The 63,230-nt window shown below is 38.5% G+C and overlaps 6 protein-coding genes across 6 annotated transcripts; all 6 read right to left on the reverse strand.

Annotated features, from left to right (window-relative positions):
• Positions 1 to 15,315: 15,315 nt before the first annotated feature.
• On the reverse strand, positions 15,316 to 17,820 carry LOC104423283 (vacuolar-processing enzyme). Its single transcript, XM_010035795.3, has 6 exons — positions 17,586 to 17,820; positions 17,247 to 17,411; positions 16,699 to 17,135; positions 16,168 to 16,405; positions 15,808 to 16,014; positions 15,316 to 15,686 (listed from the first exon to the last, which is right to left on the reverse strand). The coding sequence occupies exons 1-6, from the start codon at positions 17,775 to 17,777 to the stop codon at positions 15,543 to 15,545; spliced, it is 1,383 nt and encodes a 460-aa protein (XP_010034097.2). The 5' UTR covers positions 17,778 to 17,820; the 3' UTR covers positions 15,316 to 15,542.
• Positions 17,821 to 23,413: 5,593 nt separating this feature from the next.
• Positions 23,414 to 28,226, reverse strand: LOC104423284. Its single transcript, XM_010035796.3, has 7 exons — positions 27,470 to 28,226; positions 26,623 to 26,760; positions 26,269 to 26,511; positions 26,033 to 26,146; positions 25,469 to 25,651; positions 24,632 to 24,849; positions 23,414 to 23,866 (listed from the first exon to the last, which is right to left on the reverse strand). Exons 1-7 carry the CDS (start codon positions 28,187 to 28,189, stop codon positions 23,527 to 23,529), a joined length of 1,956 nt encoding a protein of 651 aa, XP_010034098.3. The 5' UTR covers positions 28,190 to 28,226; the 3' UTR covers positions 23,414 to 23,526.
• A 495-nt stretch (positions 28,227 to 28,721) lies between these two features.
• Positions 28,722 to 29,957, reverse strand: LOC104424220. The gene is given in 7 exon segments (XM_039303062.1): positions 28,722 to 28,852; positions 28,855 to 29,032; positions 29,035 to 29,274; positions 29,276 to 29,328; positions 29,393 to 29,592; positions 29,636 to 29,808; positions 29,904 to 29,957. Coding segments are annotated over 7 exon segments (1,029 nt in total).
• A 2,465-nt stretch (positions 29,958 to 32,422) lies between these two features.
• On the reverse strand, positions 32,423 to 39,697 carry LOC104424221 (protein STRUBBELIG-RECEPTOR FAMILY 5). Its single transcript, XM_018863710.2, has 16 exons — positions 39,676 to 39,697; positions 39,272 to 39,404; positions 39,075 to 39,146; positions 38,908 to 38,973; positions 38,350 to 38,421; positions 38,198 to 38,269; positions 37,348 to 37,419; positions 37,214 to 37,279; positions 36,790 to 36,855; positions 36,423 to 36,718; positions 35,400 to 35,686; positions 33,768 to 34,039; positions 33,457 to 33,577; positions 33,096 to 33,232; positions 32,839 to 32,995; positions 32,423 to 32,554 (listed from the first exon to the last, which is right to left on the reverse strand). The coding sequence occupies exons 2-16, from the start codon at positions 39,385 to 39,387 to the stop codon at positions 32,423 to 32,425; spliced, it is 2,004 nt and encodes a 667-aa protein (XP_018719255.2). The 5' UTR covers positions 39,388 to 39,404; positions 39,676 to 39,697.
• A 3,258-nt stretch (positions 39,698 to 42,955) lies between these two features.
• Positions 42,956 to 49,534, reverse strand: LOC104423285 (YTH domain-containing protein ECT1). The gene is made up of 8 exons (XM_010035797.3): positions 49,302 to 49,534; positions 48,560 to 48,603; positions 48,303 to 48,456; positions 46,641 to 46,717; positions 46,031 to 46,546; positions 44,780 to 45,313; positions 43,978 to 44,190; positions 42,956 to 43,650 (listed from the first exon to the last, which is right to left on the reverse strand). Exons 1-8 carry the CDS (start codon positions 49,348 to 49,350, stop codon positions 43,279 to 43,281), a joined length of 1,959 nt encoding a protein of 652 aa, XP_010034099.1. The 5' UTR covers positions 49,351 to 49,534; the 3' UTR covers positions 42,956 to 43,278.
• A 1,779-nt stretch (positions 49,535 to 51,313) lies between these two features.
• Positions 51,314 to 56,417, reverse strand: LOC104423287 (organic cation/carnitine transporter 7). Its single transcript, XM_010035799.3, has 6 exons — positions 56,239 to 56,417; positions 55,201 to 55,530; positions 54,099 to 54,336; positions 52,729 to 53,257; positions 52,410 to 52,612; positions 51,314 to 51,762 (listed from the first exon to the last, which is right to left on the reverse strand). Exons 2-6 carry the CDS (start codon positions 55,473 to 55,475, stop codon positions 51,514 to 51,516), a joined length of 1,494 nt encoding a protein of 497 aa, XP_010034101.2. The 5' UTR covers positions 55,476 to 55,530; positions 56,239 to 56,417; the 3' UTR covers positions 51,314 to 51,513.
• Positions 56,418 to 63,230: the final 6,813 nt, after the last annotated feature.

Here is a 63,230-nt window from a genome sequence, read left to right on the forward strand (position 1 = left end):
GAGATCGATGATTAATAAACTAATTAGATACTAAAATAGATTAATTCTAAAATTTATCTAACAGATCAAAATATAATTAAGAATAAATTAAAAACGAAACTTGAAGACGAAATACAGTAAATCAATCAGATAAATATGTTAGAGCATCCGATTTCACCACAATCACTAGATATGAATTTCAGATTATTGTGAATACAAGAACGATATCAAACATGTGATAGTGGAATTTCCTAATCTATTTACTATCATATCTCTACGTATAGCAAACCTATTCAGCTTATTAATCCATTATATCTCTATGTGAATTAAAATAAACATGAGTGTATTAAAAATTATGAATATTCTGGGTTTACAATGAGTCTTTTGGATCATCTCATCACCGAAAGCTACACAAATAACGCGATATATCTCTTTCCACGTTTAATTCATGGTTATACATTATAATGAGCAATTGCATATTATCACTTCTCAGTCTCAAACATGCACATCGAATCATTCAAGTGGTGGTCAATCACTCAAAAGCATTAAACACAATAATATATAACTCACATAAATGAAATCAATTATAAAACATAAAAATCATGAAATTCGCATCATCATGGTTAGGCTACATCGTAGCCCTAACAAAAGAAAATTAGAACATAGTAAAAGAAAAAATATAAATATAAATCAAACCCAGCATCTTGAATCAAAGGACAAGAATTTTGTCACCACTTTTGTCTTCTCTTCAAAATATTTGAAAAACTCTCAGAACAATGGAAAACAATCTAACCCAAAATCCTAGCTGCTCTCTGTCTCTATTTATATGATATATCCAAGATATCTATCTCCCAACACTTGCAGATAACATTAGGGAACAAAATCAAGAATTTCCTGATTTGATATCCATCTTCCACTACTGCTTTTATTTGAATTCCTGATAGTTACTATTATTTTCCTTATCCTCTCCATATCTCATTATTATGCATAAACAAGGAAAATTCAAATAATCAGAAGGAAATCCAAATATTGTCTCATAGATAATGCATTAATTACTGCCTAAAATAACTTTATTTTTATAGAGTTATCATATTCCTCTTGCTTAGAGGCATAAACTGATCTTTTTGCCCCAAGTATGCAGCTTAGTAGAACTCTTTGTGTTGCTCTAAAAGAATATTTGTAGAAATCTCTACCAGAAATACTTAATCCCTCAGCGTCCTAACATTAGAACGCTCAGAGGCCACATCAGTGAGTCAAAAGGCAAAAGTAAAATACAAGAACCTACGGGTGGAAACCCTTCCAAAGACAGAGATCCTCCTTTGTCTATCATGATTTCCCGTCATTCTTATGACAACTACACTTTGCACGCAATTACAACAATCGCATCCAATGCTGATTAACGAGACTACTCCAGTCCAGAATGCAGGGATAATGACAGAAAATGATGATATAGAATTTTCTATTGCAGAACAGTTCTCGCCATGCTCATCCAATGTTTTCCAAGGAAGGGAAAAGAAAAAGAAGAAAAAAAAAAAACCCTCCCAGAGGTTGGGTTTACCTTGGATGATCTACTATACTCACAATGGACAGATCGTCTACAATAATTTCATGCTTGGATACCCACTACTACATCGTTAAATCCTCAATTATCAAATTTGTATGTTTCATCTGAATTTGTAAGCGGATTCACGGGAAGTATGAAAGGATGATGGAATTGTTTCACCCCGTCAGACCAAAACAATTTCCTGGCATTTGAAAACTTTTTTCAAACGCTCAGTTTGATTCAACAAATATTCATCGCTGATATCAAATATCATAAAAAGTTAAAATGGCGCAAATTCTTTGACAGGAAAAAAAAAAAAAAATTGGATTCGGCACTTCAAGGAAATGATAAAGTTCTTCTATAATACAAGATCTAGTGCTTAAGCTAGTATTCTTGACGTCAATTTCAAAAACAACTTGCCAATGCTGTTGAAAGAAATTTTCAAATTAAGCAAAAAGGAACTTTGGACGCGATGCTTGGAGAAATTCGGCAAAATGTTTATTTAACAATTGATGATCTTTGCCATGAAAGTCAGACTATCAAATCCCGTCTCCAGGTGAATATTTGATTCGATAAGGCATATCACGAACCAAAGTTATAAATCAATATTCAAAAGGGCATGCTGATCGTGACTGCTCAAATAAAAAGCTGAAACATTACAAAAAGTTTCCTCCGCAAATCAAAGTTTCCTTGAGAAAAGAAGAAAGAAAACATATGTTTTATTTGCAGGCAGAGGGGATATTTTGCAATAAAAAAAAAAAGTGGATTTATTTGTTACTTGTAGATTCATTTGGTGCAGATAATCCTCATTTGCATCTTCAAAAAAAAAAAAAAAAAAAAAAAAGGAAGAAGAATCATTCCTATCAAATATGTTGATTTTCAATTTTTTCTTCTTCCATCTCTATTAATTTGCTTCAACTTAGCTAAGCCTGGCTTTTGTCAATTGTTGTGAAAACAAGTGATTGAATAAAATCAAACACTAAATTTACTTGATTTGACCAGTGTGACCTATATATACAAGGAGAGCATCAAAGAAATCCACTTAGACAAAATGATACAATGAAAATGATAAACAAACACTTTTAGTGTTTCCCGGCTTCGAATTTCACTCAATAACTCACATGGTATTTAACTCTCACAATTCTTGCGAAATATATTTTTCTGATAAGCATTATACAAATCTTACCATAAGATTTTAATTAGCTTCAACACTTAAATTCTAAGCGTGATTTCATGAAGAAAACCCACCATCGAGCACCCATCGCCAATTGGAATTTCACTCACAATTGTGAACATCCATGGCACTCCTCAAAAGCCATTGATTCACTGAAATAATCCAACTCCCATGGACAATACTAGTGCCAAAGAGAGTGTAGAAAAGTAGGAGGTAACACAAGTGAGAACTTAAATTAATAGGTTATGCGCCACCTGTAAGAAATCCACCAAAGGGATAACGGCAAAAGAAAAAAAAAATCCTTGTTCTTAAGCCAAAGACTCGAACAAATTAAAAATCATCCAAGTCTTGCTTTCTCATTCACCATAGCATGCTTATATAAAAAGTGTGGAACAACCCTCCAAGCATGAGTAATTACCAAGACTCATTGGAAAGACAAAACTAGTTTTACTAAAAAACAAATACAATTAAATAAGGACTTTGGAAATATAAATGACACTGGCTAAATCTTTTAAAAAAATAAGAAATAGATATAATTGTTTATAGATCTTAAGGTTTCACTAGTTTCAAAGTAGCTGTATTAATGGCCTTTAAGGAATGCTTTGGCATTATACACTTTTGTCACTTGTAAACCTTTCCTTGAGTTTTATTTTTCTTCATTTTCATATTAGGGAGAAAAATCAGCAACATTGCATGTTGTTGAAACAGCAACTCACTAGGAAGTTCAATCTTGTAGGTGCTGTCACCAATACTTTGCAACACTTTGAATGGTCCATCAACCCTTGGTTTTAGCTTCCCATGATGACCCCGAGGAAATCTTTCCTTCCTATATGAAGCCAATCCAAATCTCCTTCTATAAGAATTGCTGTTATCAATGCCTGTTTGCTCTTTCTTGATAATTGTGCTTTAAGATCCTTTCTCGAGTCTGCTCATGAAGTTTCTTTAGATAGTTGGTGTGTTCCTCAGCATCTACACTAAAATTTTAAGAGATGGGAAGGGGAGCTAAGTCCAATGGACTAATAGGATTTTTCCTAAATGAAACCTCAAAAGGACTTTTTTTGGTTGTGTTGACATTTGATTTTTAGTCAACACGTTATTAAAAGATAAAATATAGAGATTTGGGTTTCTGATCATAACAGAGTCTTATTTCTCTATCAAAAAGTGTTATTTTTCATTTCTTTCTTTTGTATTATTGTTTTTAAACAATTTCTAGTTCATTTTCAAGAAAAAAATCCGAAAAATCAAACAATTGACTTTCGAGTCGACTTTTTGGTAAACCCGAGTTAAAATTTGGCTTTTTACTCAAAAAGATGTCATTTAACTTTTATTTTATTTTTCTCAAATTAATTTCTAAAAAATGCAAAGATTTGATCGAAAAATAACATTTTATGAAAAATCAACTAAATTGTTGGCTTTTGGTCAAACCTTTGACAAAAAAAATTGAAAAAAAAAATTGCCATTTTGAGCCCTAATTGAGAAATCAAAATCGATTCTTCATGACTTGTGAATGGACAATTGTTTCTTACTCATTTCCTTAAGACAAGTTCAAATCTGAAATGGATTTTGAGAAATTCATATCAAGAATTTTATTTTTCCAAGTATAAGAAAGTCAAACAATTAAACTTCAATCGACAAAATTCAAATTGACCCATTCATGGTTATGGTCTAATTTCATAAATTTAGGTCCAATTTTGATATTATGCCTAGATTCATTTTTGACATAAGCTCGAGTACTTTAATTCAAGGTCAATTTGAATGCAATAAGTGATCTTACATATGATTAGTTAATTAGATGGGGTAATTGTAGCATTAATTGAACTCAATTTCAATCAATTAACAATTTTATCCATTGAATTGCAAATTTGATCATTTTAGCCCTTTAGACTCAATTCAAAGCACTTATGATTTTGACCCGTTGTCTTTCACGATAATCATTCAATTAAGTTAATAAAAGATCCCTAGATCATATTCATAAGGTTTGATTAGCTTAATTAAATCTCAATTAGCCAATTTATTCTTAAATAAAATAAATTTCCTTTTCAATTTGGTTATTTAACGATCAAATTGCATAAATTTTGAACCCACGTGGGTCTTAGACCAAAAAAAAAAAAATCCCAAATGAGCGATATGGCCAGAACCAAACCAAACCAGTTAAAAACCGAGCAAAAACCCGCCAAATCGAACTGAATTGATTTGATCAGCCATCGCTGGTGCTGGCTAGATTAGCCACTTTCTGGTCGATTCTGGACCTCCAATGACTGGTTCAAGGATCCTCTTGATGTCAATTTCACTTCTATGCCTTCAATTTTTTGAAACTTTTCAGATTGGTCATCAAATTTGATTAAATTGCAAATTAACTCCTAATCGAACATTTTGATGTAATTCTCGATTTTGGCTCAAGTTTTTGTAAATCAAACGCACTAGATTGATTACCCGACATCTCGAGATCATGATGCAACTTTTAAAATCAAATTTTTAACTGTTGAATCAAAATTTCGATCATCGGACCGAACCAACGGACAAGATGACATAATTTGGGGATATTATATATGCCTATTTTCCCTCTATTTTTTAGTAGACCTCTTTGCACGAAAATTCTCTCTCTCTCTCTCTCTCTCTCTCTCTCTTGCCTAACCGCCTCTCTCTCCTCTCTTTTCTCTCTACGTCGAACTGATTCTTGCCGATTTATCACTCTGCTGGCCTCACGTCGGCAAGCTACTGGTTGCCAAGTCAGCCCTTCAACGATCACCCATTCCTGTTCCAACCGCTACAAGCGGTGATCAGTTGCCTTAGTGATACAAATTGGTCCATTTGAATCGGTTCGGTGTTGGTGTCAAGTCAACAATCCGATCGGTTCACAAGTGATCCAAGGCCTTCCAATGTGTTTGTGGAGGTTTGATCAAAGTTTCGATGAAAACTCTATTTGATTGTGATCAAAATTGACAAAAACACATCAAAGATAATATTCTCAATTTCGAATCCCGTGAAGCAAGGCCAGATTAACCAATCGGAGCTGAGGTTCAACTTTAGGTTAATATGCCATGTTCAAATGTTGAATTGATGGATCTTTATGTTGATTTGTTGTGATTGATTGTTCTTGAATGATCATTGATGATTGAACTTGATTAGGTCTTAATTTGTAATTTTGCGGTTTTTGAAATAGGCTTATTGTTTTGGACAAAATGAGGTTCGAAACAGGCTCATCTTAGTTTGAATTCTTCTAGACTTTGATCATACATGTAATTAGCTTTGAATCGATCGACTACATATCCCAATTGAGCGATGTTTGGCCCCCAAAAAACACTTCTGAAGTTGCGCAATTCTGCAGTAGTTTAGGTCTGTTTTAAGCTCTGTTCTAGTTTCAAAATCTGACTTTTCTATTTTTGTGGTATTCTCTATGTTGATTTTTGGAGAAAGATTCTTTCATGAAAGTTGTTTGTGTTGTGGTGTGCATTCTATATTTTATTTTATTTTTCGGAATATTTGGACATGATTAGCTAGATCAAAACTATTCAGATTTGAGCCTAGGTCAGTCCACTCTGTGTCAATTCTTGACTTTGTCATTTTTGTACTGATCTCTATGTTGATTTCTGGAGGAACTTTTCTCATGAAAGTTCCTCTTAATTGTGTGGAGAATGCTTTGTAAATTTTTTTTTGGGAATTTTTAGATGAGTTTAACTAGGTCAAAATCGCTTAGATCTAAGCGTAGGATGATTAGCCCTGCACTGATCCAAATTGCATTTTGATAACATTGGGTCCATAAATGAGTTTGTTTTATCTCAAATTCTTTATAAAAGATGGAATACATGTTGTGTGTGTTTTATCGATGCATAATTTGCAAAGTGTTGATGTTGTCTAGGGTATTAATTGCATGAGTCAATGTGAAAAGGTGTTGCAGTAATATATAATTTAAATATTCATGTATGTTTTGCCATTTTTGCCATTTTTTCCATAACTCATGTGATTTTATCTAGGTCTTAGACCCTTAATGAAAAATATTCCTCATCGCATGTTTTGTAAGTATGATTTTTCGTATGATTCTTTGCATATCTTTAGGGGGCTGAAATCATGCTCATTATGTGATGTTAATGTTGAAACAAAACCTTACCATATATGCACATTGTCATGTTTGCTTCAGTCATCTAGAAACCAAATCTTGTGATTATGCCTTCTTCACAATTGAACCGCATGTTACAAGAATTGTATACATATTTAGGTCATTTTGTTTAAGCATCATTTCGCATGTTAAACTTGTGTCGTAAAAATGTTCATTACACTTAAGATTCCCAAGTATGTCATTAGGAATCTTGAATCATCTCCTAATGTCATTAAATTATATAACATTTTTGCATGCTGGCTTAGGCTTAGATGATTATCCAAATTGTTTGTCGCATCAAATTCTAAGTCTTATATGATTTCTTCATACCATTTGTGCATTACTTGAATGATTTGGAGATCAAAATGATGTATGCTTATGTTTTGTTTTTTTACTAATATGCACACTTTTAGAAATATTGGTCTTAGAGCATCAAAATTGACCTAGTTTGGACTTGAGCCACTCTAGGAAGTCGTAAAGCACACCTACAAGTTTCAAATGCCACTAATTTCACGTCGATTGCTCATCGTTAGGACCACTATCCATTTTTTCAAAACTAGGCTAGAATTTAGACATGGGATCAAATTCGGACCCCTGTTCTGACCCCGTTTGGACAAACCTTTGATATTTTTGTTCTATTTTTTCTATAAGGATTATACACTTGATCCCTTAATAAAACTTGTTTGTTATTATGTTGGCTATGTTATGTGAAAATTTGGTTATTTTTAAACTTTTTTTGATAGGACAAATCCTTGTGATAATGATTGAGTGTCTTGCAGTTCTGACAAATTTCTGATGTGTTGTCACTTGTTGTTTGATTTTTATAAAATCATGTATATCTCATTTAGAAAAAATTTCTCATAAAATTTGTTCGTTATTATGTCATGCATATTAGGAAATATTTCCACAATTAGATTGTTAATGGGCATTACTCAGTTTTGCTAATTTGTTATGATTGATTTGAAATTTCCTAACATGAATTTGGTTGTGATTGTTTAGCTAGACTATTTTGGTTAGTTTATGAATGAATTTAGGCCATGTCATCCTCGTGAGAGTTGCTTTAAATCCTTTGATTTTCATTATCAAATGATTTTCAATGGTTTATTTTTCCAACTCATCTTGAAAATGTTTTGGTACATGTGATGTTTCTGAAAATAATTCGTTAAGAAATTTTTTTTTTAAAGCTCAATTTGACTTAAGGAAGAGTCATGGTTTAGACCATATTCAAAATGCTTGTGACGCTTGTAGGTGCATTTATGTGAGCCCTCAACTAGCCTTGGCATTTGAATGTGTTCCACAACTTAGATATTGCTTAATCCGAAATATTTTCAAACCTTTTTAAATCTTAATTTGACATTGTGAAAAGTTACAATTTGAATTGCATTTAAAATGCCTACAACGCTTGTGAATGCATTTATGTGAGCTCCAAGTTAGCCTAGGCAATTGAATGCCTTTCATAATTGAGACATTATTTTGTCTTAAAGTTTTATGTGGATGATTTTAGAAAATATGTCTTTGAAACTTCACATGTACCCTCATGCATTCAATTACGTCATTCATTAGAGATGTTTATGTTTGTGATTGGCGCATGCCCTTGGTAATAAGTGACCCACTGATGGTTCACTTTCTTATTTGATTGGTTGAGAAATAAGGTCCAAAAGACGTGCATACATGTTTAATTCTTTCAATACATATGACTTTTAGATGTATGATAGGGTCGATGCATGATATCGAGGAAAAATCCTGGGATCATATAGATCGCTTAGTTAGGAGACTTATAAGTGTTATTGGTCATGCGATAACACAATTGATTAATAATGGCTGTAAATCATAAAATGAATTAAATAGGTGTCTTAGAGAGACCTATGCATGAACTACAAAGGCCAACCCCAAGGCCCAAATTTTCTTTTTGAATTGAACTTCCTTTGGGTGATTGACTTTAGTATGATGTTGTGCTTTTGGTTGTTTTGGCGTGTATGCCTGTTTCTTTCCATTGTATGTACCTAGTTAGAGTTATTAGATTAGGTTTAGATTAAGATCATGAAGATGAAGAGGACACAAAGACAGTGAAGGTCAATGTCCATTCAGACTATTATTATGTACCATTCATCCCCAACATATGTCTTGGGTTCTTATCGTCTGTATAAAAACCTGACGAGTTGCAGGTTCTTTTCTTTCTTGTCCTTTAATTCTATCTCTCTCTTTATCTTTCTTAGGATTGCATTATAGATTTACTGCTTTCCTTGATTGTTCATTTACTATCTCGCAATATCAATTCAATTTATTGATTTCTTTTCTCATTTTCTAGAAATGGAATAGCATGTAACAATGTTTCTATTTCTCTATTTCTCCGTTTCTCTATTCCCCGAATAGGTTTGGAATAGAAATCCGTTTGTTAACACAGTTTCATTTTTCTATTTCTGGAATAAATTTCTATTTCATAAATATATTTGGAGTAGAAATCAAAAGTTAAAATTTTTAGCTTTTCTATTTCTAGAATAAAAATGAGAAATCAAAACTTTATTCATCGTTCACTCTCGTTATTGCCCGTCACCAACCCATCGCCCGTGGGATGCCAAACGCCCACCGCCGGTCGCCAGCCGCCCACCACCAGCCCTTGCCATCAACCACTCACCACCGACCGCCAACCATCGAACGCCGGCCATCAAACACTGAACTCCAGCTGCTCGTCACCGACCACCGACCGTCGGATGTTGGATGCTCGTTCGTCATTGGCTGCTTATCGCCAACCACTGGACACCGAAGGCCCACCGCTAACCACCGAACGTCCCCCACCAACCGCTCGTCGATCACCACCGGTCGTCAAATGTCAACCGTTGAACTTTAGCCGTTGGCCACCTGCCGCCGACAACCGGACTTCGGCAGTTGGCTCCCCACCGTTGGCCACCGAACTCCGGCTTGGCCACCCGCCGTTGGCCACCAACTCCGGCTTGGCCACCTACTGTTGGCCACTAGACTTCGACTGTTGGCCACCCGCCGGTTGCTGACCTCCAAACGTCGGACTCTGACCACCCGCCATCGATTGTCAAATGCCAAACGCCGATCGCCGGATGTCAAACTCCAACCACCGAATGCTGGCCATCGCCGCTCCTAGAAATAGAAATTTTATTCTCTTATCAAATGAATTTTTACTCTAGAAATAGAAATTCTTAATCATTATTAAACGTGTTTCTTTGCTGAGAAATTAGTCCATGGAATAGAAATTGATTCAATTTCTAGCCATAAATTGATTTTTATTTCAGAAATTTTGTCATGCGCACCCTTAAGTATACAAGGGTGTAGTTTCTCATGACGCTAAATAGCAAACCCCACTTTCATTTTGTCAAAAAGAAGGAACTACCCCCTTGATCACGTCCGCAAACTAAACAGTACTGCAGTTCATTAGGCAATAACCCGTTTCATCAACTAGAAACTGCCCCACGCCTAAATTTTGTCTATCATAGTTAATCAATTATCGCATTAGAAATTTAGGAGTCAACTCTGAACTCTAAATAAAAATATCTTGTGTTTGCATTATACATGTTAGGAAAATTCTCATTTTTAATAATAAGCCCACATAAAGTGCATTTCAACCAGTTTGGTTATAAAAATGTTGAATGGATTAAAATAGGCAGGCTCTAAATTGAATTTTCAAGATTAAGCCCACGAGCATAAAATTGGGCCAACCTTATTGAAGGTCTATAGTGGCCAAAAATTACATGTGCATATGGGGTTCTGAACTTGGAAAGACTGCCCTTTTTGACCAAGTAAGGCTATCATCATTGAAGATTTCAAACTTATGGGAATTAGAAAGGGAATATTTCGGTGAATGGATTCACATATTCTCTCGTACTAAATTAGGAAACTGAGGGATTCCTTATTCTTGCCAAAAAAAAAAAAAAAAAAAAAAAGCCGGCGGAGGTCTGGAAGCGTTGGGTAAGGGCAACCTATAGATATATAAACACATCATCGGAAACTTGGCCAGAGAGTGGGTTTTCTTCTCTTCAACATAGATCACTCACGAAGAGCACGATAACCCGTTCCCATCACAGACGAGCACACACAAATTCACTTGGGTCTCGTTTTTTCAACGTCTATCATCCACGCACATTGAGTCATCTCACTTCAATCGGTCATCCACGTCCAAGAACACCACCATTCTGCATATGCACAATCAGCACCCATACACAATCTGCTCCCTCTATCGACAGCGCCTCCTGTGTAGATCCTTCACCACGACGCGAATCTACTCATTCATAAGTGCCAGTTCCCAGCACTTTCGCACGAAACTCAAAACAAATGAATGGGGAGAAACTTGAAGCAAAGGAAGCCAAGGCTTCTCTCTCTCTCTCTTACTTTCGCACGAAACTCAAACAAATGAATGGCTTCTCTCTCTCTCTCTCTCTCTCTCTCTCTCTCTCTCTCTCTCTCTCTCTCTCTCTCTCTCTCTGAGAATCATCGCTAGAATCAAATATTTTTTGTCGATGGAGTAACTTCATGACTAATCTACTAATGAAAGATTTTCACTGCTCAATCGTTTATATGTTGTCCTATCTTTCGACTATGAACACATTTTGAAAGTTACTAATCAATCAACTAGATGAACAATAATTTTTTGAAAGTTGGATAGAAAATACCATTATCCCTTGAATTTCCAATGATATGCGCTCTTGGGAGAATAGTATCGACCTGATCACGTAATAGAACAAAACAATCACCCTTCTTGTGCAAACCTAATAGGAAACAATATACAAACAATTTTTTTACATGAAAAACCTCCTTAATGTAAGGTAATAAAAAAAACCACAAGACCTGAGTCTACCCAAAATTCTTCATTATCAACAAAGCTAGGTAAACGAAGTTCTATTCTAGTAACACTAGAGGTACATAGTAGCAAAGACATCAAGAACATCATTTTTGGTAATACACATAAATTTTGATAAAAGATCTATGATAAATCTCACTAAAAATGCAGGTTCGGTTCAACCATGAAAAACTTGATGTAGGGAGCTCCAAGTGAAAATCAAATTGATTAGATTCAAGAAGAATATGCCACAGACACGCTGACCAAATTTCAACTCAATCAGACTCCAAATCGACCTCTAATATCAGTTTGATGTAAATCGGATATTTCCCTCAACCCAGATTTTTTTCTCTCTTTTTTTCTTTTGTTACTACATCTCAACTAACGTTCTTTGTAGCTATCATTTAAACGATAATAGAAAATCCTATTTCTTCGTATGGATTATCATATGGGCTTAAGTTTTTGGGCTCATTGAACTTCCTTCGTATGGGAGTGAATCCAACCAACATGCACGGCTCCACTCGTGCTATCAGCTGCCCCCGTTTCGACGATCCACTTGCAGAGACCAATGCTTGCCATCGTCCCTGCCCGCCTAGACTTGTCTTGCAGCCGCGCCAAGCCCCTCCAGCGAGCCTTCCACAGTACCGCAGACCACCACAGCTCTGTAAGCACTCCACCGAGCCAGATTCTTCTCTAGCCAGTTGCCCACATTAGCCTCGCCACGTCTGCCCACGGCTGCCAATGACTCCAGCGTGTTGAGCAGCTCCCCACAGGTTTTTTCTAGTGATCCCAACAACACTCAGCAGCACCACCTGCCACCACAACACTACTAGCATCTCCGGCGTCCTTGCAGCCCTTCCATTACGCCTTGCCAGTCCCTGAGCTGCTATAGTTCAGTACTTCGCCGTGCTAGAGTAGTCTCCATCAGTGCTCTCTAACTTGGCAACATTCCATCTCTGCTGGTCACCGCAAGCCATGGCCGTGCTCCCTGCCACGCTTGGATCCTGCGGCTTGATGTCGGCGAAAGCCTAATTGATTCTATAATATTGATAAATAATGCATGTCAGATAGCATTAGAACCCTAGATTATTTCATTAAATTTTAAATATATCCTTGCATTAACCAAGGCAGTGTTAGGGCGTCGGACCTTTGACCCTAAAGGAATCCTTAATATTCTCCCGTGTGTTTTTGTAAGTGGACAATTAAATAAACTTTGATTGCTTGAAATAATGTGTCAATTAATTAGGTTAGTGATTTTTGGATACGACATATATTTCGATGGATTATAAGATTGTTAATTGTCATGTACATTGCATGTCATGTGGCACTGACACACTCATAATTCATAATTTCATGAAGTAATTTGGTTGAACAGTTCGGTTGTGAGATCAATGTGGTTATTGACAAAGTGACATGATGGACACCAATGGTTTTATATCGCAATTATAGAATGCTAGACACTTGGAATGTCAAAAATTGGTATAAGGGAACATTTAAGTGCCAAAAATTAAGAAAGTGGTATTTAAGTGTCAAAATCGGAGTAAAATGGATTAGTCAAGTGCCAACAACAATAAAATTCGGCCAAAATGTTGACGTAATGACTTTCTGGCAAGGCAAGTGCAAGATGCTAAGGTGGTTAGGCAAGTGCAAAATGCTGAGGTGGCTAGACAAGTGCAAAAACGACGTCGTTTTGCTACTAACATGAATAAATAATTAATGTAAAACTTAATTAAATTTACAAAAAGGGGAGGAAGAAGAAAAACAATTAGATGCGGCTAAGGGCTTAGCCCTTACTGCCGCTGCCTCCTCGCCGTCGCCGAGAAGGGCCGGCAATGGTGGGGGGAGGGTCGACTGGGGTCGTCATGCCTAGCCAAGGGCCTAGGTTGGGGCAAGGGTTGACAACCCTTGCTGAATCTAGGGAGGGCTGCAACCCTCACCCCGGATCTGGTGAGGCTTGCAAGCCCTCACCTCCAGGCTAGGGTTGATGACCCATGGCTAGGTCCTAACAACTTGGCTGATCCTCCCTCCATCATCACCGGCTCTTCTCGATGACAACGGGAAGGTGACGGTGACGAGGGCTGAGCCCTCAGCCACCTCCAACTGTTCATCTTCTTTCTTTAAAAAAAAAATTAAATATAAATTTCTTTTTAAATTTAATTTAATTAATTTTTATATTCAAATTCAAATTCTCACCAAAACGACATTGTATTTGGGTTTCTTTATTGAGTCAGTTCTCCGAAAAGCCACATAAGCGACCAAAATTAATAAAAAAAAAATTGCCACGTAAGGTTTTCGGCGATGTTCGCCAGAGATGACACTCAAGTGTCTAATTTTTCAAAAAAAAAAGTGACACTTAAGTATCATTTTCCTAACTTTTGATACTCAAATGTCCTTTTATACCAAGTTTTAGCACTTGAGCTATACTTTTTTTTCGCAATTATAGATACCATTGAGAACAACAACTATAGATAATGATTATTGATGATCATGGAATACAGTTGTCAATATACGATGGTGAATGATTGACGAACTTATCTGTTTGATGATAAAACCAAAATTTGGCCAGTGTTTTGGTAAATTTAGCCGAGTATTGGATGCAAGGAAATGGAGAAAGGAGACAAAAGTATAGATAACTATTGAAGAGGAAGATATCCACGGTTAAACCCGATGGCACTTATCTATTCATTTACGGATAAAGTCGACGTGCCATCGTGGGCCAAGAATTGTGGAATTGCAATTGTCATCGCTTGTCACCGCATGTAGAGTATTAACTGCGTGTAAGCTATTATTTTTAGTAGATTATAAAAGACAGTGTGCAGTGATTGTAAGAGGGACCACGATAATCAAGAACAAATTCTCTATGTATTTTCAGTCTATCATTATATATATCCAATTTCCTGTATTAGCAGTACTTTCCCTTTAAATTTATTGTTTTTCATCCTCGTTATGCAATTCAATTTATGTCCGAATCGCCATTGAACTCTTTTAACAAAAAAAACCGAAGATCGACCTTTTATTTTTGCCACTAAATGGGACAAATCCTGATTTCTAGTGAAACAATATGCAATTATTCAGTCCGATCATTTCTTGCAGACTCATGGTGGTTCGTATCACGTTATATTTCGATTGCCTAATTTTCCTAATTACTGAGAGCTCATTCCAACAGTCTAAGCCGACTCAATGAAGAAAGTTAGCTGCGCGGCTTTCGGACAATTGGAAGGTGCATATATATAAAGCTAGTCAATACATACAACTGCATTCTTGGAAGCTCAAAACTCTAAAATATATATAAGGTCAATTTGATGAAGCCAAGGATCTGAATGATGTATTATATTAAATTCACGTTTGTCTAAATGCTGGTTGTTTTCTGTCAGGCGTTTTGTCTCCGGATGAAGAATTAGGTCCATAAAGAGACAAGTTCTCACTCTCAGTATATTTCCACAATGCCGTAATCCCCTCATTCTGAACCTCTATTACTTTATTCACCAAAGGGTTTGTTTTATATATTTTCCTGTTCTTGTTTCTCAAGTGAAAGCAATGCGATCCCTTCATTAAAACAGCTAGCTCAGGTGCTTCTCTTGCTTGACGTCAATTCTTTTCCTTAATTGAAACCTACCCTTGAAAGTGGTCATCATCCAGTCGTCTCATTTAGGTTAATGGGGTTGAAAAGGATATGGCACAAACACGATTACCTGTATTGCAAAGATGATTCGCGACAATTGCCGAGAAAGAAAGAAGCTGACCATATCATTAGCCATTTGAAAAGATGCTGACATACTTTCCAGCAAACTTTGAACATTTTGACAAGCCGACTGATTCACGATATACATAGAGAGCTCGCCAATGTAAATTTATTCCAATTTCTTAGAAGCAGAACATATACTCCATATATGTATTGCAGAAACTGTACACAAAAGCATTATTGGGACATTGATCATCGTTTTCACTATGCCTTTCCAGAACAAGCTTGAATAGAAGCTGCTTCCATACCGTTCTTGTCTACTCCAGCGTTGCACATGTTTGCCATGGCTCTTGTGTATTGCATTCCGTACTCGGTCAGGCGTCCACAATATTGCTCATAAGTCCTCACCTATACATCACAATGAACAAATCCGATGTTGGAAACTATTTATGAGATAAATTAGCCGTGATTACACATGTACCATGCCGGGATCAGAGAATTAATTGATGAAGAGATCATCGAGACTCACGAATGTCTTGAGGCAGTCCCAGTCATCAACAACAGGTTGGTCTTCAGGTCGAACATCGGTCAACATGCTTGCAGCGCTGGAATCACCAAACAGCTGGTTGACAATTTGGTTGATGCTGCGGTCAGCATGTGATCGGCGAGCAATTTGTTCGTCCAGTCTCTTCTGTGCTTCCGCACTCTCAGAAGACCCTTTTGGAGCTTTCTGCACCTACAACCACCCAAAACAAGTCAATCGACAAGGTGTCCCAATAACAAGAAACAAGACAGACTTAGCATAAAACACTAGTTAAAAAGAACCATATTCCTTGGTTTATTTACCAGTGAAAAATATGCAATATAATCAATGGTGATGGAGACGGACCTGACGTTGGAAAAAGACCAAATCAGCATCCCGTTGGGGAACCGCCAGGGAATTCGAAGAAGAGAGCTCGTCTAAGGGAACAGAGGAGACTTTCTTAGAGCTTTGGCCCATGTAAGTAGAGAGGAAGGCCTTGCTGAGAACGGTGTTCCCATATTGCATCACATGGGACAGATTGGTCCTCTTCTTCACCACTAAGTATTGCTCCTGCAATGTTTCCTTCCCCAAATCATGGGCATCACTGTTCTCACACGCCCACATTCGGATTGATGGAGACAGAGACGAAGGAAACAGAGAATGAGTACATGAACACGAGACAAAGAAATGTTGTAATGGATGATTGCCGTTTACGCTCTGCAATGTAGCGATAGAGACACATGCTTCTCTTATTATTTGCCCATCTAACTAGCTTTTTTCCTTCTTCTTTTGTTTTTTCTCTTTTCCGAAGGAGAAAGTCATTTCTTGCCTTTCCATTTTACAATCAAATGTCCACGTACATTGAATGTCAATAATAGAGAAGTGTCTTGATAATACCTGTCTTCCATCCAAGCGATGCTATAGAGATCCCCCAAACAAGTGTCATACTCGGAGGAATCATCGTCTCCAGGGCAGTAGTAGCCATAGCTGCTCTCTTTGGCATTGGACGCTGTGGTCGCAAAGATCCCCATTTCCTTGGGGAGTAGCCCTTGTAGCATGCTCCCTGCCTCACAGGCCTCTATATATATCACCATGTTCATGTACTTCTTCGCCTTGTACATTTGCTTCAATACGTTCATCAGGTCATTCGCATATATATAGTCCCCCACAGGCATGGCCACTAGTCCTGGGCTCCCGTGGTCGGTGTAATAGAAGAAGACGTGGTCGTTCGGGCCACTGCTCAAAACCTTGCCGCTGCCCCCACTGAGGGCTGTCTTGTTCCCGAGAAGGACTGCGTACAAGTTGGCTGCTGTGGTCTCATCACCGGTGTAATCCTACGATATTACCCAATTGGTTAGTTATAATTGAAAATGAATCACGCCAATATGCATCCTCCTATATGTTGGATGTATATATTAGCTAGATAAAGAGTTTTGAATGAAGACCTTGGGAACTCCATGGTAGACATCAGAGCCGTTGGGTTTGTTGATAATGATACCCTTCGTGGGATTTTGCTCATTCTCGGCGATGTCGTCGTACATGAACACGATGATGTTCTCATCTTTCAGCCCATTTGCCTTAAGGATTTGGTAGGCATGGCAAACATCAGCCTGCATAGACACACATCACACAGGTCAATCCATTCATATTTTATATATCTACGTGCTACTTATGGAGTACGGAAGTACGTACAGCAAGCTAACTGTCCATACAATTTTATAAGGATATACGGTAATAATATAATAATATACTGTAGGTGATGCTTAATTCGGGTGGTGAATCACCTGGTGACGGTAATTGTAATAACCGTTGGATCCAGCGACTAGAACAGCCCATTGAGTACCAGTACTGGCATCCGCACCCGACTGCGACGCAATTTCTTGAAAGCTTCTCCGACTCTCGCTCACAGCGGCCATCGCGAATGCCGTGAGGAGGAGGAAAGGAACGAGGCTGCCACGTGAGGAGGTCGTCATCATCACGATGGAGAGTTGGATGGGAATGAGATTGAGGAGGATGATATGGATGTGTGGGATGGGAGGGAGGGAGGGGATTATATAGTGGTGGGTGTGAGGGGAGTACATGCGCGTGGGGACGTTGATGGCAACTCCTCATTGGAAATTTCGGTGACCCCATTCCATAAAAGACATGGAAGAAACAAACCGAAGTCTGTCTACATGGATTTTTGTCGGTACCTCACTGTCTTCACATATGCTCCACCCATGCCAAGACAATTCTCTCCTCGTTCATCGTCATCTTCATTGTAGTCATTTTCTGGGTTTTAACGGATTACTCGATTATCAACCTCTACACGGAACTTATTGCGCTTAGAAGGATGTGTCCACGGAAGGTAATTAGGGTATCGATAAAGAAGATGCCGAAGGACGGAGACTAATTAAGGAACACGTCACGAAGCAATCTGCGTAGTTTGCCAAGCCGAGGGATATAGAGCGATTTGTGGCACGATGAGATCACAAGAAATTCCATCCATGAGTGGCATCAAAAGAAATACGAGTCTTAAAAAAGAGATGAAGCACAACTCTGCACTATATCTCAACTTTGGTAGGCTTACGATGTTGTGCAGTTTTGCACCTTAAAAATCGCAAATAAAATGCTCAATTTGATCACAGATCCCTGAATATGGCTCTCTTATCTCTCAACATTAGAGTCCCGGGTGCTTTTCTTTGGGTCTATGTAATCAAACCGTTGGATGGGTTTTTGCTTGCCAACGACTCACCCCATCATCATCACATCAATGAAAAGATCGCACTACACTCTTTCAGTCGGAACTTCCTTTTGAAATGTGTGGGACTTTTGATTGTTTGATATAAGTGAGAAACACGTTTCTTGTACGAGGGCAATAATCATCTAAAAAAGCGTGATGATCTCCCAAGCAATGCCTTTTCTGGAATCTAGTATGTGCATATTCTAGACTTTTTTGGTACAAGGTGTAGACATATACACACATGTAATCGAATAGCGCATCTAATAAAGATAGAGGTTTTCAGTGATGGTCTACTATATAAAAAGTTTATTTCAAGCTTGTCTCAAAAGGGTTTTAATTTTTATTTTTACTCACGTTTGGAGTTTTCATAAGTATAGAGGTTTACACGTAAACTCATGTGTTTCTTTTATAATTTTTTAAATTAACACAATATTCTTAATTTTTGCGGGAAACAAACGGACCTCACAAATGTGAAAGACATGACAAAGGTGGAGATGAGAGGGAGCCGAGTCAAGTCCACTAGACAAAACTAGTTGGAGCAAAAATTAGTGGTTTAGAGTATACAAGGGTGTGGTTACAATGGACACTTAAATGGCAAACCCCACTTCCAGTGGTCAGAAAAGAATGGATCGCCCCTTGATCGCGTTCGAAAACTAAACCTTCAGTCCAATTCATTAGGCAATAACACGCTTCATCATTTAGACATTGAACCTGAAAGAGACGTGGCCTGCGATTTTTTTATAAATTATGGAAGCAGTACGCAGCAATCAGAGGGTGGGGCTCCTTCACATCCTTCCCTCATCTTTAGAAGACCACGACTGGATTCGCAACCAGAAAGAATCGACTTTTCTATTCTCCTTGAGTGCATCTCGTGTGGGAGAATATCTTAATCTGACACGAGGGTAGTTAAGGTTTTGAAAAAAAAGCAACCAATTTTCATATGGGTGGGAGCATTTCGGGAAACAGCGAGTGGAGGGAGTTGCTTCCTGGATATCAAGAAATAGCGTGAGACATACCCTCTCATATTGTTGCAAATGCCGATTGTGGATTTAATGCCCCACTAAGACATCAACATTCATAGTGGACTGGTGGGGTCGAATGAGAACTATGCTATGTTGCTTATGGAGTGATCATGTCTTAGAATTCTCGTTTTCAATTGGCTCTCTCAACTTTCTCTGTATTCTTCTTTTGTATATTTATGGGGCCGAAATTATGTGATTAAATAAGGTCCTCCTCTGCCTATTTCAGTTCAAGAACTCCTTTTCCTCCCTCTTCTTCAATCTTTGATTTGCGATTTTCATTGAGAAATATCTAGTCGACGATAGAAGAAGATCCATTGTGCGCCACATCTATGAGATTCATTGATTTGGGACGAAGAATTAATATCACTTGATCAGTATCAAACTGATTGTAATCTTTTCCTATCCAATAGGGTGCCACTAGAGCATCTTTTATTTCCAATAAGCCTTGAACTAGATTAGAATCATTATTAATGAGTCCAAAAGAGAAGTCATGTAATCTTTTTTTTCATGAGGTTCATATAGAGACCAAAAGTCTTTAGCAATTGACACGGCAAAACAAGTATCCAATTTATGTTTCTCTCCTTTACAATGAAAGGACTTGGAAAGATGCTCAAGTGTTTCAAGGAATTATTGGCGCTCCTAATCAATCACAAGTCGTAAGAAATTGCATTTTGTCACATGGTTTGGGTGTTGCGGGGTTGACTTAACCTGTCATTTCTAGAAGGCAGCTTGCACACTCTTCCTCTTTTTCAATAAAAGCTGGCTTGCACTTCTAGAAAGAAAACAAAAGGAAAGCATAAGATAAGTGGGTTTTACAGGTGAGGTGAGGCGAGATGAGATGGAGTCCAGGTGTGATAGGCGCGGAATGGACTTCCGAGTTTTTAATATCAACCACATCAAGCGCATCGAAAACAAATGACTAAAAATCAAGATTTGATTGAGGTCATTGATGGCGGTGACATCGACACCATATTAGCTATCTCTTCCCGTCCGACAATCCCATCTTGTTGCATTGTACGTTTCTGCTGCATTACATGTATCTTTAAACAAACGAGATATGCATGTACAGGAATTGGGTATGGAAAAAAAAAAACAGAAGGAAAAGTAAAAAGACGTGGAAGAGAAGGAAAAGCGTCTCTTACTCTCCAATTATCAAAACCACAAACAATCCAACCTTACGCTGATGACGCACCACCAATATCACTTCTTCTTTTCAACAGATGACCTGTGATCAAAACTAAATTCTTCTTTTCGAGCATTTGAATGGGGTGACACTTGCTGTTGTTGAGTTTAATCTCTCGAAACTAATCATCGTACATACCCCAATTTTCAATGAGGTTGCACACTCACTCTTCTCTGGCCCCGCAAAGGATCCACTTCTTTTTATCACTCACAAAGGTTCGACTTTGTTCTCTGTCAAACATGCTCATAGTTTACCAAAACATTCGTGCAACCATATGGACGCAAGGCAAGAGATCAAAACGCAGCCCTTATTTTCGGACTATACACGACTATCCTGTCTTATTCACATTCGAAAAGAAAGTAAGCCAGTCGCAGCATTTGCATTTCCGTCCATTTTTCTCCACTTTTAGAAGGAAATAGAAGGCGAGAGTACCCCGCTTCCGTTTATAACCATTTCTATACCGTTTCCTCCCTATTTCCTCTCGCTTACTTTCCCTTCCCTCAACTCAAACATGCCGTGAGCGAGCCCGTTCATTCAGCTTATACATGGAACAAGCCGAGTTTGACAAAAGCACAAACCAGATTCCCGATTCCTTGGTTCCAAATTTCAACAAGATTCTCACTTGCTAGGACCCATGAATTTTGCTTCAAGTGAAACCAACTTCGATTTCATTATCTGGTCATTTGCTTTCCCTCCGTCAAGTCGCAGTCCTCTTCACCCCATCGCTTTCACAAGTCCCTGTCATGCTTCGCCAAATTGGAGGGGTCCGCCCGCTTCCATTCGGTTAGCAATTCCCATCAACATCCGACCGCCCAATCCTTGATTGATCCGGAATTCGGGTGACTCAGCACTAAGCCTCTTGTCCAAAGCACAAGTTAAATTGATATCCACTCAGCGTATGATCAGCTTATGTTAATTTACTTAACAACAGCTTCAATTCGTTCCCTCCACGCTGCCTGAAAGAACATGCGATGGCTGATGAGTCTAGTAGTGTACTTAATATGGCTGATTCAAAGACGTTATCATATGCGACAAGGACAATCACTTGGTGTACAAGACTTATCGCATCAATTCATTTTTTCTAGTAATTTTTTCATATTGGAAAAGTTAAGTGTTCCTTTTTCAGATTATAGTCATTAGAGCTTTTATCGAAAATTAGTTCTATCTTCATGTGATAGCAACTTTTTATGGATTATTTAGCTTTGACACATTAGCGTAACATGGTCGAGAGGAACTTTTCAAACGGAAAAACAAATTGAAGCATATCAGTTCTTTACAAACATTAACCTCGTCAATTAGCCATTTTTTGTTTGAAAAGCAAGTGTATAACTACAGTTTACTAATAATTTCAATTTAGTTATAATGAGTTTACACATCAGCTACTCCTCCACGCATTTAATTGGTAATAAGATGAGTACATAGCAATTAGCTAAGCCATTGTCGCACTGAAGTGACTGGATGATCACAAAAAGTATACATTATAAAAGAAATAACTTTTCAACTCGTGAAAAATAGGTGATTTTCCTTTTCATGTGGTCACTTACTTTTCATGTAGAAATATGTTCAGATTAATCAATGATTAAAATAAGCAACTCTTTTGATGCAATAGATTTTCAAATTGAAAAAAAAAATAAATAAGTATTTACACGTCAAGAATGAATAAACTTTAACATATGCTAAGCGACTTCCTGCTTTCTCTTACCAAAACTAAGTTTCAACATGTTAATGCTAGTAATTTGTTTAGAAAAGTTACTAATCGGTGTAGGCTGTAAAAAGTTACTCGAAAACCAACTTAATCAGTTGCCCATTTCTTTTATTTAATCTATGATCCAATAGCACAGCACGATCCATTGAAATATTAAGAAATGCAATATAATTGACTGTGATAATATAGTGAATGGTTCTACCCCTTAATCAATGGTTAAATTAAGCAACTCTTTTAGTGCAATAGATTTTTAAATTGAAAAAAGAGAAAAGTACATTAAAAGTTCTAAAACTCATTATAAAAATACAATTGAGTCATCAATTTAAAAAAAATAATAATCAAGTCATAAAACTTGTTACAAAAGTTTAAAGAGTTCTAAAACTTTCAAAATATCCAATCAAATCCTAAAATTAGTCACAAAAATGCATTTGAGTCCTAAAACTTTTGAAAAATATAATCAAAAGACTTAGATTAGATTAGATCAATTTGACAATTTTTTGGACATGATTGTATTTTTTGAAAGTTTGAAAACTCAATCGCACTTTGTGATAAATTTTAAGACTTAATTGTACTTTTTGAAAATTTCAGGACTCAATTACACTTTCATAACAATTTTTGAAACTTCTAACGTACTTATTTCTTGAAAAAAGTAAGTACTTATTGATCAAGAATGAATAAACTTTAATATATGCTATGCAACTTCTTGTTTTCTTTTACCAAAACTAAGTTTCAACACGTTAACGATAGTAATTTTTTTAAGAAAAGTTACTAATCGGTTTAGGGTGTACAAAGTTACTCGAAAACCAACTTAATCAGTTGCCGTTTCTTTTATTTAATCAATGATCCAATGGCACAGCACGATCCATTGAAATCTAAAGGTCGAACGCTATCCACGAAAGGACTACATATCCAAGGCCTCGACAGAATAAGTCTTCCCTGTGTACCTGCGTTCCATGGAAGAGGCACTAAATTATCCAAGATTTAGGAAAACCCAACTCACTAATTTTTTTTTTTTTTCCTTTTAACTGCACTTTCTTTATATGTATATACAACACCCCGGCTTTCTATGTTACAACGGCTTTCACGGGGCATTTCAAAGATGAGAAGGGGCAGGGGGAACAGGCATCCTTTCGATATCCAAAAATTCGGCAGCGAATTCCTCGTCATTTTTGCTCAACATATCTTTCAAGCTACACTCTACTTTCCTACCCTTTAACACCCAATACCTAGGCTTTATCTTCTTCTCCAGTGAATAGCTGAAGTACCTTGGGTAGTCCACAATCTCCTTCAGAGGCTTCTCCATTGTCTTCACTAGAAATTCCAGCTTCGGTATGAACACCTCCTCAATACTGTAACCCAACAATGGCGAGAACCTACGCACCATGAAGGCAATCTCTCGCTTTGTAAGCCCTATCTCCATCAGATAGTTTATCCTGTCCACAATACACCACCACAACATTAATCTAGCCCAAGCATGCAACATAATCCATCTTTCCAGACAGAAAACTCAAGAGCAAGGAAAGTTGCTCATATCACTAGGCTCCCCTCCTAATCCTAGAATTATGAGCCTTACTTTTAACCAACAGATATCCTTAATGCAGTTGAGCTATTCATTTTTCCAGCTTCATCCTGAGGTTGCTCTTCTCAGCTCTACCTTGCCATGCTAAGTCATCCTAGTTGTATCTTTTTCATTTTTCCTCCTTTCACTGTTTGTAGCCTCACAGTTCAACCCAAACAGACAATAAATCACCTCGAAAGGACTTACCTCTTATGTTTCAGAAGTTCAGCTCAGTATGCTTCTCTAGGTTTATAGGCATATTACTGAGAGCATAACCCATTCCTATTTAATTTGTTTACAGACTAAGTGCCTTTTTTTACCAGATAACATTACTCGTGGAGCAGACCCAGCTCTCTCATTTACTAAACAATAATACAGAACTTACTCAAACATCCTACATTAACACCACTATTGTTAGATAACAGTCTGAACAATAAAAAGTGATTATAAACAGCCGACTCAGACATTTAAGATACTATTGTGCAATTTTATCCACTCTCCTTATTTCAGAACAGAAAAATACCTTTTAAGTAAAACTTTAGGTATCAGATGACCTCTTGAGTTTGTTCTGAACAGCCAAAGGATGCTCAAGAAAGAGAGCAATTCAATTAAAATATATCAGGGGGGAAAAAATCCTTACCGAGGGATTAAAGTGCGGTCAACATCGGACACAAGAACCTCCGGATATTTCTTTATAACCCGTGGAAGGTGATCATTGGAAATGCCCATGCTTTTAAGGAACCCAAGCTTCTTGTTTAGAGTTTTCTCTATACTAGCAGCAAAAATTTCAGGACAGCGAAGAACAATCTTCCCCACTGTCTCCCTATCAAATCCAAGATTTTCGAGTAAAGAAACCACCTGCAGAAAGCAATGCTTTTATAAATTAGCATCACTTACCAATCTGCGACAATTGAAGGATCCAGCAATTACATTGGATAACAGAGTGAGAATTGAATTTTATATTTCAAGATAACCAAGCATGCTAAGTTCTGATGGACAACATCCAAAGGCCCAGGAGAAAAAAAGGGTCTCCAGGGCCTGGACTTTGCATATCAATTATTAGCCTTGAGGGACTGAAGTAGATATAGGTAATGTCAGTGAAAAAATCATAGAGCAAAGCCTTTCTTGCTGTACTTTTCAGTGAAAGGACAAGGGAAGGAGGTGGTGAGAGAGGAAACCTATAATTGCAGCTAAGATAAAATTGATAAGGCCGACAGGTAGATGATTGTCTCATATCTATCTATAGGACAGTTTAGCAAGCCATAGTAAGGTGCCCCAGTGGCACCCAATTACAAAGACATGCATAGTAGTTAGGTGACAGTTAAGTGGCAAAGGAAATTTAGAAACACAGCATTTGTACTTTGAAGACACAAAAAAATCAAGTAAGCATCTGAGATGGTACACGTCAAGCTACTATCACGTCCAAGGATGAAAAAGAAGCAAGCATCTACCCAATAAAAGAGAGTTCACCATCTACCTGGAAAAATTCTTCAGGCTTCCGTAGTAGTAGCTGAGGACTTTTAGCAATGACCTTACCCATTTTCTTATTTCGAACAGATAGCTCACCCAATGATTCCACCATCAGCTTTAGCTTGCTAGTTGAACACCCCATAATATGAGGCAAGTATCTAATTGCACGGTGACTGCTTGGTTCTGGTACCTGTAATAAAACAGCAACACAGTTCCAAATTTGAAGGCCCAAGGTACATATTAACATTTACAAGCCTCTCAAACCAAAACCCTGGCCCATCCCAAAGATCAAAAGGCAAATTGAGAATAATAGTCTATCACTCTCTTCTTTTGTTTTCTTTCCCTTTTTTTTCTTTTAAAGTTCATTCTGCCTGAACATCAGTTTGATTTGATCAATGCTTCTTAACACATACTAAAAAAAAAATTACTAAATTAATCTACCAAATCCATCAGCATAAAATAAAAAAAATGCATTTAAATTTACCTAGAAAGTTTCTTGATGGAAACCCATTTCTAATGAGGATAAAGCCCGGAGAGGGACAAAAAAAACACGAGTATTCCGATAATATACCTTTTCCATGTGAAAGAACAAAAGGATTGCCTCGTAATTCACCTGGATGCTCGTGGAAAGCATCCATGGATATTTCAGAAGCATTCTCCCAATATCATGACTATCTGCCAGAATCTACAGATAAAACATGAAATGGAATAATCAAGTTACAAACATAAAGAACCCATGCTTGCTTCTTTAACACGACATTGAATGCTATTCCAAATAAACCAATTTAGCACTATTAATCAGGATACCTTCTGAAACACCAGAACCTTCTTGCTGATGTCATCAACCTTGTTGAAGATGATCGGTGGGAAGAGAAGAATAATATTCCGTACTTGTCCACGAGGAATGCCATTACTTTCAAAAAATTGTACCAGAGGCTTTACATGGGATTCTACCGGCAATGAGAGAAGGTGCGGAAATGATTCAACCAGATATAGAAAAGAGGCATCTTTGTTGCCCAACATGTCTAGACCCCCACGTCTTGCTTCAATCTGCAAAGTACAATTATCCATGAAAGGTGTCCCTAGATATAAATGAACTGCCACTAGTCTAAAGACAACATTTATCACACCTTTCAATAAAAGCAAGATAGTCCACCATACCTTTTCGAAGAAAGATAAGGTTAGCTGCACATCTTCATCCACAGGAATTGATAAGTGCATCATCATTCGACGAGCATTTTTCCCAAGCAAGACTTCTACATCACTGCTAGAAAATAAGATTTCCTTCAACACTTTAACCTATAAGCCAGAAACAAAATAAGCCACGACACCGCATTGGCATGAAAAAAATGGACGAGAGAAGTATGCAAAGACAATTAATATATTCTCCAGAGTGTTCCGCAAAAAACCAACTCCAAGAGCATAACAGAGTTGTCTCTAAAACAAACGTACACATAATTTTCCAGGGAAATGTCATATTCAGAAGCAAGCTCTCAAGTAAATACCAGGGCAGAAATATGCAAAGGATCAAGACAGCGACAATTAAACGGGGTATTACTTTCTTTTTCCTGTGCCAGTAAGTACTATGTGGGGACTGATGAACCAATCCTTTCTAAGTACAATGCTTCGAGCTATTGTCAAGAGAATGTCCCCTGGCTTTTCAATTCAAGAACATATGCCTGATGGGAAGGGCGATTAGCGTCGAGCTTCGAAGCGCAATGTTTACAGGTATAGTATTGCAGAGAATACTGATTGTGACCTCATATTTATGAAAGCATGGAAGTGTACAGAGCAAGCAAAGTTATTGGAATCCCGGCTTGCTCTCAGTTAGCCAAGGATTCTGTGACCATAGAGAGACGATTTCGAATGGGACAGCTCAATTCAGACATGAAGAACGTAAAGAAGGAGGAGGATTTGCCGATTCTCGCCATTCCAAAAGGGTTTGCTCGGTATGTAAATATATACAACGAGTGGAAGAGAGAATGAAGGAGAAATGCGAGCAGCGGACCTTGCGAAGGAGGGAGGGGAGGGAGTTGGAGGAGACGGAGCGAGCGACGGAGAGGGCAGAGGAGAGGGGGAGGCCGATGCTCTCGAGGAAAGCGACCTTGCCCCGGTCACCTCTTTGCTTGGCCAAGAACACCACCTTCTCCTGGAAACCGGCGACGGCGGAGGCGGAGGAGACGAGGAGGGGCGTGGACTTCCAGGAAGAATCCCAGAGGGAGAGCTCGTCCAGCTCCCGGACCCCGTCGATCAAGGAGCGGATGTAATCGGGGGCATTGGAAGCGACCCTCGAGGCGTCGTCCGAGGAGAGACCGAATTCGAGATGGAGGAGGCGGGACAAGGCGTCGCGCGCGGAGGAAGCGCAGTCTTCTTCTCCTTCTTCTTCTCCTTCTTCATCTTCTGCATCTTGTTCAGGGGAGGGCACATCGCCCGGGCTCGAGAGGAGGGGAGGGAGCTTGGGAGCACGATTCTGGGTGGTGAGGGAAGACGGGAGGAGGCAACGGAAGCGTCTGGTTCTCGAGCGGGCAGAGGAGAGCGGGATGGCGGCGGCGGCGGCGGCGGTGTCCGAGACTACTGGAGGAGGAAGAGGAGGAGGAGGAGGAGGTTGGAGTCTCCAAAGTGCAGGTGGGAAGGAGGAGAGCCTGAGGGACATGGACATGGAGTCGTTCAAAAAGTTTGGAGATGGAGTTGGAGATGTTCGATGCAGACCGCTCGCTCCCTCCCGCATCGCCCTCGCCCCCGCCCCCACCCTCCTTAAACCCTAAACCGCCAGCCACGCAGAATCCTGAGCGCTTTGAGGATTGAGATAAACCGTCGCTGAAAACCCCTGTGACGTCGTCGACGGTTCGTGGGGGCATTTTGGGAGTTTCAACTCTCTCAAATTCTCCAAACGGGATCCGATTAAAATCATTTCTTTATGAATATGTCGTAACCCTCTGGCTTTGTTGAGCATCGATTTAACGAGAAAATCAAAATGAAGGCCACTCCAATGAAAATTTTGAAGAGTTGCAAAGGCGCATAATAAAATTGTTTTGAAGAATCCCTCTCCCTCTCCCGTCCATCGTCCACATGCTTTTAGGTTCGAATCCACCTTCTTTAGTGAATAGGAAAGGGATCACAACATAATTCCAATGCCCAATCCCTCGTAGGCTCGTCCCATATGTGAATCGCGGAATAGTGGTTGGAATTGGCATCCCACCACTTGGGCCATTCCTAAAGTGGGTTACAGCCATTTGGGCTGACGAAGTGCAATCGGCTCATTAGGGGCCCAAATATACACAGGAAACGCAACCCAACAACCGCAGTTGCCCCCCCGAGTCACGGGTCCAACTGTGTTCCCGGGAACGAATTTTCAGATTGACCCAGGTGCCCCTGGGGAGGGCATCCATCCATCCCCGAACGTCTTGAGCAGATCGGAACAGGAGAGATCGCCCTCTCCTCCTGCTACGAGCTCCATCCCCAGCTCCTCCTCTATGTCGTCCGATGCCGATATCAGCGGCAACTCGCACCCTTCGTTGCTCAGGAAGTCCGGTGGGTCTGCCGGGCTGTACCTCAGCTGACCGAACTGAACTGCCCCTGCAGGTGCAGGTGGGCAGGGAACACCGCCTTGCGCTTGCCGTGCTGCTGCTGCTGCTGCTCGGGGTTCTTGATCTGGATGAGGAAGGATCCTTCTCTGCGGACGTTCGGCGACTCCTGGGGCTCCTGCTTCTCCTCTTCCGGAGGGAATTCCAGCCTGTATATGAGATGCGTGTGCGCTTTCTTCCCGCTGGATTTGTGTCTAACTATGCGGTACACTACACGCCCTCTCCCAACACGCTCTGGCCACAGCCGTGTCGCGGTGTCCCCTCGTGGAAGTGTCGTACTCCTCTGCAATAAGCAAGTTCGATTATGCTGTTGAATCAGAGAGAGAGAGAGAGAGAGGGCAGAGCACCTGCTTTAAGAGCCGACTTGACATCATCGATGTTGGTGGTGACCATCTCCGCAAATCCCAAGTAAGGTAGGCTCCGTTTGGTTGGGTCCGGAAGATTCTTCTTCCCCATCACTATGAGCCTCAGCAGTGCCAGCTTCTCGATGTTCACTTCCTGCGTTCGGCATTTCCTAAGGGCATGTGATGCTTCGCGAGGTGACGATCTAGACAAAATTGCGGGGTTGCGGTTCTCGAGACCATCGTCACCTGGCTGCTGTGGTCACTTTGGACAGTAGCCTTTTGGGGTCTTGCTTTTCCTGTACGGGCCTCTCGCCGGACTCGGGACGGAGGACCATGTAAAGGCGCTGCACGTCGTCGGCGCTGTGAGCTGCCTCTCTCTCTACCTTGGGCCTATGGAAGAAGAATATCTCCCCTCTTTCCTGCAAATTACAACTCGCTCACCACCCTCCCCAACCAACTGGAACTGGCAACCCAACTTGAATAGCAGTAGAAAATGCCAAAGCAAGTTTAGAACCTGAATGTCGACCTGGGAATCATTCCGGGTCTTGACTTCCTGTCCTTGACCCATTCCCAGCGCCGCTCCCACGAGGAGAAGATGGGAAAAGCACTAGAGCAACAAGCAGCAGATGCAAATGGAGGAGAATCGAGGGCAACCGGAAGTTGCACTGGGGACACGTTCACTTCGTCCATAACCCTCGTTTCATTTCAGTACCGAGGCCCGCCACGTCTTTGTGCGTTGCTGTCGGCAGCCGAAAAGCAAAACATCCCGGAAAACAATGCATTGCAGAGGAACATCACACGGGTCCCCAGGTTCCCCTGTGCATGAGAACCCCCTTCCTTTCCCCGCTCGCAATCTCCTATCGGGCTCCGCATGCTCGCTCTCTCTCTCTCTCTCTCTCTCTCTCTCTCTCTCTCTCTCTTATATAATTCCAAGTTAAATTAATATTATCCTTCCACAAAAGAATTATATGCACGTTCCCAATAAATCCTTAAAAAATTATTTAGCATATAATTTGTTAGTAGGCACCATCAATAGCCTATAATACATCAATAAGTTACAAATAATATCATGAGAGTATCGGTTATTTGATTGTTTTGAGTTACTAGCTAATTTTACAAATTGACAATAGTTACTTGCTTATTATCAATATTATTTTGAGTGATTTACCGAATTTTCTCTGATTAGATAATCATCTAATTTTTACTTTATAAACTCTTATTTGATTGAATTAGCGACATCGATTTAATACTCTCGGAATCTCCACATAGTTTAATAATTTCCAACATTTATTTTCAGAGTTTAATATGTTTGAAAGCTCCCAACAAAATGTGGATAAATTAATGGAACGATTAGTGTTTTAGGATAAATCAATTAAAGTCGGCAAGTGATCAGAATAAGAGTTGATAATTTCATGTAAGAGTTGGTAATTTAAGCTCTATGTATAAATGTTGGTAAATTATTGTAATGTAGTTGGTCATTTTGAAAGCAATGGTTAATGTCGGTAAAATATTGGAGCAATTGTAATTTCAAACAATCAATTAGACATTGGTAAATAGACTCAAACAAAAGGTGGTAATTTCCTATAAATAAGAGTGAGTAAATTTAACACATTGGTAAGCTCCCTAAACAAATATTGGTGGATTATTAAAATCATTTGTAATTTTAAAACAATTATAAAAAAAAAAAAAAGAGTATATACAGCTAAACCTTGTTGGTAACTTGACCTGTAAAAAGATGGTAAATTAACTCAATCAAGTCTGATAATCTTTTAAAAGAGATAGTGACTTTAGCAAATCGGTAAATGTTTGCAATAATCGGTAATGTTGAAACAATTGACGCTAGCAAGTAATTTCAATTAAGGGTTGGCAATTTTCTATAAAAGATAGTAACAACAAATTAATAAGCTACATGCATAAATGTTAAATTAGTGAAATGGTTTTTCAAACAATACAATAACCGTTGGTACTTTCGCAATAGTGTTGGTAATTTGACAATGTACTATTGACTAAACAAGGTAACGGTATATCATTTGGTTTTGATAGTTATCGACGCATTTCACATTTTACCAATAAAGAACAATATTCATAATTTTGCTCGCAGAATCTTGAGAAGTTGCATTTACTGGGTTAGCATGAGTATAATCGCACCAATATCCTCTTGAGTCACGAGGATAAGTACCAAGCCACATGAACGCACACAAACTTATACGAATGCAAAGGTGCGTGAGCAAAATTCTCTTTTGAAAACTGTATTAATTTACTAAACAGTTAGTAGTTATGATAGATTATAAATTTTAATATTAATCCCCACGAACTAAAAGAACGTTATGCGGATAATTTTATTAGCGATATATGGATTTGTAAATGCCACCTTTAGGTAGTTGCGTTCGCCCATTGGACTTGAGACTTTTAATAAACTGTCGTATTCTCTTCTGCATCAAGTTTTTATCAAACGGGGACTGCCTTTTTTTGACTGTCCCGCAACGTCTCGTGATCAGTGTGGTGCTCGTGCTCTTAAGTAACTTCTCTGTCATAGCACTGTCAATTCACGTTTAGTAACTTCAAGTCGTCCATGCAATTTACACACCTACTTTTTTGGAGACACTTTGTTCAAACTCCAAACCTGTCCCAAAATGCTATGCCTAGCTCCAGTTGCTGTGACGCTGCTGGCTCTTCGCATTCGTCCTGCATCTCGCCAGCCCTATCCCCTCACCATCAAAATCAAAATGTCGAAACTCGGTCCTTCTGATTCTTGAATCATCTCTTCCCTGTATGGTAATCTTCTGCAGTGACGTGTCTTCTTCCGATGTGATTTCTGGTATATATACATAAGCTTCTTTCCCGATGAATGCCGAGCCCTCATAGCATTCCTGCTATCTTTGAGTTCTATAATTTTTCCACTAGGAAAGTGACTGGCGGAGACTACTCTTTGAATACAAAGTCATTTGATGGGCAGACATATACATAAAAACAAATCCAAAAGTTGAGTTGAAGTACAATAATCTCTCCTCTCTGCTGCGTAAGGACGAACAATCAATAGTCGAACTCATCCATACGACGAGAAGCACCTGGACTCTCCCCTCTCTTGTTCATACTAGAGCGCTGAACTAATCGCACTAATGCCTCCACCACTTCTGACATGGGAGGTCGGAATTCGGGCTCCGACTAAAACAAAATGCGTAAGTTAGAGGTCTCTTCACCAGAAACGAAAGAGAGAAACAATGTGAAATATCCTAGTCAGTCTTCAACACTCCACTGCTAAACAGCAAGAAGAAACTTAATGGCAAGTTAAATTCCACGCGAGACACAGAACCAGGCATGTTCCTCGAGTCTAAACTCATATATGCCATATTACTTCTCTTGTACTCATAATATGACCTATCTATAAGTTCTAGTTGGTAGTTTCTGCTCCCTCATCAGGGGTCTGAATGCAGACAGAGGAGTATTACCTGAACACAGAGAGCAATAATATCGGCAAATCTGGAGACTGACTTGGGAGGATACAGTCCACGCAGTGCTGGATCCACCATTCTGCCTAAAGCATCGATGTCATGAAGCTGTGGAGTAGCCCATCGCACTAGACATTGTTCTGACCTTGGTTTCGAACTAATACATGGATAGTAGAGCAATCAGACTGGATGGATTAAATATACTGCTTTCACCATTTCAAATCTCTTTTAACACTTACAAGAGCTACTGAAGTTACCTGTCAAGAGGCATTCGGCCAGTCAGCAACTCCAACATGACAACTCCAAAACTGTAAACATCACTCTTCAGAGTATAAGCTGAGGGCTTTGTACATTCTGGAGCATTGTATCCGACACCAAGATTTTGACTTGTCCGCTGGAAAAGGAATAAATTGCTGTTAAAGCTCAAGAAGCAGCCAGAGGAAGACTGAGGGACAGAGATGGTAGCTATTGTCAGGTTTAGTGGTGCTAGAAAAAAGTTATTAGTGTCACAGCCCCATAGGGAAAGTGATGTATATGATCACAAAGTTATAAGAGGCGATGCAAACAAGTTCACATGTCCAGTGTAAAGAGAGAGAGGAAGTTGCTTCGATACGTAACCTGATGAAAGGTAGCCAATCCACAATCGGTGATTCGTGGATTAAGTTCAATGTCCAGCAATATATTAGATGATTTTATGTTCTTGTGCACTACAGAGGGAGAGCAAACCTCATGGAGGTACCTGCATGAGAATAGTAAGAGATTTTAAAAGGGGACTTTAACTAGAAACAAATTCAGCCACTTCGTCAACTGTCATTTGTTTTCACGACAGTAAAGGAACCACAAATGTTAAAAAATAATAGCTATAAAAGATTGAAAATAGCTTGACACTGCTAATCGCAAGCAGATGATATTGTTGGTATAGAACTTACTCTACAGCTCGCGCTGTGCCTAAAGCAATTCTGACTCTAGTATTCCATGTCAATGGTTTGCTGTAATCATCTGACAAGTGTAAAAACTCATGAAGGGAGCCATTCCTAAAATATTCATAGACCAGCATGTTATGCCGCTGCTCAGAACAATAACCAACAAGTTCTGCAATGTTTGGATGGTGAAGCATCGAGATTTTTGCAACGATTTCTGAAAATTCATCGGTCCTCCTGCCTTGGAAAAGTGAAGAATCAATCTTTTTAACAGCCAAAACCTGACGAAGAAAAGAAGTGTTATGATTAGAATTGAAATAGATAATTTATATCTCCCAAGTGACAGTTCTTCCTACACAAGAATATTATATGGCATGCTAAATTTCCAAGATACGAGAGAACTTTACTCCTTTTGAAAGAGTAGATGTAATGAAAATGGAGTGGAAGGTCGCATAAAGAATGAAAACTGTGTAGAAATGGAGGACTAATGTTTCTCAACTGAAAGTATGGATGACAACATCAGTTGAGGCAATGTCCTCTCACATGAAGCTACTAAGAGCTTTCATCTGCAACAACGGGCACGTGAGCAAACAGCTGAATGATGTCACTCAGCATGTAAAGATTTTCCTATAGGTTTTCCGATCTCAGGTTTGTTATGGTGGTTGAATCAATATTTAGGACATGACCTTATTATCTGAGGACGTGTGTCATCACGTGACAAAAGATGACCATCAACATAACCTGGACAGCTTCTGAGCATCCACGTCACACTCTCAGAAGGTCCCAGAATGTAAATCTAATACATGCCATGTTTGTTTTGTCAATCATCTTGAGAGACCAGTAATACTTCTTCTGCTGGGCATCAAATGTTTTTTCCAAAAGATAATTGGAAGAAGTTACTAGATGTGGGGGGTGTGGGCATGACTGAGTGTCCTTTGGATTCTGTTCCCATCAGCAACTCCCATCCAAAGGAGGCAGCTCAAACAATAAGCACAAGTATGATGGCCTACTCCTACTGAAGCAGAATGTTGCAGGCACACGTGACAATGCTGCTAAACTCATTCTTTTGAGGTCTAGCCTCCATCCTAAAGACTCAAGATGAAAAACAAAACTTGAAGAAAAGGCATAGCATTATGTTAAGTGAAGAACTTGCTTAGAATTCCCTATTCGCAAGAGCTCTTGCAACCTTCATTCAGGAATGAATATGAGCTTACTTAAGACAATCTTTCATGTGGATAGACACCAGTAATAGCTATTCGATTCTGGCACAAGTCATTCTAACGTTTACCAGATGACTTATAAAGTAACAGCTGGATAGGCGAGACACTTTAATCAGATAATGAGATGAAAAGTAAATGACTTTCTGCTTCATATCCTATTTTAATTGAACTAAAAGCACAACCAAGCTAGGTTGTTAGTGCAATTGCTGCGTGTTAGTTAGATGCTAAACACCTAAACCTACTGAGAGCCCAAGTAGTCTATTCTATTGTGCAGTAAAGAAACAGATATTTTAGGATCTATGATTCATGGGAAACTTGTGCAGATACCCCCAAGACATAGAAGTCATTTGTTCCAAGATATGTAAGTCATGCAAGAAAAGAATGATTGGGTTACAAAGAAGAAAAATAAAGCATATTATACCTTCCCATCTGCATACTTCGCCCTATAAACGCGTCCAACAGATCCCTCACCAATAAGTCTGCCTGTTGCAAAATTACCAGTTGCACTCTGCAAATCGGCCAAATTATAGGCCGTAGCGCGAAATGAAGTGCTTCTTCTTGCATTCAAGCGGCTTGCAAATTCATTATCCTTGAGGGACTCCATGCGGTTATGAAGTGGAGAACGAAATCCAATTGAAGGTGATTTCTCCAAAGCCTTTACATCAATGGAAGCCGATGATTCCACTGACTTACGATCCACATCCAACACTGAAGGAGAAACAAAGAAAGAATAGATCAGATACATGAAATGAAGTTTGAAGCCCAAAAAATCCTCCAGAAAAGAAATTTTGAGGAAGCCAATGCAAAATAAGGCCATGGCTATGGCAAACTTGCGGACCTAATAATGAGAGGAAGCAGCAATCCACATGAAAAATCCCTACACTGAGTTGTGGATGTTATTCATTTATTTCATTTTATTTATTTGAGTTTCTTGGGTTGGAGGATTGGTTTTGTGAAGAATCATAAAGCTTTGGAAGTTTGAAGGACCTCTACTGATTGAAGGCAGAGTAAGGGCGGATCAACTGGGTGCTCAACTTCTCTTAGAGTATGTTGGAAAGTAGAGTGTTTTGCTATTTTGTTTATGTTATCGGTTCCAAGTCACCCATATGTCGAGAAATATACTTGAGTTTGGGAAGGGAAACAACCCCAATAGACCTTTACATGAAATTTATGTTGATGTGTCAAGAAAATTCATAACAGTTGGCATTCAGTTGTCTGTTCAGACTAGAATTTTTAGAGAGGAGCAATACAATCAGGCGTTTCTGATTTTACTTATTGGTAAGGTCGACATTTGCAATCTCCCAATAACAGATGATTTAGCAACACCAATTTCAGTACATTTATGAATGCAAAACCAAATAAATGGCTTGGCCAATCTTCATTTTAGAACCACGTGTTACTCTCTTGTGCTCCAAAGATGGAAAACAAAAGAAGAAAAGGCTACCTCTAAAACTTTTACGCGTTTCAGCACGCAGATCATGGGTCAGTTCTCGTGATGAAAGGGGGGTAAATGCTCTGCGTTGGCTAGCCCTCTCTTCATCGAGGAAATGTGAGGATGGTGAAGAAGATCTCTTGGAAAATAGAGCAATTAAAACTGCCAGCACCACTAACACACCCATAACAATTCCAGCTATAGCTAGTCCACTCACACCAGACTTGCCATCACCTTCTTTTGAGCTTTTCTTAGCACGAGAAGCACCTGGAGGTGACGGACCAGAGGACCAAGAATTTCCTTCAGTCCTTCACAAAAGGAAAAATCCGGTCAAGAAGACAACTCGTCACTATCTTCAGCCAAACACACAGAAACTTACTCAATGTTATCAATATCCTTCAATGCATTTGGGACCCAGCCAGTGAATTGGTTATTCGCCACATTCCTGATCATTTATCAAGAATATCCTGTCAGGCTCCAGATTTCCATCAACTTCAACAGGAACTTGGCACAATACATGAAGTAGAGAGTGCTGTGTACAACGATTGATGTCGACTACTCTCTTGGGAAACTCAAAATCGCCACGTCTAAAATTAATGTATACAAATAGAAGCACTGATATATATTTCAAAATGTGCAACACATAATCACATGCCTGAAAGGAGTGTAAAGGCACAAAAAACACAAAGTATGATCATAATCCTCCAATAAGGTCTACATTATAAGAAAGCAAGCTGTCAACTCTCTACAACCTGAATGCTAGCAATCATCAGATTTAACAAAAGGTCAGCTTAACTGCTTACAGATCATTGAGGGGAAGGTCTGTAAGGACATTTATAGGACCTGTGAACTGATTGTTTTGCAAATGCCTGTATGAAAAGCCATAGTTAGAAACATGAGATTTGAAGATCATTAAGTAGATGGGTTGGCGACTCACAATTTTGTAAGACTTGACAGTGATCCAAAACTCTGAGGCAGATTCCCTGACAATGAGTTGTAAGATAGATCCCTGATTCATTTCATGAATAAGCACCCATTGAATACTCATCTTTAAGCAACATGATGGGTAAAACAGTAAACACATATCACCCTCCTCATTGTCAGGCCATCACATATTCCTTATACCATATTCATTTACTTATCCTTGGATCAGTTTATCTCTTAAAGGGACCAAGAGGTTGCTTATATGTAACATCCACTGAAAGATCTAGCAATAACAAGTACTGCAAATTCCTTTATCCGTCTATCTCTCACTAAAACCATACAAATCTTATTTGTGGAAGCAAACTCTGGCCTTTCTCTTTTGCTCTCTCCGGTGGCCGAAAATGGAGAGGAAACTTATGATATACTCTCTTGTTTCTAAGAGTGCTGCTTGATAATTACACAGAGGATTCTGATGATGACATTAATTTAATTATTGAATTATGTAACCGCCCATATAATTCAGGAAAACAAAATTTCCTTCATCAGAGTGCTCACCTTGTTGACATTCAAAGGTTGATGTTGTGACAATGTCATACTTGCCACAGTTCTTAAGCATAATTAGTTAACCAAAACTTAAAGCATTGAAGAACATAGGTTCTTTGCTACATTATGGAGAGATCACACTTAAGATATACTAAGTTTACATTTAGGACAAGCAAAAGTTAACATTACATGACCTGATGAGGCAGATGGAAATTGTAGATTTCTTGTTCTACAAATTTTATCACATGAATACATGATGAGAGCAGGTAAGAGTTAGGAACTTAATTACAAATATACTTCCTCCAAGTTATTGGACTTACAGAGTGGCGAGCTTGGGGAGTTTTCCAAACATATCGCTTAACTGTCCCTTGACCTGATTGTGGCCCAGATTTCTGCAAACAATTACAAGATTACTGAGAAAGGTCGGGACAAACAAGAAGCTTCTTCCTTTAATCGAAATGAAAATTCTTACAGGTACTTGAGATCAGTCATCTGAGAAATCGAATAAGGAACATTTCCAGTGAATGCATTGGAAGAAAGGTCACTGCATAAAGAATCTGATATCAATCAACTGAATTTTGTTCATTGGCCAATGCCATATTGATGATACCAAGGATTATCATAAAAACCAGACCTAAGTCAGAAATCCTTTTAGGCATGGAGAATTTGGTCAAAACAATATGAAATCCCACGTAAAGCATGTTACAACCTAGGTAGTTTCGAAAGAAGAGTAATAAACTGCATTTTAACTCCAAAAATCATAGGCATTCACGTGGAAAGCTGCTTTAGTACAAATGCATGCTGCTATTGCCACAAATGGCATTGGAGGCTTCTAGGAGTTCAATCAAGGTTGACCATGCCTTCGTTTTATTGGGAAGACAGGGTAGAAATGGAAAAGAACAAATTCAGATATAGTGAAAGAGATGAGAAGAAACTAATGAATAGGGAGGTTAAATATTATTGTTCTGCAGATCCAGCTAGAAGGATGAAGATGTAACTGTTATTCAAAGATGTTTGAAAGTGTACTTACATGTGAAGTGCATTTGGAGGAAGTTGATACGGTATGTCACCACGGAGGTTGTTCTTGCTCAAATCACTATACTATGACAAAGAAAGTCACTGTTGTCAGATGACAATCAGTCAACGCAAAAGACAGCATAGAGATAAATGCATTCATTGTCAATATGTTGGCCTCACAAGTAGGTCACAGATTTCAAGCTTGATAGCTGGTAGCCGATTGATCCAGTGAGGCCTAGATCTGACAATTTTCTGCAAGAAATTCAATGAAAAATTAGCAGCTTTCAGAAACATGGAGAAACTTATGCGAGCATGAAGCAACATCATTAGAGTTACATGGGTGCAATCAAGCAGACATAACCGCATAGAATACTCACATTTCAGTCACTGATGATCCAGAGCATTTGATTCCTTTCCATGATTCGCCACAAGGGTCGCCCCCACCCGATTTCCAACCAGTCAGTGCTGAAGGAGAATTTAGGCTGCTATACATCACATTAAGGGCAGAGACTGCAATTTACATCTAAATATATATCAGAATCTTGAGATTTCCTATTTTTTGGGCATCCATCTTCATTGAAGAGAGCAAAGTATCGGTGAGTGAACATCTTATTAGGACCATATACCATAGTCAACCAATTACGTATATATTGATGCCATGCTGAACAGAAAGAGTCTTGTAATGATTTATGTGGATATGGGCTAAAAATGACAAGACAAAGACACCAGGAAGAATAGCCTAAGAGATGGAGCAGGGAAGGGTACACACAAGTATACATACCATCAGGAGCATCTGTCTTGGAATGAACTGAGGGGATCAGAGTCCCGATACAAGTGACTAAGAGGGCAAGCACGCCAAAATGATACATATCTCCTTGAAGAATTCTTTCTGAACCAAGCAATCAGGAAAGCTCAGAAAGAGACAGAAGAAAGCAATGGAGGCTGAGGATTGCTCTAAAAGCAGAGACAGAAATGGCAACGTCTAATTTCATAAGATGCTCATTTCATTCCATCTTCCATGCATTTTGCATTTACGTTCTCCCTTTCTGATTTTGGGTGTTCTTTCATTATTCTTCCTTTCTCCTGGGCAGGAAGAAGATGAGTGCTCCCTTTTCTTTTTCTTGTATTTTTCTTTTGCGCAGAAGACCCTGGAACTAATTTCTATAATTAGACGAGGAATGGTTGCAAAGTGCCCCTAAATTTGGGAATAGGGAGGAGAAGGAGAAAGTAGAGAGTCAAGGCAAGGGTCGGTTAGCGAAAGCCTAGGAGGGCCAGAGCCTTTTAACTGGTTCAATTTTCTGGAGAATCGCCATTAAGAATGATATGGTCAGTCAATGGAACAGAGACCGTCATTATTATTCATTACCAACAATAGGATCACTTGGGATGATGCCACATGTCATTTTCACTTTGCGTCAATGATATTCTAGTTATAATGCGGGCTTTTCCACCTTCTGTAGATCCGTAGGCTCATAACAAACAACCGTTGCTACCCTCCAAATTATCCTCCACACTATATATCATCAGCGCAATAACAATGTCCCGTCACTTTATTAATTTTCATTACCAAATGGTTGCTATAGTGCATGTACAAGGGACGTTAAATAAGTTTCCTATTATAATTTGATGTGGTGTAAAGTAATAGGTATATTCTAGTTGACTGATAATTTACTGTTTGCATTTCTTATTAAAGGTTAGTCCAATTAGACATTGTGAATGGGTTTAAACCAGTGCTTCTCACATATCCCTCCCCCTAAATGAGACATTGAGTCTTTGCTATGCATTTTAACGTATGAACATTAGTAGACAATAATAGAATTGTTTTTTACCTTAAAATTCATTAGTCGCGTTAAATAAGTTATAGTTACCATCACATGCAACATGTGCAAAATCACCAACTATTCACAAGTCAAAATTTTTATTTCTTCATGAAAATTTATATGTCATGTTGAAAGTATACAACCAATGAAAGGTTGATATTTACTTTCCAACCAGCTGCAGTGACAAATGAAATTGAACAATCCAAAAGTAATAGAACCTTAATAAATTATTAAAAGCACAATTGAATAATTGTAGCTCATATGATTTTAAGAACAAGTAATGGTAGTATTCATATTTATGTCTCGAATGTAATGTTAAGATTTGGTCTTTGATATGAACCTACAATCATGTTTTACGACAGAGAAGGCACAAAACAAATTTTGTCCTTTAAAAGATGACCAGGGCACCTTTCAAGGAGTTTGAGTTCCTTCTTATTTGCTCCTTGCGGACCATTGACAGCATTCGAATACCCAAATGTACAGTGACTCAGAATTTTTCAAAAAAAGTGGTAGGCACTTGTCTCAATCAAAGTGCCACTTGTCAACTCAGAATCAATTTTTATTGATAAAGGTGACTTTTATTTTTAAGGGTTAATATCCTGAAAAACCACAAATTGGTATTTTGTGACAAATTTACCCCGATTGATTATAAAAAAACCATAAACTAGTACATTTATAACAAATTTACCTCAAACTAATTTATTCGACTGCAAAAAAACCCTAAAATGGTAAATTTGTGACAAATATACTCTATGCTAAATTGGATTAATACCACAAAAAATCACAAAAATTGTAAACTGTGACAAATTGAGCATAAAATCCTAAATTGATATACCGGTCAATTGTCGCGTGTCATTTAACTTAATAATTTGATAATAAAATTTATCGAAAACTAACAGAGGGTAAATTTGTCACAAGTGTACCAGTTTTGGGTAAATTTGTCAATGTATACCAGTTTGGGGTTTTTGGTGGTTAAAAAAATAGTTTTTGGTAAAATTATCACAAGTGTACCGGTTTGGAGTTTTTAAGGGTATTAACCCTATTTTTAATCACTAAACTACAATTTAAGTGCTTACTCAAAAATGGAAATTTTCATATTGTCTATTCCTTTAGCACATATCCCCTTCCAACTTATTACATGCCTATTAAATTTTACTCAATTCATATAGATGTTCATTGAATCCTTCGGTATTTAAAGTCCACTCTATGAAAAGGGATTCCTTTATTTCCCCATCATGACTTGAAAATTGAATCCTATACAAATGTTGATTGGGCTAGACATCTTGACTGAAAGTCTATTTCTAAATATTTACTTTCTTAAGAGGGTATCTTATGACTTGGCACCGCAAAAAGCAGAATGGGGTTGCTCGATCTACTGCTAAAGTAGGGCTTCGTACGGTGTTGTAGGGCATTTGCGACCTGTTATGGCTTAAAGGATTACTTGAAGATTTTGGTGTATCTAATTCCTATTCCTATGATGCTATATTGTGATAATGAGAATGCTATTAGTATTAATCATGATCCAAGATAACATGCCTGTACAAAACATTTAGAAATTGGCAAACACTTTATCAAGGAGAAGTTGGAGAGTTACTTAATTTGGATGTCATTTATTTAGTTTGGTTATCAATTTGTTAGTGTGTTTATTAAAAGATTGGGGGATAAATTGTTTTATCCTGTTTTAGTAAAGTTGGGCATGTTTGATATCTATACTCCCAACTTAAATAGAAGTGTTAAAAAGTTTTTGGCCAATGAGGACATATATGTCCATTTCCTTATTATTTTATGTATGGCGGCAATAAAGTTGATATCATAGTTTTCGCCTATTAAATTTATTATAGTAAATAGTTTGGGGTCATATTAAGCATTTAGTTCAATTGTTTGTCTCTTAACAAAACCCTCATTCTTGGTAAAAAGAAGTCAACACCACCGCACCACCACCGCCACCGTCCCAACTCTACACTTCAACACCACCACCACAAGAGAAGACTCGGCCACCGCCACCGCCACCGCCACTGCTGAAAAACTGAACCACCAACATGAACACAACCACCACCAGAGACCCTAGCCACCTCCGAGCAGAACTCAGCTCTCTCTCTCTCTCTGCTATGTGTCTCCAAGGGGAGGAAATCATCGAAGTTGCATAACGAAAATATGAACGCAAAGACATAAGGGAAGTATGACCAAAAAGGGCAAAAAAAAAAAAAAAAAAAGAAGACACAAGGGAAGGACGTTTTTCGGTTTCTTTGTAAACTGCTGCTTTTTATTGAACTTCCTGCAAGTACAAGGCACTTAACTGAACATTGAGAAATCGGGCCAGAATGTCAAGGTAATTTACAGAAAAAGAACAGGACAACCGCTGATGACAGGAAAACAAAGCTGAGAAAGCACATTACACAAACATGCAAGATTCCTAAAACTAGGCAAAACACTTTGTTTGGACACTCACCCAATCTATCCCAAAGACATTAGACGCAGCCTCCCTTCTCTTCAAAGTAATCAAGAAGTAGATATATTCAAGTCACACTTCGTCACGTTTACATACCATACAGCAATATGACACCTTAACTGGTTTGAGCAGAAGAAATGGACACTGGCATAGAATCTTGAAAGTCGACTCTGGTGCCAGTGGTGCTATCATGTGCAGGACTAGCCATATCAGCTACTGTATCATCTTTACTATCCTCATCCACGCGCATGACCTGGCCAAAACTCTTAGACATTTTATCGATGAAGTCACTGGCTAACATTACTTGATTCCTCTGCTCATTTTTGCCAGCTACCCCGACAACAGGAGGACTGGCTTGTTGTCGGGCCTTTCCTTCTTGAATAACTTTCTCACGTTCTTCGTAGAATTCAAAATCATCCAGAATAGATGTATCTGTCTCATAATTCTTGAAGATATTCAACATCTCAATACCTTGTTCCAATTTCACCTAAACAATTTCAAAATAGAGAACCATTAACTCGAAGACAAAAACAACAACTAAGCTTTTATTCCATCAAGTGGGGTCGCCCTAACTTCAATGAGGCAAAACTTAACAATAAACCAATGAGATGAAACCACTAGTAACAAAACCATTGAAGGACATTCCATCTCTACAGGGTCCATAGAATTTCTCTTAGAATAAATGTTATTAAAAAATGAAGCGATGTCTTTCTGAAAGGTTACTGCCATGGAACAACACGTGATGGAGACCCAGCATATAAAGTACAGTCATTCCAAAGTTTTTGAGGATTAATAGTATCCCTGATTAACGTACCTCCTGGGTGTCTCGGCTGTTTGTTACAGGCTTATTGTCATTATTTTCCAAAACGATGTGACGAAGCTGACTGTTTGGAACATCTTTAATAACATGCCACTTCACAGGGAACTGCCCACTCCATCTATCTTGTTGCCAATAATCAAAGCTTCGGTCAAAATCTACAGGTCCAACCATTTCAGCAACCCCACAGAAATGAGCACTAGCATTCACCTGCATGTAACGGAAACAGATATCATATGAGAAGTAACTATAAGCCAAAAGAAGCAAGCAAATTTTCTACAACTGGAAAGATGCAAAGTTGATCTGGACTAAGAACATCCTGATGCGAGTGTTAAAATAAGATATTCAGATTCTCCAGGCACAGCAAGAAACAGACATGCCAGTGAATAGGAAATGAACAAGCTACACGCACCATGTATTCTGGATAAAAGTATCCAGGAAATCACGATATTTAAAGTATGAGATTTCTTTTATAAGTCTTCAACCATTATTGACATTTACTATAGCAGCTCGATCACTACATCTTTTCACAATGAGATAGAAAGATCCTCTCCATTGAACCCAAGCAGACTCATGTGAGTTGACCATTTATTAGGAACTTCAATTAATCAACAGAAAAACAGACTAAATGGACAACCACAGTCAAGTTCTTACTTGGAAATTGTAATCCTCATGGTAGCAACACCACTGTTTCTTACTCTACTTTTCAAAATAGTAGAATTTTCTGAAAACTTTCCCCCTGAACTGATGACTGATCAACTATAGCAAAATCAATAATGAAATATCTTGTGCTACTTACTGAGAAGAATAGGAAGACGGGGCAAGTGTCTGGCTTCTCCTTTGCCTCCCGGTAAGCGGCATCCAATTTTCTGTTCCCATTTGGTGTACTAGCCCATACACCATATTTGATACTCTTATGAACATTATCTTCACTATATGATTTAATCACAAAAAACTTAGCATCATCGTATTCTGTGATGAAATCTATGTGATTGTATGACCCATGAGGGATCTTTGTTATAGATGCGCTAAGCTTGCTATCATCAATGGAGGAACCATGTTCAGAAGTAGCATGATTCTTCAGCTTTGATGCTCTAGGTCCACGGTTTTGGTCACCAAGGATATCAGATGTCCCATTACAACTGCATATAGCACCATTGCTTCTCCGGCGCCGTCTATTATCAACTGAAAGCCAGCCCTGACCATTTAGTCCTAAACCAGGAATCGGCGTAGTCCCAAAGTTAGCTCCCCTGTTGATACCACTGTGCAGAAAGTCTCTATTATATGGATCAGAAGATCCATATCCAGACAAGGTTCTTTGCAGATCAGAAGCCTGAATAAGATAAACAATAGTCAATAAGGTCCACCATCCTTTTTCAATCTTCACAAGCTTATTTCCGTAAAATTAAAATTACCTTCACCATGGTAGAACCAATTCGAAGACTCATAAGCAAAAACATTGAGGTTATGGACATGGTCATACACAGGCAAGGAAAATCAAACCACCAAATGATAAACAGCTTATCATTCAGAAATGAAAGAGCAGTCCTTTGGCTACAGTCTCAACATCTTCTTGATCTCACAGTTATACCATTAAGGGAAAAGATGAGTTTCTCTCAGTTTTTGGACATTGCGATGTTACCTCTGTTACTATAACCACCCACCTCATACATGTCTAATAAATACCCCACTACCACTATGTCCACTCCACTGAATGATCACCCAATTCCTCTTAAAGTGTTTCGTTTTTCTTTATAAGTGAACATCCATCATCATGCATGCACAGAGCGCATGTTCTAACACTAATATTCCTCTGAGTGAAACTTTTTAAGCAAAGGTATTTATGTTCATTTAATGCACTAATCTCGTATCAATCCAAGAAGCTGCTTAATGCATGTTATCATAAATGATGTGCACTTGAAAATTTTCAACCACCACTTTTCTCAAACAACAGAGACACCGAAAAATCTATCCACCCCAAAAACAACAAAAGGTGAAAAGATCGACAATATATTCATTAGATACAGATGGAAAAGCAAGAAAGGCATACAATTCCAATATTTGGGGTAAATGACCCTATGCCTATCGGCTGGGGAGATGCCGCTGGCGATAAAGGGGAAAAGGACCGTTGCCTATCAGCTGGTTTGGACCAATCTGACCAAAGTCCTCCAGAACTCAATCCATCCAACCCCATTTGCTGATCATGAAACCCATGAGTCCAAAGATTTCCTGGAAAGCTTCCTCTACCAAAAGATCCCACTGGTGAAGGATAATTAGGTCTTGGCCCAAAAAGCACTCCATCCCCTTGCTGGTCAACATTCATCGACATTGTGAGATCCGGTTGTGAAACCTGAGTTGGTGAAGAAATATATGGCATAGTCGGAGGCAGTAGTTGTTGGTAGTAAGGTTGTCCTGAGTAAGGAAATTGCTGTGAGGAATACATCTGCACATCTCCACCAACAGAAGGCAATGGTGTTGTGACAGGGGAATATGGTCCATATGGCATATGTGGACTGTACCCATAGCCAGTATGGAAAACAAGAGAATGATTGTCATTGTAGACTCCCTAAATGCCACAAAAGAAAAACATAAGGTTAATAGGATACATTGTGACTGAGCAAGAATGAGCGTAAAATTAGAATACAAAATCAATAACATACTGGAGATGCTACTTCCAACTCTTTTGGATTGGCATAGTGAGACAAATCATCCCACTCCCCAGTAGAACTGCCATATCCTGAAGTTCATGAAGATAAGCATTCATTTTTATTTATACTGCATGTAAACTCCAGCCATCGCAAAAAGCTAATGGAAATCATGTTGCTGATGTTAGAATCAGTCTAATCAGTTCGTATTTAATGACATATCCTTACAACATGCTGTTGCACATATCTATGCATGGTTTCCTCAAAAGATGATTATCGCATCTATGAAAAATGTACCCAATAGAAAGAGTTTTCACAACTTATTTAATTTAGAATGAGAAAGGAATGATCTAGCATTTATGGAATTAACGAATTGTCGCAGGAAAAAGGTGCTCAGATGCACTTGCAGTCTTATTACTGTGTCCTACCAGAAGACTCCAGGTGCCTTTTGGCAGCAGAGTCATAGCAAGACTACAACAGAGTTTTTTCTGTCTGACCTATTTTCACGATAGTAAGAGTGAGATGTAGGGGAGCTTCTACATCTTCACCCTTGCAATCTAATAAATTTCCTGATTCAGCTATTGTAGATGGACAAAGAGAATCCTGCATTCTGCTGTGCTCTTTCCTTCATCCAATACAAGTACATACTATCGGAATCAAAATGATGAACCAGCATGAAGGACCAATTTCCGTGTTTTTGAATTTTGTGCAAGAGTGCCTTTTGGAATCTTTCTATTGGAAAGCTCCCTCATGGCTAGGAATTGAGAGGTACCGATAATTTGTCCAAAGTACTAATAGTCGTCGACCGAGAAACAGAAACTCCAAACAGGGCATCCTACCTGGTGGTTTGGGAGAGAGAAAGAACTTGTTCCCCTAAAAATTAATCTGGAAAGTCCTGATACCTTCGAAAGTGGCTTTAATAATATCGAAGGCAACTCAAGCAATATTCTAAGCAATAAACAATCTGCAAAAGACATAATCCAAAATAATAAACAGATGCTTCCTCCTTAAAACAGCAGGGAAGTCAGTCGACCATCTGCTTCTTCAAATGAAAGCCAGGGAGAACATTTGTTGGATTTGGTTTAGCATTTTGGAGATTTTATTTTGGTCTAAGCAGCAACTAACAAAAATGAGATTTGGGCTTCAAAGGAACCAACAATGGCAGAGATAAGGAATGAAGGAAGCTTCTCTGTGGATACACCCAGCTATCTTTGGGCTAAATAAAGGGAAAGAAATCTAGAGATTTTGAGAGTAGGATATTCGCATGACATTATCGAGACACTTCCAAAAGAAAAGAACAGGGAGTTATAGTTGTCATGCTATATATTTAGCTAAGAATTTATCGTTAAAATACAAATGCCTAATTAGATCTAACAGAACTTCTCTCACTGAAACTTTGTATAGTGGCATCAATAAGATCTTTTTGCAGTAAAATAAAAAAAAAAATGTCTCCACGACTCAAATGCTGTGATGGCCTTAATAAATGAACTGCACCAGCTGGTTAGTTCAGTTAGTTGGCCTAGTAAGTCAAAGACGCGGCAGTAAGCTGCACAGTCCTCATGCCACTGATTCTTAGATCGGTAAAGTACAGATCGCGACTTTTACAATCATAGAAAAGAAGGACAATTTACAGGGCTCCACATTGCAGAAAAAATCTATCAAGTAGGACTCACAAACCTCTGGAATGCAAGGCCTGTGGCTGATGGGCATGTGCATCAGCACCATCGCTGCTCAAACCGATGGATACTGATTGACTCACCGGTTCCTTCTGAGAACCTGCAGCAGCACCGTCCTGGGAAGGATTAGGAGAAACTGACCCTTTTGCTGGATGCTGGAAGACATTCCCAAGTAAAAGGTTATCATTCAAAGCAATTCCATGGAACCTTACCGAGTAAGCACAACGAGAGAACAAAGATGCATCACAGCAGACTCACAGTTAACTGCTGATTCATGTTCTCTGGATCAGTAGGTCCCTCTTCTGCATTCACAATCAGTTTGTTCAGTCATGTAGTATCGTAGGAACCAAAGGCAATACTCATAATCAACCAAATCTATCCAACTTCCAGTGCTGACAAGCTTGCATCCATATGACTATATGATCATTTGCCCAACTGATTGATGCCTATGCACCTATAATTTCTTCCCCAAGTACTAACTTAGTCGAGCAAATTAAGGCAGTGCCCGTCCGTAAGTGAACAACAAGATCAACAGTCCAGGAGTCAAACCCATATTAATAAAAAAACAACGCATGAAAGGATCACAAGATAATTCCATGAACTCTGCAAACAGCCATGTTGGGGGAAAAATCAACTTGACAGCTGGATATGACTCTTTCTTTGCCTTTTTTTTATGGCTTTTGCTTTTACATCTTCATTGCCGTGCAGGAATGATGCACCCAGTCCGGAAGTCATTGACTAATGATTGTTTTGCGGCCAAGAAAAGGGAAAATCAGCAACCAAGAGAGTCGACAGAACCAAAAGGGAAGAGAAAAAAAAGGTTCTTTTGATCGCGGCATCTAAAAAGTACACAGAACCCGCTTCAATTCATCAGGATTAACTCCTCGGAATAAGAGGTGGGATTAGCTTGACAGGGCCATGCCACCAGATGAAGCGAGGGTGACGATGACAAGAATCAAGAAATCAAATTGAGGGAGGGAAGTGAAGATTAGGGGCGTACCAGCGGCGGAGCGATCGGGACGTCGGGGCTGAGGAGCGGCCATGGACATGGTGGGGGTTAGATCTCCCTCTCCCTCTCTCTCTCTCTCTCTCGGGATCTTGTTCAATTCAAGAAACCGCCTCCCAGAATCTACCGCATCACAATGGAAAGAGGGTGCAGAGTATCCATTGGGAATCTATCAGTAGGTGTCAGACGCAGGGAGAGATAATGGGACGGTAAAAAACTTGGCGTACCATATGATGTAAGTACATATATATATATATATATATAGAACATTCACCGAATAGGAAAATGCTAACTAAAGGAAATTATTTAGGTCAGGAGAAAAACCCACCACTTGTCCATATAACAAAAGGTAAAAAGGACGCCAACAGAACAGTCATTCACTGCTTTGCTTTACCGGAGAAAGGCTTCATCTTTTGGTGAAATGATCAAAAGATGGGATGGGGAGAGGAACGACCCTTTCTTCTTTCTCTTCACCCTTTTTGGGGGTACTTTTTCTGAGTTACTATCTCCCTCCTCCGTATTGCTGTTGTCCAATTCCATTTCTTAAAACTTGCCATCACTTTGCTTGCAGGTGAAAACTTAGAGAGGGAAGGGTTCACACCCCCTCTTCGCCCAAACACCCATGACGATGACCGGTGGTACATCCCGGCTAATATTCCGCAAACAAGATATCACAACATCCAATGCAATTTGAATCTTAGCATCTTTGTGCGAGGTCATGACAGACCTTTCGATTTGGAAAGTTCGAATTTTAGATGATATTGTATAATTATAATTCAAATTGGGATATTGTGTGATGATCGCAAGACCTTCACAACCATGTCCAGGAAAAAAGAAACTTCAGACGCTCGCTTTTATTCACCAAACTAACACAAACCAAAATGAATATATGGGGAAAAGTATAAAAAAAAAAAAAAAGACCTAAATCTATTATATTAGTGTTAATTAAGTTCTAAACTTTTTAACTTGATGTCAATTGAATCATTCCGATTAATTTTGGCCAAATATTGCTAACGTATGTGTTGGCCAACTTACATGACACCGCGTTGCTAATGTAGATAATTTTTAATAATTTTTCAATTTTTTAACTTTCAATTTTTTTCTTCTTATTCTTCTCCTTTTCTCTCCTTCTTTTATTCTTCCTTTTATTAGTGACCGGCCACTGGTCGCAAGCAATGGCTAGACGATCTAGCCTCGCCATGGCTAGACAAGGCTAGTTCACCTAGCCATGGTTGGTGACTAGCAAATGGAAGAAAAAAAAAGAAGGAAAAAATTCTTAAAAAATAAAAAATTGAAATTTTATTAAAATATTATTAAAAATTATCAAAGTCAATGCATGCAATCTTATGTAAGTCGATTAGCGTGCATCTTAGTAATATCCGATTAAAATTATTTAAAATAGCTGAATTGATACCAAGTCCAAAGATTTAGAACTAAATTATCATTATTAAAAGGTTTAAAATTAAATTAACATAAATATAATAGATTTATGACTTTTCTAATACAATTTTCCAAATGTATGGGATGATAATATATAATGAGAGGAAATTAATCATTCTCTGTATACGCTCCATCCTCTAAGAGTCGTATTTTACGCAATCGAGATTAAATGTCAAAGACGTGTTCGTAAACTAGTGCGGTTGAGAGGAAATTCCAAATTTAAAGTACCATATGTGTCACTTTTATTTGGCATTTGTTTTTCATAATCGTTACTAGCAAAGCATGTGGATTTGTGAAATAAGAAATAAGATGAGCGTGATTCCACTATCACTATGCACCAAAACAAGCGCAAAAAGACAGAACGGAGACTCTGGGTGTGTTTTTCTAGCTTGGATCGGGACAGTCGCACCACACCCGAGTTGAAGAGGGGCAAGTGGCGCATCATCACTCCTTCGTGCTCCAGGCTTCAGCTATTTAATATGATTGCCATCCAAGAACGATGAAAGACACTAACCAGGGGACGCAGTTTCTGACGGTGTTAACGTTAATAAACAGGCATATGAACGTAACACAAGCAAAGACTTTCCGCTCGGAATACCTTCGCATACACAAATTGCGTAGCTCAAGTGTTTTCATATATAATTGAACCCGTGGACATGTTGTAAGAAAACTCTTGTATCGCAGATATCAAAGTTGGGGATGTGCACCCAGGTTTTCTTTTATACATCGAGGGTGTCATCCCATAAATGGGCGCTTGTTTACAACTTCATGCTGAATTGACGTCTTCTGTTGAGCTTGCTATGGTGTCACTTAAATCGCGGCCCTTTGTTTCAAACGGAAAGAGCACTGCGCAAATTCCAGACACAAAGATCACAATCTCGAATAGAATTATGGATGCAGTTTGATGACATCCCTTTATTAATGCAACAGCCACGAGAGGACATATCATCCCGCCAATCCTCCCTATTGAGCTCGCAACTCCAACACCAGTTGTCCTGATTGAGGTTGGGTACACCTACAGTTTCAATTAAATCCCAAAGATGACATGTCGGTTAGTATTTTCTAAACTCAATACGTGCCAATGCTGCTGACATCAAATTCTTGTTTAGAAACAATCTCTCGGTAAAACCGACTGACATCTGCTAAAACAACATAACTGCATATATAAGATTTCGTTCAAATAAAGCACGGACCCATAGGTGATCAATGCAAAAGACCCAACCATGTTGAATTACCCTTAGACCACCATCACTATCACAAAATATCAAACATTCACAGATGCCAGATGCTATATATAAGCTTAAAAATGTGCACAATGTCCACGATATCTTAAGAAAATGAACATCAGGATTGTATCCTTTCATCTGATGCCAAACTCAAGCTCTCTTTCTTTCCCTTTAACCCTATTTAGTCAATCCTTCGCCGGAGCATTCTCATTATGTATAAGAAAGGCACACATGCATGAATTGTTGGACAAGCCAGCTGCAAAATTTGTGCACTGCTGCCGGACTACATTCCTTTAAAAGAATTCCGACCATTAAAGAGGATAACTATAGCATTCTACAATTAAAGAATTCAAGCTAGTTTCCAGATCTCACAAATTAAACTGAGAGATGACAAAAAAAAATTTCCCCTATTATTAGGTACAAGATAGTAATTTACCTCTGGAGCATATATATAGATAATAGTGAATGAAGCTGTGATGCATATGCGAGCGCCGAACAGAAGACTTGTTGTCAAACCTGCTGGTTGATGGACAACCAGCGGTAGCAGAAAAATGCAACATAAGAAGAGCATAGATGCCATCGAAAGCTTACGACCAAGTTTATCAACAATTGCAGCTGATATAAGAAGCCCAGGAAATTCTGCAAGCAACAGTAGCAGGTAAAAGGAAATGGTTGAACATTTAATTTCAAATCAAGGGCCAGCATCTCAGAGCTACCAAGTAAAAGAAATGTTGAAATATGGCAGGGAACCTTACCAGCAAAACTAGTGACAAAAACGTCTCCATAATTGATGTCACTAGTTTTTTTCAGATGTGACTGATATGGGGAACATTTGTTGCGTCCATTGCTTAACTCAGTAGTCAGCAACACTAGTCCATAATATGCGAAAGCATTCCCAAAGAAATATATCCACAAAAGCATAGTTGACTTCAGTAGTCTTGGAGAAAGAAGCATAAGTAACGAAGAAAAGCCTCCCATACTCTGCTCTGAGCTATCAAGAGTTCTATTTTCCTTTCTCCTTGAGGTGAGCAACTGGGTATCCTCAGACGGAATGCTATTCTCTTGCAATTGAACATTATAATCAGACACAAGAACTCCAGCAGGCAGTTCAGTTTTGTTTAGTCTAGCTATTTCCTTCAAAATACTGTGAGCATCAGCTATCCTTCCTTTCATGCATAAGTACCTAGGAGACTCGGGTGCCACCACATAAAATAGAAGGAGAACTGATGAAGGCAGAGACGACAAAGCAAGCAACCACCTCCAACCTAATCTTGGCATCACAAACTGCAGAAAAGCAAAGAAAAGATGGAGAAGAAGAAACTTACTTCACTGTCAAAGCATGTCAGTGTGCTAACGTAACACAAGAAAAGCAGAATGGGCTCCCAAGATAACCAATCTAAATCATACAAACTGATGCACTGGATTAGCCATTTCAGTTTGAGCATTACCGCACTACCCCTCTTAGACACTACATTTTCATTTAATTTTCCCAAAGCTTCTACTGCAAATGGCTGAATCAATTGCAAAGTTTAGTGGGTAGTACCAGTTCTCTGAGAGACTTGAAAAATTATCTCCATGTATTAGAAGATGACGTGTACATAGGACTAAACATATTAATGTAGGTGACTTCTACACCTCACCCTTGTCACAATATCTGAAAAACATAATTAGAAAGAAATTGAGTGATCCACAGAGCTCTTAACAATGCGATAAAAACACAAACACTTGGTAAGTAAATGCCTAAATAGGAAGCACAATGAGTGTCTGTAGGGATTACATATGACAATGCTATGGCTTCAAAAACACTTGCACATAGGAACTCAAGCTGATAATTCAAGAAACCGATTCCTCAAACTTCCCAAAATATTCTACATTAAATATAAGGTACTTAAGCAGAAGTCAAGACTACAAGGAGGCCTTTGGAAGAAATTTTTCCTCGTTCCTTCACCAAGAGAACGGGTGGCGTTATGAGGCGAACCCAAATTGTCCCCACTGATGATCCAGCACAGATAGAGGCTAGCAGAAATAAGGATTTTTCCATTCAAAAGTGCATATAATAGGGCATATTAATTTCCAACATAAGATAAAACAAAATTACTGGAGAATAAGGAAACGATTAGCATACCCATGCAATTGAAGCTTCAAAAATTGTTCCTACTGTCCAGAAGGCAGAGAAAATAACCATCCAAGTACCCCTTTTTGGAGCAGGGATGAACTCTAAGAACCAGGATGAGAGGACAGGACCACCTCCTAAGCCAACACCAACTAAACAACGGAGCACAAGCAATGAAAGATAGTTTGGGGCGAAGGCACTCAGGAAACCGGCTCCAGTAGTAACCACTGCTGTAATTAAGAAACCTTTCCTAGAAATAAATGAGCAGCCAATGAAGCAATGAGCTACAATTCTACCGTCAGAAATAGTGACCTAAGTATCTTACTATTAAAAATAACATGGAGGTCACAAAATTGCTAATCAAATAGTTATCAGAGTCATCTACCATTCCTGGGCCTACGATCTGGATTCTTATTTTTCATCTCCTGAAATGGTGGAGTACATGATCAATGCCTTTATATTATAGAAATCAGATTTAAAGTGTCAATCAAGAGCACCCCTACTGTTTTAGTATATGGTCCAGTAGTCCCAATTTGTAATCCAGATTTTAATGATGGGAAGGAACTTGCAGGAATCCTGATTAACTGGCGACAAGATACATAAGTTAGAAAGAAATGAATGATATAAACACGTCTGCTTATTGTTTTGTCAAACGTCTCAGCATTGTAAGTTTGTCTATTCAAATCAAGTTGGCTTATCACTAGCCAAAACACATTCCATTACTTTGTTCTTCATACACACCTATGCAGCGGGAAAAGTACACCGGAATTTCTAAACCTTGTGTACAGAATGCAAGGAAGTCCTAAAACTTTCCAATAGTTCAATTGAGTTCCAGAAAATTTTCCACAGAAAAATGCAATAAAGTTTTCTGGGTGAACATTACCTAAAGCTACCTTCATACCACTTAAGAAATGCTTACATGGCATCCTTAAATTGCACTTTCTGCGTAAGTTTTAAGACTTAATTGTATTTTCAGTGAAAGTTAAGGATTTAATAGTAATGATTACAAAATTTAGGACTCGATTGCAATTTGTTAATGCAACATTCCAGACCATCTTAAAGGCATTAAGAGCTTCACAACTGGTTTAAGGAGCAGACAGGGCAAGACACTCACCGTCTCCCATGCTTGTCTGACACTATGCCCCATGAGTATGCTCCGACGAGCATGCCCGCAAAAACTACGCTGGTTATCACGCTCTCTTCTCGTGCAGAAAGACCCCAGAGAGACTGAACGGCAGGTCCAATGAAGGAAAGGAGCATCACTTCCATCGCTTCTGAAACCCAACCCATGCCAGCATAAGCAAGAACGAGCAGTTGAAACTTGCCAAATCCCAGGGCAACAAGAGCTTCGTCGACCGTATACGTAGCCGGAGGGTCCCCATCTCCCATGGTTTAGCCCAAAGACACAGATGGCTGTATATCCCACCGCGCGAGTTGCTCCAGCCTAGGCAGAGAGGGAACCAGAAAAGACGACCTCAATGAGAGATGGGTCGCCTGTTACGTCATACGATTAACAAACACATCATAACTAATTCCAAGAGGAACATCAGCCAGATGTGATCAGAGGAGATGCACTGCTCATTTGTATGATAGGGAAAGCTGTATAAATCTCGAGCAAGACGCTCAAAGGATCCCTTATCCTGGTTTTAGAGATCATATAAAATGTAATTAGCAGGGAATCTGCAATGGGGATTCGGGAAACAGCAGTCAGTCGAGGCACAAACAACAATAGGAGAGGATTCCACGTCAACTCCAAAGGCCAGGCCTGCATTTTCCGATCGGGTCCCGGCTCCGATCGCTCAATTAGGAATCTTGTTATGAGACTTGTGCGCCCCCAATGACAATTCCCTGGCTCAATAGCGACTGAGATGTCAGCCCCATCCCCTTGAAATCTAGAGGCAATACACAATCCCGATGGGGATGGATAGATTGACTTCCTTTGGAAGCGAAAAAAAGATGCGAAATTCAATCGAAGAGGCGAATTAGAAACGGATCGCCACGGATGACGGTGGAAGCAGATGACGACGACGATGATGATGAATGCATTGTGGAAGCAGGAAAATCGAATGATATGCAAGGAGAGGAGCAACGCGCATGGGCATCTCCATCTCCGGGGATACCGGCATGCAGGACATGAAGAAGAGAGAAGAACCTGATGGATGGGATGGATGGATTTTGAGCAGGTGCAGAAACGCACTCCTTCCTTCCCAAACTAAAAAGCGCCAAAAAAGGTCCGGTGTCTCCTGCAACTTTGTCGTCCCTCGTTGCGAAGACGATGGCCTGCAAGCCGCAGCAATCTTCCCTCCGATTCTGATTCCAATTGTCAAGCGTCCAACCGAATCGGGGTTTGACAAGTCAAAACTAAACTAAACTAATTAATTGAAAGAGGTGCTCGCCCAATCCCATCAAGCTGGGCCCCACCTGATATGCCTCATTTATCATTTTCATTTGCTTTTTTCTTATCCCCTGAATACGACGACTCGGACAAGATCTCTCTCTCTCTCTCGTCGTCAACCCTATTCATCTTTTTTTCGGATTGTGGTGAGAAGCAGTAGAATAATAAAAAATTTGACTACTTCTTTTTCGTAATTCAATTAATATGACATATGTCCACATAGAGAATAATATGAAATTTCTCTAAAAATCTAGCAATGCGTTAGAAATTACCATCATACTTAAGTCATTCAAACATTTTTGACGTTTCATAATCTCCAATTACACCCAACAATCTTAATCTTACAAAAGAATTTGCAATTTCTACCACACCATATATTGATTTTGAGGTGTCTCATCTTGCTTCAGGGTGTAATTCATGAAAAATCGACTTCCAAGAGACTTTTCACAAAGAAGACACTTTTTATAATAGACAAGAGTTGTATCCAAAATAGGAAATTCCTTTCAAGAAACCTAATCAAATTAGGAAATTTATCAAACTTGGAAACTTATTTGAATAAGGAAAGCTCCCTTTTTAGGGTTAAACTTATTGAGTCAAGTCGCAATGGCTTTGCTAAAATTCCAAACTTTGCTACTATTCTCCCACAGCCTCGACGTGCTCAATTGCCACAAGCATCTCTAAAGTTCAAACCTTCCTTGAACTTTGACATAACCGTGTACCTTATTAGAATATTAACTTTCCTATACATTTTGCTACACCGTAAGGATTCTTAGACATGACCACCTTTACTGTAAATAAAGAAAACCTATTGTTACATTTTATATTTGTCAAGAGATCAAATACACATCTTATCAAACTCAACAACTACAACAATTATTAGCTCTACAAACTCCACCTCACTATAAGCACAATTTGTGTCGATTACCATACAAATACTCACTACCTTAGGAGTTTTTGGTTGCAACTCCACATTGAGTTAAACACCATCTAGATTCGTGAAAACAGTGCTATAATTACCCTTACCTAAAAGTACTGGAGTTTTGTCAAACATAAATTCTCTATGGACAATAAGTGAATTTAATTCCAAGCACCATAATCGTTAATCTTACTCCCTTCATGCATAGCCTACAAACATGCATTTTCTTACCATTCCATTGAGCTTACAATTGCTAATTTGAATATAATACGAGTAACAAAAAAATTAGTAATAATCAGCAAGATTACCTAACTACACTTTTCTAGAAATCCGACATCTAATCGCAGCCAATAGGTATTATTTACTAGGTAGCTCAGTAGCTATACCAGTACTGAAGAGCATTTTATGGGTCATCTCTAGTGATAGTTCATCAACTCTGCAACTTGATATAGAACATGGGCACTAGTGTGGTGTCTTGTTATGCATTTCTTTATACATAATTCATATAACGGTTCCATGTAGAACTGCATGCTACTTTTGATCCACACATGCTTAGTCATATTACTAGTCTCTTTTTCGATCAAAGTTTTTGAACTGTATGATCTAGACAACAACATGTGCCAAACAAATATGCTAAGTGTCCCTCGAGTAGTTGTCCATAATTATTAGCATACTTCTAGCACTCTTTTCTAGAGGAAACCACAACACCCTATGAACATCCAAGTAAATGAATTATGCAATCTCCATATTTTCTTTGATAATTGTACTGAATTGCACTTTTCATTATTTGCCTAAGTCACATCAACCGTATACATTCAATTCTTTAGCAACATAAGCATGTAACAAATTCCTTTCACATAGAATTTTCAAGCTTCTCTCATAAACATGCACCAAACAAATATGCTACAATTCAAACTTTTAGATAGATGCATTTGATGACTTTGCAATGAAATCTATTACTATCACATATTGAAGCTCATATGGGCCACTGTGCTTGATTCATCTCATTGTCACCAAGGCATCTTTGAACAACATTCACAACTCCACCTTATGAAATACAATGACATCTAGCTGAATTCAAAACATTCAAGGAAATCGAGATCTTGTACAACTTTGCATCATGCCTCCCTCCAATCAATGTCATCATAATACCATTGTGCATCTAATTGCGACATCACTGTTGGAGAATATATCTATGATATTTTGATGATCACCAATCTTTAGTACTAATGTTTACCATAATGAGCTGAGATGGTGAAATTGGTTAATCATTAATAATGCTCCTACATATCAACAAAGATGAGAAACTAGAATATGACATGTAGGAGAACAAGTGCCAATGTAAGTGGTATCTCATGGTAGCTTGGAAGGACCAATCGAGCTAGTGTTCTTCGCCCCATTGGCCACCCTTCCATCATGGAAGGGGGAGGTGAAAGGTTCAAATCCCCACCTTCTCAAGGGGGGATGGGGTGGGGATGCGTTAAGATGGAAAGATCATTGGTCTTAACATCACAAGTCATTCAATTAATATCTTGTTGAAGATGGTCAGCCTAATCATTTACAATCTACACCAATAATAGTGCACATTAGATTGAGATAGTGATGTATCGCATATGATGATAGTGACATACGCACTGAGAGAAGACCTTTGATGGCTTAGAATATAGTCATTCAAGCTCTAGATTTGTAGTTGAAAAATGGAGTTAGGCATAAGAACAATAGTTGAGAAATAGCGATAGCAATAGCCCTTTTAGGAAACTTGTGTGTCAATGAAGCGATTATGTTGACATCTAAATTTTAGCAACCCAATCAGTTGTTTATTACATAGAAAATTATGGATTAATTTCTAACCCCTAAACAAAGCTATTGAATTAAATTGCATAGCATATAGTTTTAGAAGTATTTATTATTTAGTTTAGATTTTCATTAATTGCATTGGACCAGTGGTGGGTGGTTTTGAGCTTGAAATTTGACAAGCTAAGCTCGCAAGAGAAGCCAAAATTCAACTAGCACTAGGGAGTTATGGGTGCTGAAATTTACATAGGGAGATGGCCCAAATTGAATTTAATTAGATCTAATTTCAACCCATTAGAATGAATTAAAATAGGTGTTGAGCTCAATTCAGCTCATTACATTGAAAGGCCTAAATTAGGCCCATGAGATCAAGTTTAAATCTAAGCTTGCACTATATATATATATCACGTTATGCCTCACAAATTAAAGTCAACAAATTAGAATTTCAAAGAGAGACCCCTTCACGGCTACGACTTTGTTGAGATCGTGGCCACACCACTACATCAACCCTATTGTCGATCATCCTTTGCATTGACAACAACCAGCTTTGTCGTGATCTAAGTAATATCGACACTGACACAAGACACGTGACATGATACGACAGAACACATCAACATGTTGTTTTTTTTTATATTTTAAATAGAGTATTCCGACACGTTGAAATACGTTGTATATTAAATATATATATTTTTATATATACATGATAAATTATCATTGTTATGATTATTTTAATTAAATTAATTTGATTCAAATTCACAAATAAGTAAATAATGAAAAAGAGCCTATAATGATTTTACACTAAAAACATTAATCTAACATTTGTTAATATCATTTATTATTTTAATTTGAGAAATTCAATTCCATTCTAATAATCCATAAAACTTAGAGGAAAAAAAAATCCATGTTATGGATTCGCATGTTAGAGCTTGTTGGAAGAGAAGAGGAAAAACCAAAATTTGGGGTGAATTGTGTGTCATGGAAATAGAAAGTCTGAGGAAAAAAGAGAAGATTAAGTTTTTCTTCTTTTCCTCTTTATTATTTTATATATTTACATTTTGGACCCCCTTATTATTGACTTGGTGCATTTCAGAATTATGTAGTGGAATTCCAAACTCACATGTCAGAATTTGAAACCCGAGTGTTAAAGATTGTCAGGAGAGTTGATCAGTTGTTGGATTTTTCGACACATATTAATCGAGTGTCAAAGAATATCGGACACTTCTCGAAGTATTCAAATTTCCGAAAAGTGTTGGTGCTTCATAGGCTACAATCCTCCCCATGATAAAGCAGCAGTGCTCACTCCTCGCCTGGCTGTGGAGGCCACACACTTGATCCACGGCCACGAGAGAATTGAGAAAGAACGAGCGTTCTGCACTTGAAGGAGGAGACCCGCACTTGGAGAATTTGAACGTCCCATTGCATACGAAGTCTTTGAAATCAAATTGTCTCTTTTCTAATGTGGAGATTCATGCCTATACTCCACGAACATCCCACTCTTATCTCCTTTCTCTCTTGAGGGAATTCATGAATAAGTCCTCGGTTGCACAGATTTTGCAGCTATTGCTTCAACGATGAGTTACCATTCGAGATTTTTCCACTATCAGGGACAGAAGTACACCTTAAGTGTCAAAACTTTTTACACTTAAGTTGGCATGAATGAACATTTAAGTGCCAAAAACTTGAAAAGTGATACTTGTCAAAATGGATCACTTAAATGCCACTCTAACCAAAATCGGGCCAAAATGTCGACATAGCGATTTTCTGGCATAGGAAATGCAAAACGATGCCATTTTGCACGTTGACGTAGTAAAAAAATTAATATAAAAATTAATTAAATTAATTTAAAACTAAATTTATTTATTTTTTTTAAAATAAAAAAAATTAAAAAAAAAAAAAATTTGCCCCTGCCAGGACCAACGACCTCGCTGACCCTCCCCCTTTTGCCACCAACCCTTCCGGGCAGGCAAGAAGGCGGCGGCGAGGGCTCGCCCTCGCCGCTTGACCCCTTCCCCCCCCCAATTTTTTATTTAATTTTTTTAATTTTAATTTTTAAATTTTTTTTAAATAAGTTTAGTTTTAAATTAAATTTAATTAATTTTACGATGTTAGAACCAAAACGACGTTGTTTTGTATTGTTTAGCCATGTCAGCGTGCAAAACGACGTCATTTTGTACTTCCTTTGCCGGAAAATCGCAACGTCGGCATTTTGGCGAGAGTGATTTTGCTCCGATTTTAGCACTTAGGTGTCACTTTCCAAACTTTTAGCACTTTAAGTGTTCCACCATCAAGGTGTCTCTGCAAGAACCTCGCAGGTCCAAATCAGGTCGTTGTTGCAGCCAAGTTATACAACAATGCTGTCATTCGTGCCGCATCCATCACCACGATTTGATCTAGAGCCAAGATCCATGAGCCACCATCCTTGCACCGTGAGTTGTTGACGGTCATCGTTGCTCCTTCACGACCGAGTTGCTGCCCCATGACGTCCCTGTTGTCTTGAGTCGCGAAGCCTAATGTTGCCGGGTTGTCCGTGGAGCCCCAACGTGAGCCGCTCCTACGCCGTGCTAAGCTTGCCGCCGTTGACATCCTAGTTTGTGAATCGCCGTGCCATCACCGCTCATTGGTGGGGAGGTGGTTGCGATCCCGGTCCGATTGCATTTGATTCGAATTCAGAAGGTGAATTTTCAAATTACGTAAGTTCTTTATCTTTATCTATGTTGGAATATTTTATTGCTTTGTTTGAATAGATTGATATTTTTTTTGTGTTAGATTTTAGATATATTCTGTTAGCAATAGGTATATTCTTAAATAATGTAATATCCACAAAATCCTAAGATACTCCCCCAAGTTACAAAACTTTCCTAACTTAAAAACTTATCTAGATAGCTGTCTAATCTCTAATTACGAGATACGACTCCTTACAGAAAATATTCTATCTAATTTATAATCATTTGGATACAATTGTTGATTTAACTATTCTAAATTTAAATAGATAAACATTCTATCAATATCTGTAACCACTTAGATATGATTGTTGGTCTATTTTGTGTCCTTAATGAGATAGATAACGTAAGATTGTGGACTATGTTATTTAATTAAATATATGTCTATTGTTTGATTGCATTCCTTTAAAACAAAAAACCAAAATTATATCTTTAAATTAGATTTGATTCTTGCTAAAATATAGCTTGTTTTGGGCTAGATTACATACTTAGATTAGGTTATTTATTTATTCCAAATCTTTAAAATAAAAATACCAAAAACATTGCTTTAGGACATTAGATTTCCTTTTCTTTAATTAAAATTATATGTTTGTGATTGGGTAATTTTTTCGAATTTTAATTAAAAAGAAAAGAGAATGTAAAAATATCAATGTGTCATGTAAAATTAGGTCATCCCTTCCACGTCTTTTGGTCATTGCGTGTTTAGCATTGTTTAAACGTGTGACATCTTAGGATAGTTGCATTAATATTTGCCCGTTATTAGATTAAGTAATGTTGCATGACATATAATTTACATATTAGGTTAAATTAATTGTATGTCACACATCATGTTAGCATATACATGTTTTTGTACATCATTGCATAGCATTGCACATAGATTATGTTTCATTAAATAAGAGGAAACCTAAAAAGTTGAGTGACTGCATGCTAATTAGAAATCATATCTTGGGCTATTGATGTGAATTCCAAGCTAATATTGCTGATGCTTTTGTGGCTATTGATGTGAATTCCAAGCTAATATTGCTGATGCTTTTGTTATTATGAAGTAAGTCATGTAATTTATTTATTATTTTATTGAGTGTTAAATTGGTGGATTGCGCATCCGCATAATCATTTCACATGTTCAAGAGTAATAAAATAAATTCAAGTTTCCTGATAAACTTTTTTTGATGAAAATAATGTACCAAAAAGATATTAAAGAAATCTAATGTAACCAAGTCCCCGTATACAAATTCTCCGGTTCATAGGAATAAAATAATTCTCCCGTTATTTTACTTAGGTGTCTAATCAATATAGTATAAATTGATCAGTGGCAACTC

Source organism: Eucalyptus grandis, chromosome 10, assembly GCF_016545825.1.
Source record: "Eucalyptus grandis isolate ANBG69807.140 chromosome 10, ASM1654582v1, whole genome shotgun sequence".
Classification (NCBI taxonomy): Eukaryota; Viridiplantae; Streptophyta; class Magnoliopsida; order Myrtales; family Myrtaceae; genus Eucalyptus; species Eucalyptus grandis.

Bases quoted from the DNA above. Each gene is read 5' to 3' on its own strand.
- LOC104423285 (XM_010035797.3), bottom strand. From the start codon at position 49,350: ATGTCCATGGCCGCTCCTCAGCCCCGACGTCCCGATCGCTCCGCCGCT. The intron at 48,457-48,559 runs GTGAGTCTGCTG...AATGTCTTCCAG, and splicing joins ACATGAATCAGCAGTTAACT to CATCCAGCAAAAGGGTCAGT. The intron at 46,547-46,640 runs GTATGTTATTGA...TGTGGCATTTAG, and splicing joins AGTTGGAAGTAGCATCTCCA to GGAGTCTACAATGACAATCA.
- LOC104423284 (XM_010035796.3), bottom strand. From the start codon at position 28,189: ATGCGGGAGGGAGCGAGCGGTCTGCATCGAACATCTCCAACTCCATCT. The intron at 26,512-26,622 runs GTATGGTGGACT...TGTACTTTGCAG, and splicing joins CCTTATCTTTCTTCGAAAAG to ATTGAAGCAAGACGTGGGGG. The intron at 25,652-26,032 runs GTATATTATCGG...GTTTTATTACAG, and splicing joins TGTTCTTTCACATGGAAAAG to GTACCAGAACCAAGCAGTCA.
- LOC104423287 (XM_010035799.3), bottom strand. From the start codon at position 55,475: ATGGGAGATGGGGACCCTCCGGCTACGTATACGGTCGACGAAGCTCTT. The intron at 54,337-55,200 runs GTGAGTGTCTTG...ATTTATTTCTAG, and splicing joins TCAGACAAGCATGGGAGACG to GAAAGGTTTCTTAATTACAG. The intron at 52,613-52,728 runs GTAAGGTTCCCT...TGTTGCTTGCAG, and splicing joins TTTTGTCACTAGTTTTGCTG to AATTTCCTGGGCTTCTTATA.
- LOC104424221 (XM_018863710.2), bottom strand. From the start codon at position 39,387: ATGTATAGCAGCCTAAATTCTCCTTCAGCACTGACTGGTTGGAAATCG. The intron at 36,719-36,789 runs GTAAGTTTCTGT...CCTTTTGTGAAG, and splicing joins AAGGATATTGATAACATTGA to GACTGAAGGAAATTCTTGGT. The intron at 33,233-33,456 runs GTTACGTATCGA...TTCCTTTTCCAG, and splicing joins GATTGGCTACCTTTCATCAG to CGGACAAGTCAAAATCTTGG.
- LOC104423283 (XM_010035795.3), bottom strand. From the start codon at position 17,777: ATGATGACGACCTCCTCACGTGGCAGCCTCGTTCCTTTCCTCCTCCTC. The intron at 17,136-17,246 runs GTCTTCATTCAA...GTAATATCGTAG, and splicing joins TCTACCATGGAGTTCCCAAG to GATTACACCGGTGATGAGAC. The intron at 16,015-16,167 runs GTCCGTCTCCAT...GGGTGGTTGTAG, and splicing joins TGGTCTTTTTCCAACGTCAG to GTGCAGAAAGCTCCAAAAGG.